The sequence below is a fragment of the Gastrolobium bilobum genome, unplaced genomic scaffold (genome assembly GCF_033153095.1).
Source record: "Gastrolobium bilobum isolate Gb01-03AN ecotype WA unplaced genomic scaffold, APGP_CSIRO_Gbil_v1 utg40846, whole genome shotgun sequence".
In the NCBI taxonomy this organism is placed as follows: domain Eukaryota; kingdom Viridiplantae; phylum Streptophyta; class Magnoliopsida; order Fabales; family Fabaceae; genus Gastrolobium; species Gastrolobium bilobum.
Genome location: NW_026896487.1, coordinates 100,785 through 172,873, shown reverse-complemented (window position 1 = coordinate 172,873; position 72,089 = coordinate 100,785). Strand labels below are relative to the sequence as shown.

At 36.6% G+C, this 72,089-nt stretch overlaps 1 protein-coding gene across 2 annotated transcripts; it reads right to left on the bottom strand.

Moving 5' to 3' along the window:
- Nucleotides 1-31,484: 31,484 nt before the first annotated feature.
- On the bottom strand, nt 31,485-37,391 carry LOC133299952 (uncharacterized). Of its 2 annotated transcripts, XM_061499440.1 has the most exons (21): nt 37,014-37,391; nt 36,577-36,656; nt 36,271-36,357; nt 36,091-36,141; nt 35,879-35,996; nt 35,727-35,783; nt 35,561-35,625; nt 35,382-35,465; nt 35,157-35,207; nt 34,996-35,058; nt 34,864-34,910; nt 34,656-34,725; nt 34,508-34,570; nt 34,229-34,318; nt 34,094-34,132; nt 33,761-33,988; nt 33,562-33,647; nt 33,027-33,075; nt 32,869-32,949; nt 32,688-32,781; nt 31,486-32,017 (listed from the first exon to the last, which is right to left on the bottom strand). In XM_061499440.1, exons 1-21 carry the CDS (start codon nt 37,129-37,131, stop codon nt 31,827-31,829), a joined length of 1,812 nt encoding a protein of 603 aa, XP_061355424.1. In that variant the 5' UTR covers nt 37,132-37,391; the 3' UTR covers nt 31,486-31,826. The 2 variants fall into 2 exon arrangements, with proteins under 2 accessions (XP_061355425.1, XP_061355424.1); XM_061499441.1 differs by lacking the exons at nt 34,656-34,725; nt 34,864-34,910 and having other exon boundaries at nt 31,485-32,017.
- Nucleotides 37,392-72,089: the final 34,698 nt, after the last annotated feature.

Genomic DNA, 72,089 nt, shown 5'->3' with positions numbered 1-72,089 from the left:
TTATCAAGAGGGAGTTCAGGAAAACAACAATCTGCCTCCCTTACTTAATTTCCAAACTCTGTTTGAAGGATGGGAGTTCCACGTCCTAAAGGAGAAGAGCCAACAATTGGGTCAGCTATCAACCAGTGGATTTGGAAAACTCTGAGGACCTATTATGAGCTTCCAAAGAACTTCCCTATGTCTTATTCTAATTGCAATTTTAGATATGGGTCCTCCAGCGTAACAGAGGAACAGAAAACCAAATCCCCCACCACCAAGACCACCAAACAAACCAAGATAACACTTCCCTCTACCACCACCACCAAAAAGCCACCCAAATCATCTTATATTCCGCCCAAATCATCTCACCACCACTACTGCCACTTAGGGTAAGAAAAAGAAGAAGTCCCTTCCAAATCTGCCCATAAAGCTCCTTTCAGAAAGGGGAAATATTTAAGTGAGAGGCTGAAGAGAACCTTCAATAGCACATCATTAAAAGGCTCAGAGGGAACTACCTCTAAGAAACCGATTACTATCTTTGAGCAGGAGGAAGACAGTAATGATGATGTACATAACGCTAAAAAGATCAAGGAACGTAGCATCAAAATCCTATCCATTAACTAGGGAGACGACCCCAGGTAGCACTAAGATTTCAGGATTTTTTAACGTTCCTTCTTTCTAGGCATCACCACCTAGATCATCACCATCACCATCAACACCACCGCAACAATTAGTAGCACAACAGCCCTTCTCCGAATAGTAAGAATAAGGTGGGAAGCAAAATGAGAAACAAGCAGTAGCTGAGGAGCAGCAAGTTGCAGAAAATCAAGTGGCTGACGAGGAACGTCAAGATGATCAAGACGCTCAGCCACAGAAAATTATGGACAAGGGTAAAGGGGTCCACCCAAAAGGAAGAAAATAACCATCCCCAGGGAAATAAACTCAAGAGGACCCCTCTCCTTCTCTTTTGCTCGTCCTGACACTTCTAGGAAGTAGCTCGAAAGTGACTCCCTGAATCTGAATTGCAGAACATCAAAGATAAAGTGAAGAAGAGACCACTGATAAAGGAAGAGATTGAGGAACTAAAAGAGAGGAAAAAGAAACGCATATAGAGGTGGCAACAACAATGATGAGAGGGAACTTCATAAAACTTTTCTTTCACTTTCTTTTTTGTAGATTGTTAGATTGTATAGTTTTTCTTTTCTTTTGTTTATGTACAAATTTTTTCTCTAATAGTATAACATATTTTGAAAGTTTAACTCTATGAACTTTTGTTGTCTTTGCAAAAATAACTCACCTATAATAATTCTGATGTTTGATTTTGAGTGGTGAGAACACAATACAAAAAATGCCATTGGATAATCACTTTTTACTTTTGAATAGAATTCTGAAAATGATGAAAGAAATAGCTGAAATTTAATCTTTAAATCTATGAAGGTTGTTGATCTGTGCGAAACCAACATGTGAGGAACGAAAAAGCCAAACACACACTCTCATGAGAGCGTTCCGAAGGTGAATCCATAGTGTAATATCTAAACTTGCCTTGATTCTATCAGTACTGCAGAGACTTGTAAACTCCAAAAGGACAAGTATAACAATCTTAATTCTTAAACTATGTGAAATTGACAGTTACGTGAGACAGTATGTAAATTCTGTGACTGTTAAGGAAATTTTGTCAGTTGAATCATGAAACTATCATGATAATGGATGTGAGGATACAATTCATGCCTAACAAGTCAATTAGGACCTAAAAAGAACATAAGTTGTGTTTAGAGACAAAAATACAGAAATTGTGTTAACGAGGTCTGACAGTCTAGTTAAATTCTCTAATAAATTCTAAGGGTTATATATGTGTCTAATTAAATTAAATGATGTGTAGAGTAATTTACATAATTAGGTCAAAGATTGATTAATTAAAAAGTCAACTAAGTTAAAAACAGGCTTTTAACTTTACACCTAGGCTTAATCTTTGGTCAAAGATGAATGTCTTGCTTTGTTTGATATTTGTGACATGTAATTATGTTATTGTATGATTGGTTGGTCAAAAGTTCAAGTGTATGATGTGTAAAGTGAAAACCAATGAAAATTAAGTTACTTTAAGCTTTGAAAAAGTAAAAATTTGTGTGTTATCTTACCTTTACAAGGCCAAGTCGGTTTGCATCTCTTTTGGCCTCATTTCCACGCCTAAAAATCTGATGGGGAGTGTGGGAGACTTGTCTTGAAAGCTTGGTTAAAGTTGGATAAAAATATCTAAATTAAAAAGTGAAAAATTAATGAAAACTTAACCAAAAAGACTTTGAATTTCAAACCACTTGTCATCTTTTCTTTCTTTATCTCAAAACCTACGACACCTTCATCTTTTCTTCTCCTTCCATGCCCGTGAGCTTCAAGGGTGAGGGAGCTAGAGAAAACTTTGATTTCTAGCCATTATTTCAAGAAAATTGCAACATAGATTCCTTGTGAACTTGTGAACAAAACTCCTAAAACCATACACCTTCTAGCTTTGTTTTGAGTGAGATAATCCCTCCTAAAGGTTGAATATGGCTGCTGCCCAGAGTTTTACTTAGTTTTTATGCTGGAAAAGCCTATGGTTACCTAAAGGAAGCTATACAAGGTAATTGCTAACAACTTTGTAATATGGAAGCATGTAATATGATGAAAGGACAATAGGCCTATTTTAGGATTATGATTATGTGTATGTTTAGAAAATGCATGCAAATGGATCTTGATGATTGAGATGTGTTAAGTATTAACAAGTAAGCGATGTGATATGATTTAAGCTATTTAATATAAACTGTGAAGGGTTGTAAGAGTCCCAAGGCATTGCTGGTCCTTGTGTGTGCCACCCTATGATTATTAGGTACAATTTGAGGTCTTAGAACATTGTACAAATTTGGAGATTATTGGAAAAACAAAGGAAACTCTGGTGAATTTTCTAAAAATTGGCAGAATTTAGGCGAACTTTGGGAGAGCATATCTCTGTTTTGAAGGTTGTTTTGAAGGTTGGGATGTCCTACATCTTGTGCTATAATTTGGTAAAAATCTGGGTTGGGAGTCTACCTTTAGAAGGCAGAGAACACAGACTGCCCATTTCCTTACTGCACATGTGGCAATTCTGGACCGTTTTTGGAAAATTTATTCCCACTTCGTTTCTTGGTCAAATTAGGTGTATGATATATCAAATTGAAGGTTAATGTGTCTAGTTTGTTGTATACAAATTAGAGAGCAATTAGATGAGTGAATTTTCTGCATTAATTATTTTAGTGAGGGATGTTTGAAGCTGTTTTGGGGTTGGCTGGCAGCTTTGCTTGTCCAACTTCAAACGACGATATCCGGAGCAAACGAGCTCTAAATAACTCGTGTGATAGCTTCCTAGAAAGGAAATTGAGTCTATAATAACATACTAACAGATGAGGAGCGCGGGTCATGCGGTTGTTCGCAGAAAATAAAGAGCGAACCATGTTCAGTTAGGTAGAAAACTTAAAAGTGAGATTTTGGCTAAGTGGGTTTATGGGAACCCCTTAGTGACTTAAGAGATGTAAAATAAGTTATAAAATTAGTTTAAATAATTATTCCGCGAAGATTTTTCAGTTATGGTCACATCTTTTAATTATTACTCTTTTTATTGTTTTAAACGTTCGCGTAATAAACGGAAAAAGTTTAGTCGCATTTTTATAAATGAATTGTTGTGATTGTAACTGCGCTTAATATCATAATTAATGTTAACAATACCGGTGTACAACGAGCTGTTACACTATTGTGATTATAACTGCGCTTAATATCATAATCAATGTTAACAACACTGGTACATAACAGACTGTTACAATTTTAATTTCTGCTTGTAATTTGTATAGTTCTTTGCAGTAGCTAAGTGACAACATTCATCCCTCCTTTCTTCGCCACCATTTGAGACTCCTTACGAGCAATATCCATTTTCTTCATTTTTATTCTTACTGTTGTAATTCACTTGTGTTTTATTAATTTAAGTATGTTATTTCTCTTCTTTTCCAATCGTTCTCTTCAAACTGAATCTCGGGTCTATGGGATTTTAGCTTGAGATAACTATGTTTGTATTTTTAGTCATGGGCTAAGTTATTTTGGCATGGAAAAGCTAATTGTGTTTGAAACTCTTGCACTAAACCTTTTGTATTTCTATGATATAAGCGTTCTCAATATTTGGGTATAAATGGAAATTGAACGCAACTGAGAAAGAAACTTCCTCAGCGAAGGGATTTCAGACAACTTAATCATAGGAGGAAGGTAAGATTGTGTAAATACTCTTACAGGTTTCCTTAGGAATAAGGAACCACTTCGTTTTCTAAAGGTTCTGTACTTAGTAACTATTGGAGTCAAGTAAGCCATAGGAATATAGAACCTTGTGAGCCATTTAGTCCATGAGCTGAGGAATCAGAGTTGGCAGTGAAAAGACCTGAACAAATCCAGAAGGGTTAAGTCTTGAGTCAAGAACACAACTAGTTGAGAATGGAGCAGTGGATTCGTTCCTTCTATTAAAACTGTTATATGTTTGTCATATCACCCTGTTGTCTTTGAACTACTGTTAAACTTTAAATTTTGCATTTATTATTTCAGCATCACAACACAAAACTTCCAATGATTTGTCGTTCCTTCTGAAATCAGGAGTGATTTAAATATATAACAATGCGAGGAGTTGTTTAGAATTAATCTGCTCCTTTTGTCTTTTGGGAACGTCCCTAAGATATTAGGGAACGAAAGACCATACAGTTCAAAACTGTTCTTTTATTCTTTCCAAATTCTGTAAGTTTAGTTCAAAACAATATTTAGCGTTACTATCCCTGTTGGAACGATAATTTGAGCACTAATAATCTCATTTATTACTTGATGCATGCACTTACATGACTGGGTCAATATCTTGAGAATGAATGAGTTTTCTCTTGATAGACTAAGTAAGGGAACATCCTACAAAGCATCCTAGCACCTAGGAGTGACTAAGGAGGCAATCTGGATCAAGAAGTTTGTTACTGAACTTGGAGTTGATCTAATACCTTTGTATTGTGACAACACCGGAGCTATAGCTCAGGGCAAGGAACCAAGGTCTCATAAGAGGTCGAAGCATATGCTCCGCAAGTATCACCTCATCCGAGAGATTATTGAAAGACTGGAGATAAAGATGGACTATGTTTCCACTGATAATAATTTGGCAGATTCTTTGATGAATGGTCTCTCTTTGAGAAAGCATGATAGTTATTATAAGTCTTTAGGTTTGACACATCGACTTGACTAGCTCTAGGCCAAGTGGCAGATTATTAGTATGTAGGTGTCCTAGAGACAATCTATTTTATCAGATGAACACCTTGTACTGTTTAGTATTTCATGATTTATATATTTGAGCATACTTTATCTTTATCATATTTATGTCTTGCCTTATTTTATGGTCATTATGTGTTTAGAGATAAAGACCCTAGGAATAGAACAAATGTTAACTCGATGATCTACGATAGAGATCATGATCATGACGACTCGAAGACACTACATGTCTATTGCCTGAAACTTGTTCCTAGTCTTGAATCACCAAGATAGGGCGTTAGTGATATCAATAAGACTAGTACGACATCATCTACTTGTATAGAGATACAAGGTAGGGACCTCATGGAATGTAGGCATGGTGATGCCTTAGCTGATTCGTGAGTGAAGATGTTAGAGAACAGATAGCACCGAATTGACCCGCTGAGAGACTCCACAAGGATTCATTGTAGAGAGTATCATTAGATTTGTAATATCTCTCATCGTTTAGTAGTGCGGATCATCTTAGACTTGAGGATTTCATTGAACACTATGTCTTTAGGTTATACTTTGAATGTACAATTCTATCCGCTTGAAAATGGGGAGAACATCATACTTTTGGGTATAACAAGAATACATGAGTATAGATGGATGTGCCAAGAGGATTGTTCCTTACAAGGGATAAGTGATTCACGAGACTGGTAGGACTTGGATAACTTCTAGTTGACTCGGGAATCTATGCATAGTAAGAAAACATGAGGAGTCATGATTCGTCTTAGAGTCAATAGAAGAAGATTTCTAGTTCTATGAAAATCTACATTTAGTCAACTAAGATAGATGATACTCTATCCTTGCTCTCAACTAAATGTGAACGATGATAAGAGTGATGATGTCGGCACGGTATCTAGATTATAAAGGTAGATCATTTGATCAACTCAATTAGTTCTGATGCCATAGAGCATTGTGAATGTCTTATATGGTCATTAGTTAAATTGAGCCCGATAAAAGAGCATTGCTAGTTTAATTCCTCCTCCTTATTTCCAAAAAAAGAGAGTTTAATTAGATCAAGTTTATTTAGCAAGTTTGGGCCAATAATTGTTATTGGACTTTTTCAAGACTATAGGTGTAATTGGATTGGAGTGGGACTCCAAGCCCAATTATGTCATGCACCTTATTTGAGCTTTTAGTGAGAAATTAATTTCTCCACTAATAGGCCCAAATGTGTTGGAAGGCTTTGTGGGGTCTTGGGTCATGAGTCCTAGTAAGTCAAATAGTTGACTTGGCCAAAATGAGTTTTGGTGCAATTCAAAATTTGAATTTTGAAATTTAAATTTTGAATTCAAATTCAAATTTAAATTACGAGTTATGATAAGATTGAATTTAGATTTGAATTTAAATTTAAGTTTGAAATTTAAATTCAAATTTTAAATTCAAGAGGTTAGGTGGTTAAGGATAATTTGGAATTATCCAAAGCTAAATCCAATAGAGATTGGATAAGGCTTCTTCTAACAACCCTTTATTTGAATTATGAATTCAAATAAGGTTGTTGAAGCAATAACCAAGGGATAACAAGATTATGCTAGGCGAATTCAAACAGGAGGCTTTTAGATCCCATTTTGAATTTCGAACATAATAGATTAGATCCATTGAACTTGAATTTTGAATTCAAGTCTTTTATGAATTGGAACAAACTCAAGATGGTTCTAGAACCAATCTTGAAATTTGAATTTCTTTGGAAACAAATGAGGAGGCTTGAACAAGCATTAGGTCTGGATGAGATTTTGGAACGCAGTTGCATATAGTGGGAATATCTATCGTCATTCCCTACATTATTCCACCAGAAGATCCCGCCAATGCTCCAGCTCCAATAGCCGAAGATGCTACCGACGAGGCATAATAGGGCCATTGTTGTGGCCCCAGGTCTATCCATTAACCTTTATATAACTCCTGATCATTTGACTGGTGAGAACCTAAATCAGCTAAAAGGGAAGTGATTACCATATGTTGATGTTATGCTCGTTGTGTTGTACGAACCATCTGCTATTGGAATTACAAGAGGATTCCTTGGAGCTAGTTTCAAAACACCAACCCTATCCCCTTCTATCTCTTCACTGTTATATTCTTACATATTTTGCTTTAGGATTTTAATATTGTTTGTAGTTGTAGGAACTTCTCCGTCTTTTCTTTTTAGTTAAGAAATTCTAAAATTTGTTGTTTTTGATGTTGGAACGAAATACCCTGCTTTGGTGTTATTCTTTGCATAATTCTTTTACTTCTGTTGTTTGTTTATTTAGAAAAACAAAAACAAAAACAAAAACATTTCTTTGTTAAAAAGAAATTTTAACTCATCAACAGAAATTTTGAAAAGTGAAAAGTAAAAGTAAAATTTTGATCTTTAGAACTGTTGAGGTTTTGATCTGAGTGAGCTTTCAAAGTAAGGAACGAAGAGCCAAACACTTAATCTCTTTAAGAGAAAATTCCAGAGAATTTTTATCTCTCATTCCCAAACTTGCATTAACACTGTTAGTATTGCAGAATCACTTGGAAGCTTCAAGAGGACAAGGAACAGCCAACCTTTACATCATTCCATAGTCACCCTTATCCAGGTCATAACATTCATCCCATTCCATCATCATGAATTCCATCCACTAGAGTAAGGAACGACAAAGAGCAAAACAATTAGGAATGACAACAAAGAAAAGTCCAAAGACTTTTGAGGAACACCCAAAGCAAAAAGAAGAAAGCAACTGCTAACAAAGAAAGAAAAGAAATATATTCCCCAAAAAGGAAAGAAGAAAGCAGTAAAAAACAAAGGCATTCTCAGAAAAGTAGTAAAAAGTGTTCCTGCGAAAAAGAAGAAGAGATTTATAGGAAAACATTAAAAGCAGAGGAAATTCAATTTCAAGGCCCCATTACAAGCTTTGAAAGTCCATTTGATTGAAGAAAACAAGTGATTTATAGGAAAGCAGACGCAATCTAATTTCAAGGAACCACAATTCTTCCGAAACGATGAGTGAAACAGTAACCATGAGTGATTGGCAAGATATGGATCAACAACCCTGCATGGCTTTGATTAAAATCTTTCTTAACTTTATGATCTGTGACATGAATTTGTTTTTATGTGAATTTTGTTTCTTGATTTCTGATTAATGATTGTTCAACTATTTCTAGATAAATTAATGATTTTTGCGTTGAGTTGTTCGAGGATGAACAACAGTTAATTTTTGGGGTATTTGATGGAAAGAATTTTGTTCCCATCGGCTTAATTTTCTGAGCGGAACCAAGGTCGTTCCTCCCCTTTTATTATAAATATTAGTATAATTGCAATAAAGTTAAGTCTGCATTGACGAACGACTACAAACGTGGAAAAGTATGAAAATAAAGAGACAAAAGAGTGGTGAGTTGTCCTTAATTTTGCTTTTTGATTGCACTCACACCTATTGTTTACTTTTCTGCAGAGTACGATTACAAGGGGCACACCAAAAAGGATAATCGTGCATAACAAAAGCAAGAAAGGACAACCCGATATATAAGGTTGGAAAAATGGGCAAACTCAGCTCGACCCGACCCAACTCGTTTGCAACCCGAAAAAAATGAGCCGAGTTAGGATTGGCTCGAGGAAAAAAACGAGCCAGAAAATCCAACCCGACCTTAGCTGGGTTAGGGTTGACTCACAGGTTGGCTCTTAAAAGGAAAATACCACAAAAACGGGTTGGCAAACCTTAGCACCATTGAAGAAAATATCATAAAAATTCATCGCAAGAATTAGAAAATCAAAACCGCGAAAGCAAAATCCTCAAATTGAACACATGAATGAGCATAGTCTATAACAAACGCAAGAACACAAGTTGAGTATTTTGCTTCAAAACAAAATACTTCAACGAAATTTTCATGCCTAAACACGAGAACAATGCTGAATTGAGAACACAAACACCAAAAGCAATATTGAACTCATAAATTGGTAAGAGAAAAATCCACTTTCCTATAAAACAAAAAAGAATCGGAACATTAACCGAAAGAGGACGCGATACAACAATTAACATCGAAAATCATAGATCTAAGAACTGCAAAAGCAGAAGAAGATGGCGGTGATGATCATCGAATTCCTGTTGGTGGTGATGATCCAAGAACTGTAGAAGCAGGAGAAGATAGTTGTGATGATCCAACATTGACCTCAACGTTCATGTTGGTGGCACCAGACACCAATTTCCCTCTCTAAATAGTCGCATTGAATAGGATTGGGATTAGGAATAGAAGGTTTAGAATTTAGCAGCATGGAGATTTGATATTATTATTTGATATTTTTTTAATTAAAAAAAGGATAACCCATGGGCTGAACCATGTGACCCGCAGGTTGTCTCGATTTTTTTCGAGCTGGCTCGGGTTGTCAACTCATTTTTGCCAAATCAACCCGGCTCATTTTTTGCGGGATACGAGCCAACCTGACGGGTTAGCTCATTTTTAACATCCCTACCGACATACAATAGCGCATACAAAGATGCAGATGCGCCCGAGTGTCAGAGAATCGTACTTGGAAAAGCAAAAGCAAAAGAAACAACTCAGCTCTAATCTTATCCCCTTAAATTTAAAGTCCATCTTCGATCCAATAATGTAGGAAATGACTTACAATAATCACAAAATTGCCACTATCTTTCCCAGCCTATAAATAGAAGATCAGACGAAGGTACATAAAGCTTTGGCATGTTGGTGTAATCTAGAAACAACACTCTTCTCTTCTTTATTCTTCCTTTGAGACTTCTCACGAGAAAACTACCATCTTCTCCATTTTCTATTTTATCACTGTATTTAGTTACTGTGTTGTTAAGTTTTGAGTCTGTAATATGCTTTTCTACCATTTCTTCTTTATCAGCTTGAATCTCGAGTCTATGGGATCTCAAGTTGTTAAGATTATGTTTGTATTTTCAGCCATGTCTTTGAACATGAGCTAACTTTCTTTTGGAATGGAAAAGCTGTAAACCTGTGAAATCTCTATAGCTGAATCTCTTGTATTTATTTCAATGGGGTTTCTGTTATTTAAGTGAATTAAAATCTTATATCAACAGGATTTGAACATGACTAAGAAAGGAACTTTCATAAGGAAGGGATTTCAGACAGCTGAACAATAAGAGGAAGATGAAGAATGTGGAAATACTTTGTAACAGCCTGTTACGTACCGGTATTGTTAACATTAATATGATACTAAGCGCAGTTACAATCACAACAATTCATTTATAAAAATACAAGTAAACTTTTTTCGATTATTAGTGTGACGACTAGCCTCTGTCGAACGATGACTAGCCCCACTCCCCTCATGCTGAGGAGTAACAGATGGCGTACGGGTAGCAGTATGCCTAGCCGTATGTGGAGGAGAATCATCCCTCCTATGCCGAGCCCTGTCCTCCCTCATCTCATTCATGAAGGCATGCATCATATCCTAATTATTTTTCATCAGGGTCTCGGTCATATTTCTATTGGCAGCAGTCTCTTCATGCAGAGCATTCAGAACTGCAGTAATAGGATCTGGTGCTACTAAACGACCTGCACCTCTAGCTCCACGGTGACCCCGTGCCCTGCTCATGATATCTGTACATGTAACACAAAGGAATGAGCTGATCAGACCCACACTGAGGAATCACATATACATTAATCATAAACAGTTAACAGATAGCTATGCAACACAAGATACAGTAATGCATTATCAGAGTTCCCTTACAAAACTGCTCTGATACCATAAAATGTAACAGCCTGTTACGTACCAGTATTGTTGACATTAATATGATATTAAGCGCAGTTACAATCACAACAATTCATTTATAAAAATACGAGTAAACTTTTTTCGATTATTACGCGTGTATTTAAAACGATAAAAGGCGTAATAATTAAAAGCTGTGACTGTAACTGTAAACTCTTGCGGAATATTTATTTAACTACTTTTTACAACTCACTTTCCTTATTATAAGTTACTAAGGGGTTCCCATAAACCCACTTAGCCTATTACTCAATTTTACGCTTTTACCTCTTTGAGCAAGGTTCACTAATTAATTTTATGCGAACACAGCGCTCACCACCAGACCTTCTACTCAGTATATATTTTTTTCTTACTTAATTCCCTTTCTAATAAACTATCACACGCTTTAATCGGAGCTCATTTGCTCCGGTTATCACCGTTTGAAGTTGGACAAGCAAAACAGCCAACCAACCCCAAAACCGCTCAAAACCACTCACACTTCTCGAATTACCGCACCCAATCCACTCATCCAATTGCTCTAAAATTTGTATCCTACAAACTAGACATATCAAACTTCATTTTGATGTATCACACGCTCCATTTGACTGAGAGACGAAGCGGGAATCAATTTCTCAAAAACTGGCCAGAACAGCCCCTGCATCAGAGGTCCCTGGACAGTCCGCACTAAATAAATTCCAAGCAGCCCATAACTGGCTCATATCTTAAAAACATATAGGGGACATCTCAAGCTTCAAAATGGCGTATAGTACGTCCCTATCGAACATTTGTGGAGGGAGATATGCTCTCCCGAAGTTCGCCTAAAATCTGCCAATTCTACAGAAAATTCGCCAGAGTTTCCTTTGTATTTCCAATAATCCCAAATTTGTACAAGATCATTTAAGCCTCAAATGTACCTAATAATCACATAATAATACAGTAATAACCCAATGGGTGGCACACACAAGGACCAACAACGCCTTGGGACACTTACAACCCAATCCAGTTTATAGTTATTAGACATATAGCTCATCTTAATCATTCTTAATTAGTTGCAATCACTAACACCATTTTCATGCACATTATCATCATACATATAATCATAACCTACAATAGGCCTAAGGCCCTTCCATCATAAATAGACATGCATCAAGATACGATTACAATATTGCTTTACAACTTACAACTCCAAATGAAACTTAATTACAATCTTCCACTATTGCAACATAAATACAAATGGTAAAATAAACTAAATGGCAAGATCACTAGACTTAGGCAAAATGACATGGACAAGATGCTAATGAAGCTCCTACTAAATACAAATGAGATGTTCATGCCCTAAGTCTAGCCTAGGCCGCATGGCCAACATAATGCAAAATGCTAAAACTCAACTGAATCACTCTGCGGGCCTCTTCCCCGCTGCTCCAGCTCCGCTGCTACCTCCTGAAATAAATGCCCCGAGACGGGGTGAGATATACGATTATATCTCAGTAACCCAGAGGTTCTGGAGAAAACTCCGCCCAATGGTTCACTTAGATGCATATAAGCAGAACAAAACAACCACTCTGAAAAACGGGATATAGCAAGGGATTTAGAGAAACTGGGGATATCGGGATACAAAATACGACCTCACCCCAATGATTCACTTCGATGCACATTATATCATCATATAATCATACCACAATTCATCAAACAATGCCTCAACACAAAATTCCAAAATCCCAAAATCATGACCTCAAATCCACTAAGTTAAAAATCATCACTTTTCACTTAAAATTTTCATTGCATTTCTAGCATTAGTACATCATTCTAAGGCATTATCATCTAATAAACATTTTCCATTTGAGCTCTCTAATACAACACATCATAAAATCCCTCTTTAGGGTTCATAAACACAATTCAAAAATCAACCATTGCAATGTTGAAATAACTCACCCAAATGCAAGGTAAATGACTCCTCCTAGGTATACTCCACCATTGGAGCATTTGAAAACACCATGCAGCCTAAAATGGGAAGGATCTCAAAATCCACTCACTTTCAAGGTTAAACAAGGCCACCAATGGCTTTAGAAGACAATTTCCAACAAATTTCAAGTTAAACTTTGTTTGATTTGGTTAGGATTTGAGTGATTAAAGGAGAGAAGAAAAACTTGCATGGAGAAGGGGGGAAGGGGGCTGATGCTCGGGGTTGGGAGAGAGAGGGGAGTGGGAAGATGATGAATAGTAATAGGATGAGGTGGACTTAAGTGATTTTAAGTGGGGGTGGGTCCCACGCCACCTCACGCGATTCAAAACGCGTCTGAACACTCTCTAAACGTCCGTAAATTCAAAACCTATTTAGAAATTTTAATTTTTAACATTAACTATTCTCCTTTAACTATACTTGATCAGATGAATCTAGAGTTTTCCGGTCGTTCGGAGAAAACACTGTTTTAAGCTTTTGCGCGCGCCGTTGGCACGCTTCCCCAAACGGTCTTAATTCCATCAAATATTATCAGAAATCATATTTCCTAGCTCTATATACCATTTTTAACTTATATTTGAAACCTAGAGCTCAAAACTCCACTGGCACGTTTTACGGTGCAATCGTATCGCGGTAGTTTTACCCGCGAAAAACACTATTCACTGATTTTTCTGAAACTTGCCTGTCCACTCAATTTTTCATTCTGATTCCATTTTCAGGGTTATTTCTATCATTTGAGACCTTCTACTCACTTTTATCTTCCTAGGGTTGTGTGTTGGCTAATTACCGTTTTGCCCTTTCTTTGTATTTTGGCTTAATCTTTAGGATTTTCACTAATCCTTCACTTGATTGCTCACTTAATATTTTAATTACTTGATTTAAAATTGTGAGGTGTTATAATCACCCCACCTTTTAGAATTTTGTCCGCAAAATTAATTCATACCTGTCAGCTAACTCATGATATAGCCGGAGGATCTCGTCCTCGCGCTCCCAAGTAGCCTCCTCAGGTGTACGTCCTTCCCACTGAACTTTCAGCATTGGAGTCACTTTGCTCCTAAGCTTCTTCTCACTGCGGTCAAGGACTTCAACAGGGCCTATAGGAACTTTCAAATTCTCTCTAATTTCAATATCGTCCGGTATTACTACATGTGATTCATCCGAAATATAACGCCGCAGCTGTGATACATGAAAAACATCGTGCAGATTTGACAACTGTGGGGGCAAGGCAAGTTGATAGGCCACTGGTCCTACTCTTTTCATTACCTGGAGGACTCAGCTTCCTCACTCCCAATGCACGTCCAACACCGGTAACTGGAGATAACCGCACAAAAACATGATTGCCTTCTTCAAATTCCAGCGGTCTGTGCCTATTATCATAGTAACTTTTCTGCCGATTCTGTGCCTGTTTAAGTTTTTCTCTAATCATTTCAATCTGCGTTGTAGTTTCTTGCACAAAATCCGGTCCAAACCTCTCTTTATCACCTACCTCTGACCAACAAGTAGGAGTACGACATCTACGCCCATACAACGCCTTATAAGGTGCCATACCCAGACTGGAGTTAAAATTGTTATTATAAGAAAATTCCACCAGTGATAAATATCTATCCCAAGCAGTACCCTGCTCAAGTGTGCAAGCTCTCAGCATGTCCTCAAGTGTCTGTATGGTCCTCTCAGTCTGACCATCAGTCTACGGGTGATATGCAGTACTCAACCGAAGCTGAGTGCCAAAAGCCTGCTGCAAGGCTCCCCAAAATCGAGAAGTAAATTTCGGGACCTGTCACTAACAATGCTAACCGGTATTTCGTGGAGTCTTACAATTTCCTTCACATATAACTTTGCTAATTTCTCCGTAGAGAAGTCCACTCGCACTGGTAGAAAATGTGCAGACTTCGTAAGCCTGTCCACTATTACCCCAATTGAATCATGACCAGCCTGAGTCCGAGGCAAACCAACAACAAAGTCCATTGAGATGCTTTCCCACTTCCACTTCGGTATATCCAACGGCTGAAGTAACCCTGCAGGTTTCTGATGTTCTATTTTAACTTTCTGGCAAATTAAGCACCTTGACACATACTCCGCTACATCTTTCTTCATCCCAGGCCACCAGAACTTAGTTTTCAGATTTTGATACATTTTTGTGGCACCTGGGTGTACCGCATACTGACCCTTATGGGCCTCAAACATTACCTTCTCTGATAATTCTTTAGGCACTACAATCCTGTCCTGGTACACTAGTAAACCCTGCTCATCCACTGATATTCCACTTTGCCCTTTCAAATATTTGACACTGTCATTCCGTACCTGTGTTTCTTTAATTTTCTCATACAATTTATTTTCCACCCGCAATCTCCTGAATTCTTCCACACTTCCAATAAATACATCTGTCAATTTCAAATCACGGAATTGTTCAATCACTTCATTATCCCACAACATCAACTGGGACACACTAACAGACTTTCTACTCAATGCATCTGCTACCACATTAGCTTTACCCGGATGGTATTTTAGCTCAAAGTCATAATCTTTCAGAAATTCAACCCATCTACGCTGTCTCATTTTCAGCTCCTTCTGATCGACCAAATACTTCAAACTCTTGTGATCACTGAACAAAGCAAACTTCATCCCGTACAGAAAATGCCTCCAGATTTTTAAGGCAAACACAATTGCAGCAAGTTCCAAATCGTGCGTCGGATAATTCTCTTCGTGAGGCTTCAACTGTCTAGAAGCGTAAGCAACCACTCTCCTTTCTTGCATCAATACACACCCCAACCCTTTCTTGGAAGCATCACAGTATAATTCAAACTCACCTTCCGGATCAGGGAGGGTCAACACAGGAGCAGTAGTCAATTTCTCTTTAAGGTCCAGAAAACACCTCTCACATTCTTGGATCCACACAAAAGGAGTGTCCTTTCGTGTCAATCGGGTCAATGGCAGTACCATTGTAGAAAACCCCTCAATAAAACTTCGATAATATCCGGCAAGCCCCAGAAAGCTCCAAATCTCAGTAATAGTTTTCGGTCGTTCCCAATCCATAACAGCATCAATCTTATTTGGATCTACCGCAACATCCCTATCAGAAATAACATGACCCAGAGATTGCACCTCAGATAACCAGAATTCACACTTAGACGACTTTGCATATAACTTTTTATCCTGTAATACCTGCAACACAGTCCTCAAATGCTCACTATGCTCTTCTCTGCTCTTAGAATAGATCAAAATATCGTCGATGAACACAATCACAAACTGATCCAAATACGGTTTAAAGATGCGATTCATGTAATCCATGAACACCGCCGGGGCATTTGTAAGCCCAAATGGAATCACCTGATACTCGTAGTGTCCATATCTAGAACGAAAGGCCGTTTTAGGCACATCCTCAGGCTTAATCCGAATCTGATGGTATCCAGACCGGAGGTCAATATTAGAAAATACACAGGCACCCCTCAACTTATCTAGCAAGTCATCAATGCGCGGCAATGGGTACCTGTTCTTAACTGTAACTTTATTCAATTGTCGGTAGTCAGTACACAACCTCATGCTTCCATCCTTCTTTTTCACAAATATAATAGGTGCTCCCCACGGGGACACACTAGGCCTGATAAAATCCTTTGCAGAAAGCTCCTCCATATGCTTCTTCAATTCTGCCAACTCAAGTGGCGACTTCCGGTATGGAGCCAATGAAATAGGCCTTACCCCAGGCAACAATTCAATAGAAAATTCAATCTCTCTCTCAGGTGGAAATTCCGGCATCTCATCAGGGAATACATCTACAAACTCATTAACCACCGGAATCGTAGAAATTTCAATCTCCTTGCCACCCACTAGACCACCCAAGAAAATATAACCCTGATCCCCAGCCTTTAAGGCTTTAACAGCTTGACACATAGACAAAAGGGAGACAGAGTAACCGAGGGCTTCTCATGAGATAATATCAACCTCTTGCCACAGCAATCAATCATCGCACAGTTTTGAGATAACCAATCCATGCCCAATATCAAATTAACAGAGGCCAGGGGCAAGATAATTAAATCAATAGTGTAACCCCTGCCTTCGTAGACGAACCCGACCTCTTTGCAAATGAAGGAGGAATCACTAACCTCTCTTGTAGCCGTACTAATACGCATAGGGGGAATCATCCGTGAAACTTTTAATCCCAACCGCTTAGCCACATATTCCGCCACTAACGAGTGCGTAGCTCCAGAATCAAATAAAACAGATAAATCAATATTAGAAATGAAAATTGTACCTTTTACCAAATTCAGCGCCTTCGCCGTCTGCTGTGCATTAGTAGTATAAACACGCCCAACTATAGGTGCAGATGGCAAGGCCTGCAGATTCGCAGTCTGCCCAGTATTATTAGGACAATTGTAGGAATAATGCCCAACCTTACCACACTTGAAGCAAGCATTTGGGGCCACATTACAAGGCCCATGCTGAAACCTCATGCACTTATCACAACGAGGACCAGAATTTCTCTCATTGAACCCGCTTCTCTGGCCGCCACCCTTTTTAAACTGACCTGGGGGTTGTCTTACTTACAACCCCCTACCTCTATTATTGTTTTGATGGTAGACACCTCTGTTATTATTACCGGGAGGAGCAGATGTCCTCGAAGAACCAGATTTTGGATATCTATTATAAACACTTTCAACCCGTTTACACTGAGTCACAAGATCTGCAAAGTTCCTCACAGCAGTATTAGACATCCGCTTTGCAATTTTTTCATTCAAACCCCTCTGAAATTTAGCAGACAGAAACTCAGGGGTCGGCAGCACACCCCCATAATTGGCAAATTTCACCAGTTCATTAAACTTTGCCACATAGGCATCAATAGTCATGGTACCTTGTACCAACTTTTCAAACTCACCCTGTTTAGCTTCCCAGACATTCTGGGAAAGTATTCCTCATGAAACAGTCTCTCAAATAAAGCCCATGTAATCTCTTCCCCTTGAATAATGAAAGGCTGAGATGCAGCGTACCACCACTCGTGGGCATCTCCCTCGAGCATATAAACAGAATACAACAACCTCTAGGGATCCTGACACTCCATAACCTGGAAGCTTTTATCCATATCTCTCAACCAAGTAGTCACTACCTTCGGGTCTCTTGACCCCTGAAATGATGGCGGCTTGTGCTTTCTAAAAGAAATGAGTCTCTGCTCATTAGTACCTGCAAACACTTGCCCAGCAATCCCAGCAGATTGAGCAACCACAGAAGGATCTGGAACATAGGTGAGATTAGTAGTGTGACGACTAGCCTCTGTCGAATGATGACTAGCCCCTCTCCCCTCATGCTGAGGAGTAACATATGGTGTACGGGTAGCAGTATCCGTAGCCGTATGTGGAGGAGAATCATCCCTCCTATGCCGATCCCTGTCCTCCCTCAACTCATTCATGAAGGCATGAATCATATCCTGATTATTTTTCATCAGGGTCTCAGTCATATTTCTATTGGCAGTAGTCTCTTCCTGCAGAGCATTCAGAACTGCAGTAATAGGATCTGGTGCTACTAAACGACCTACACCTCTAGCTCCACGGCGACCCCGTGCCCTGCTCATGATATCTGTACATGTAACACAAAGGAATGAGCTAATCAGACCCATACTGAGGAATCACATATACATTAATCATAAACAGTTCACAGATAGCTATGCAACACAAGATACAATAATGCATTATCAGAGTTCCCTTACAAAACTGCTCTGATACCATAAAATGTAACAGCCCGTTCCGTACCGGTATTGTTAACATTAATATGATATTAAGCGCAGTTACAATCACAACAATTCATTTATAAAAATACGAGTAAACTTTTTCCGATTATTACGCGTGTATTTAAGACGATAAAAGGCGTAATAATTAAAAGCTGTGACCGTAACTATAAAATCTTGCAGAATATTTATTTAAATACTTTTTACAACTCACTTTCCTTATTATAAGTTACTAAGGGGTTCCCATAAACTCACTTAGCCTATTACTCAATTTTACGCTTTTACCTCTTTGAGCAAGGTTCACTAATTAATTTTATGCGAACACAGGGCTCGCCAACAAGCCTTCTCCTCAGTATATATATTTTTCTTACTTAATTCCCTTTCTAATAAACTATCACACGCTTTAATCGGAGCTCATTTGCTCCAGTTATCACTGTTTGAAGTTGGACAAGCAAAACAGCCAACCAACCCCAAAACCGCTCAAAACCACTCACACTTCTCGAATTACCGCACCCAATCCACTAATCCAATTGCTCTCAAATTTTTATCCTACAAACTAGACATCTCAAAATTCATTTTGATGTAACACACGCTCCATTTGACTGAGAGAAGAAGCGGGAATCAATTTCCCAAAAACTGGCCAGAACAGCCCCTGCATCAGAGGTCCCTGGACAGTCCGAACTAAATAAATTCCAGAGGGATTCTTGCAGACCATAACTGGATCATATCTTAACACCATATAGGGGACATCTCAAGCTTCAAAATGGCATATGGCACGTCTCTATCGTACATTTGTGGAGGGAGATATGCTCTCCCGAAGTTCGCCTAAAATCTGCCAATTCTACAGAAAATTCGCCAGAGTTTCCTTTGTATTTCCAATAATCCCAAATTTGTCCAAGATCATTTAAGCCTCAAATGTACCTAATAATCACATAATAATAGAGTAATAACCCAATGGGTGGCACACACAAGGACCAACAACGCCTTGGGGCACTTACAACCCAATCCAGTTTATAGTTATTAGACATATAGCTCATCTTAATCATTCTTAATTAGTTGCAATCACTAACACCATTTGCATGCACATTATCATCATACATATAATCATAACCTACAATAGGCCTAAGGCCCTTCCATCAAAAATAGACATGCATCAAGATACGATTACAATATTGCTTTACAACTTACAACTCCAAATGAAACTTAATTACAATCTTCCACTATTGCAACATAAATACAAATGGTAAAATAAACTAAATGGCAAGACCACTAGACTTAGGCAAAATGACATAGACAAGATGCTAATGAAGCTCCTACTAAATACAAATGAGATGTTCATGCCCTAAGTCTAGCCTAGGCCGCATGTCCAACATAATGCAAAATGCTAAAACTCCACTGAATCACTCTGCGGGCCTCTTGCCCGCTGCTCCAGCTCCGCTGCTACCTCCTGAAATAAATGCCCCGAGACGGGTGAGATATACGAATATATCTCAGTAACCCAGAGGTTCTGGATAAAACTCTGCCCATTGGTTCACTTCGATGCATATAAGCAGAATAAACAACCACTCTGAAAAACAGGATATAGCAAGGGATTTAGAGAAACTGGGGATATCGGGATACAACATACGACGATGCGGGATGCTAGCTACCAATACCACGCACTCGCTGGGCATATATAAGCCTATGGGTCCATCCAAGGTGTGTTCAAATAACCACCACCAAGGTACCCTTTCCATCCATAACACCCGAGACATTCCTAGTGTGCTCCTATCCGGATCACACACTATGACCCTCGGTCAACTGGAACTCCCTCTCGGAGACCTATCCAGTGGAAGCCTGCACTGCCCGAAGGCTACACTATCTACTGGTCAGTGATCTGGTACATGTAGTACCCTCATAAATGCTAATGCATGCTCATGCTGTTCTACACTACTCATACACACTTTCTACTGTTGCCATCAACTGGCAAGGTGGAACAGAAAAGGGGAACAAGCCCCAGTACCAAGAGGTTACCTTAATTCGTTTTACCACTAGCTCCGCAGCAGCTTATCCCACAACTTGGTACACAACAAAATGCCTACACAGAGGACATTCCCAATCACTTATAGTTCAACCAATACATGCTAATTTACAATTATACATGCATTGAACCAATTACTTACCTCAATCCACTTGATCCCGAACCAAGGGAAACTCACTGATTCAAGATTCAGGATTCAGGTCGACGTACGGTAACCTATACAATCACGTACAACCATCAGTACGCGTCAAATAACATCAAAACATAAAAATCACAAAATCCTCCCCTCCCTCCTTGAAGGTTCGGCCAAACTAGTGTTAATTTGATATTTATTTTTCTAAATTTTTTTTCTCACTTTGTTACGCCTCATTAGGTTCTCAAGAGGCCAATTCAAGTGCCGGTTCGTCATTTTCGCGTCGAATTACATCAGAACGCGAAAACCGCCAAAATCCTCCCTTCCTCCTTGAAGGTTCGGCCCTACATGTGTTAATTGGAGATTTATTTTTCTAAAATTTCTTTCTCATTTTAGTACCCATCCTTGGGTTGCCATAAGGCCATTTCAACTGTCGTTTCGCCATTTTACGTCTTTTAAGCATCGTTTCGCTAAATAGTTCGCTCTAGGTTCATTTAGGTCTCTAAACACAATTCATTTTTTTTCCATTGATTCAAACACTTTCCAACCACCACACAACCCATCTAATTACCTTTTTAACACATAATTCATCACTCAAACAATTTCCAACAACATCAATTCCCTAATTTTCCTTTAAAGGCCAAGTTGCAACCTAGGGCAATTCTAGGATTTCCATTCACTTTTAATCACTCCACACCTCACACAACCAGATTATATCATCATATAATCATACCACAATTCATCAAACAATGCCTCAACACAAAATTCCAAAATTCCAAAATCATGACCTCAAATCCACTAAGTTAAAAATCATCACTTTTCACTTAAAATTTTCATTGCATTTCTAGCATTAATACATCATTCTAAGGCATTATCATCTAATAGACATTTTCCATTTGAGCTCTCTAACACAACACATCATAAAATCCCTCTTTAGGGTTCATAAACACAATTCAAAAATCAACCATTGAAATGTTGAAATAACTCACCCAAATGCAAGGTAAATGACTCCTCCTAGGTATACTCCACCATTGGAGCATTTGAAAACACCATGGTCACTCTTTTTCCCAAGAAAACCGCAGCCTAAAATGGGAAGGATCTCAAAATCCACTCACTTTCAAGGTTAAACAAGGCCACCAATGGCTTTAGAAGACAATTTCCAACAAATTTCAAGTTAAACTTTGTTTGATTTGGTTAGGATTTGAGTGATTAAAGGAGAGAAGAAAAACTTGCATGGAGAAGGGGGGAATGAGGCTGATGCTCGGGTTTGGGAGAGAGAGGGGAGTGGGAAGATGATAAATAGTAATAGGATGAGGTGGACTTAAGTGATTTTAAGTGGGGGTGGGTCCCACGCCACCTCACGCGATTCAAAACGCGTCTGAACTCTCTCTAAACGTCCGTAAATTCAAAACCTATTTAGAAATTTTAATTTTTAACATTAACTATTCTCCTTTAACTATACTTGATCAGATGAATCCGGAGTTTTTCGGTCGTTCGGAGAAAACACTGTTTTAAGCTATTGTGCGTGCCGTTGGCACGCTTCCCCAAACTGTCTTAATTCCATAAAACATTATCAGAAATCATATTTCCTAGCTCTATAGACCATTTTTAACTCATATTTGAAACCTAGAGCTCAAAACTCCACTGACACGTTTTACGGTGTAATCGTATCGCGATAGTTTTACCCGCGAAAAACACTATTCACTGATTTTTCTGAAACTTGCCTGTCCACTCAATTTTTCGTTCTGATTCCATTTCCAGGGTTATTTCTATCATTTGAGACCTTCTACTCACTTTTATCTTCCTAGGGTTGTGTGTTGGCTAATTACTGTTTTGCCTTTTCTTTGTATTTTGGCTTAATCTTTAGGATTTTCACTAATCCTTCACTTGATTGCTCACTTAATATTTTAATTACTTGATTTAAAATTGTGAGGTGTTATATACTTTCACTAGTTGCCTTAGGAATAAGGGACCCCCTCGTTCACTGAGGGTCTGCTTATAGTAAATATTGGGAATGAAGTTGCCACAGAAATATGGGGCTTCGTATACCATTTAGGCCATGAGCTGAGGAATCAATGTTGGCACCAAAGAGAAAATAAAAAATCCTTTGGATGAGGTCTTGAGCCTAGGCTATAGTTGGTTTAATAGTGGATCAGTGTATCCATTCCCTTTTTGTAAATTGTCGTTCCGCTTATCATTTCATTATGTTAATCTTGTTATTACGTCTTGCCACTTCTCATTTTATTTTCTACACATTTTATTTCAAAATCACTCCACACCACAACCAATATATTTTCCTATGACTTGTCGTTCTTCGTTGAATTAGGAAGGATTGAAATTATAACGACGCGAGGAATTATTTTAAGTTGATCTGAACCTTTTGTCATAGAGGGATGTTAGTGTGATATTGGGGAACGGCTGGCCAGAACAGTTCAATACAATTAACCCATTCTTTTATTCTTTAACACAACTTGAAATTCATTTTAGCATACTTTCTCTGTGGGAACGATAATCTGGGACTTAAACACTCCTCTTTAATACTTGATGCGTGAACTTGCGTAATTAGTCTTCATTCTTAGGAATGAATGCATTTTCTTTGACTTAACGATGAAAAGACCATAAAGTCATAATCTTAGGAACACATGTGTTTTCCTTGATAGACTACATGAAGACCAATACTCTCCTTGAATGCTTTAGTGCACTAGGATGGGTAGCTACTGCCTCAACATTTAATTAGCGCGTAAAACATGCTCTTAGCGTGCTTTTGCGCACTATTGAAAGCTAGGGAAAACACATTCCCACATTTGGATTGATCAAGGCACCTAATTCACCAGCAATACAATCCCATGATAATCAACATATTTAACACATCATTTCTTTGGATTATCAATTCTCATTTCATCACATACATAATTCATACACGTTTCTTGAGTAGCAAGTCAATAATTCTTGCATCACAAGTTAACTTCTCTACATACTTTCTCATGCATTCTCAACACTTGCATACTTTCTCATCATACATGACTGAATGTTATAAGCTATTACTTCATATCAAGCAATGCCATCAACATACAAATTCTTACATAGGAAATAATATACCATTTCATTCTGTCATGTAGGTACCTTATCTATGTCTCTAATACATTACATTCTTGGAACTTAGAACTTTACATAAATATGACCAATGTTCTTTACATAAGTGTACATCATGAGTAATGAAATAAACATGATCATATCACAAGTTCCATTAATACATCATAATATATTCTTCTCAAAAATTGATTACAATTACATCTACAACAAAAGTAATCAACAACAACATGCTATGCAATAAAATCTATGTTGGCCTCTTGCCATGAGATGCTCCCTCTCCATTTGTGGAGGTACCTGAAATGTGGATCCCCAAACATAGGGTGAGATAAAATCTCAGTAAACTAAGGGTCCTTGGAGGATCACTCCACCCTATAGTTCACTTTCTGTGCATCAACATTATTAAAACAAAGCATGCATACATGTTGAAATCTATAATGGAACTTCCAAGAGAGGTCAACAAGGGCTGGGTCTCTTAGGTGTCTGTACCCCAAGGATGTCCTGAAAGCTTTCTAAGGAAAGTTCCTTCTATTCTATTTTGTATTATTCTATCTTATCTATTTTGTTTCTGGTATGGCCAACCATAGCATTTCCAAGGGCTGTCCCAAAGGATGAAATCTCCAAGGAAGGTATACTTCTAAGGGTTGTCCTAAATCATGAAATCCCCAAAGAAGTTTCTATCTATTGTAAAATCTAATTATGTTCTCATACGTCTTATCATGCATCATGCAAGGTCTAACACCATAATACACAATCATCAAACCATTACTCCCAAAGGGAGCATAGTAGAACACACAAGGAGATTGACCACAAGATCCAGAAGTTTATCTGTTGTATACTCCTTTTTATTGATCTTTTATGTTGTAATTATAACACCTCGTATTTCGTAAATGTATTATTATGTATGAAAATGTGGTTTAAAGGGTAATATTAGTGAAAATCCTGAAATTAGGGTCAAATTGCATAAGAAGGGTAAAATGGTAATTTACCAAACACGTAACCCTAGGAAATGAAATTTGAATAGGAGGTCTCAAATGGGAAAAATAACACTGAAAATGGATTCAGAACGAAAAATTGAGTGAATAGGCAAGTTTCGGAAAATTTGATGAATAATGATTTTATCGATTTAAAATACTGCAATATAATTGTACCGATAAGCGCGAAAATATGATCAGTATTTCTAGGAAGTAAAAATATGACGTAAACGAAAAAAATACGTAGGTTATGAATTTGTGGGTTAAAATGAATGATTTAAGAAAGTTAAATGACGTGTGAGATCCACTTAAGTGACTTAAGTGGGTAGAGAGTCACATTTCACCCAAAAAGCTGATTTCTCTCTCCTTCTTCTCCTTCTTCACCCATGGACCTTCACCATTGTTGAGGGTTTTGGTTTGAAAAGTTCATTCAACCAAATCACCATCAAATCCTCTCCAAAAGCCAAAGTGTTGCACATCAAAGTTTAAGTAAATGGCATTCTAAACCCAACCATACCACTCTCCACTCTTGAAACTCAATATTTTGGGAGAAAAACATCACCCTCTTCCACGAAAATTTGGACAAAAATAAGTGTTCTTGGAGTTGTTGCTCAAGCCATTGCTTGAGTATTGTTTGGTGGAGCCCTTGGCCTTGATCCCTGGTGAGTAGCTCTACTTATGAATGTTTATTTTGGAAGATTTGAAATTGATGACCTAGAGCATGTGTATATAGATTGATATAGTTAGAGAGCTCAAATTAAAAATGTGTATTAGACAAAAGTGGTTTAGAATGATGTTTTAATGTGATAGAAACCATAAAAAATATTGGTGAAATTGATGGATAACTTAGGAAAATTTGAAGTGGAAAGTCCAAGACTTTGTGAAATTGATAGGTTGGGTGATTGGGTAATTGAGTTGTGAATTAATTGTAAGAGTTAATTATAGGATTGTAGGATGTGTGGAAGTGTGAAATTGGATTCAATACCCCTAGGTTGGTGGGCATGAGCAATTCGACCTATTGAGGTCATGTATGGTTTGATGATGTAAAAATGGTATAATTGATGTAGTATGATTGTGAATGGTGTTTAAATAAATGGTGGGTTGGTGTGATGTAGTGAAATTGGAAGGAAGAATATTGAATGTATGTGTGTGTGGGAATTCGACCTATAGGGAAGTTTAAGGAAAAATAAATGTAAAATAGCCCTTTGGCCTAAGTGAATAGGTTTGAGTATTAGTATTTTGAAAGTGAATTGATTGCCTTGAAATTGCATTGATGATCATTGTTGTTTGATTGTTATAGGTTCCCTCTCACGGACTCGATAGAGGAGGATTAAGCTTGGAGCTTACATTGTGGGGCATTGCTTACGGAGTTGAGGTAAACTCTTGGTACTGGGGTTTATCCCCTTGTGTGTTCCGCCACACCTAGTGGAAGGTAGTGGTTGGATTGTGTGCTCTATGACATTGTGTGAAATGGTATTTTCATGCATTATTGCTTTGATTGTGTGACATGCTTGGAGCATGTTGTGTGACATATCTGTGATCTCTAGCCAGTAGATGTGTGTGATTTGGACTTCCGCTTGAGATATCCCTTTGGAGGATTTCAGTCGAGTTTTGCCGTGGGGCCGTCTCTGGGAGCGGTACTAGGATAATCCAAACATGGGACTTCCACTGGATAGGTCTCTCGAGGAGTTCCAGTCGGGTTTTGCCATGGGGTCGTCTCATCCATGGGAGAGGCACCAGGAAGCATCCCAGGAGTTATATGATGGGGTCTTTGAACGGAATCCTTGTGTGGATGTTCTTGGATGTGAGCCCAGGATGTTGTGATTTTCTATGTTATGCATTTTATATGATGATCATTGTATGCACATTGAGTGAGCCATGAGGTGGAGTGATCCTCTAGTACCCTTGGTTTACTGAGATATATTTCAATATCTCACCCCGCGTTTGGGGACATCATTTCAGGTTATAGTGAGCATGGAGGATCTTCGGGAAAGAGGCCCGCTTAGTGGAGGAGTTGATCATGGTGTGCATATGGAGAGCATAGCATTTTGGAGGATTATATTTGATGCACATAGCATAGTGTTTCTCATTTTGGACTTAGGTTATGAACATATTGCATGTTGATATTGCCATCCTTTTGTGGTGTTCATGACTATATTCTATGTCTTTAGTAATTGATGTACAATTATATGCCTTGACTTATATTGGTATTTTGGTGAGCATGGGACTTGTCCATGGCCACACATTGTGTTTTGAGGCATTTGGAGACTTAGTGTTGTAAATAAGCCATATGATGTGTAAATGGAAAGACAAATGGTGAATATTGTAAATGATACATTTGTATTAGATTATGCATGATGGAAGGTCCTAGAGCCTACTTTAGTACTTGTACAAGTCGTAAATTTAGTTGTAAATGATATATTACTTTTGCAAAGATAATCGATTACCTAGTTCAGTAATCGATTACCTATGGCTAGGTAATCGATTACCTATGGCAAGGTAATTGATTACCCAAAAACAGGGGAGCTTATTGGAGCTACTGACTTCTACAGTAACCTTTGGTAATCGATTACCACTGTGCAAATTTTGAAAATAAGTGATTTACAACCCTGAGTTAATGGTATTGCTTGGAGGGGTTGTAATGAATAAGTTTTATGCTTCCGCGAGTTTTGCATTTACAATTACGGTGTTGTTTTTAATTGATTACGAAAATGGTTAATGTTTAAAGATAAGGATGTAATAAAAGAAAAAGTTTACCCGTAATTTAATTAACTCAATTACTGTGATTGTAATTGCGCTTAATACCATATGCAATGATAACATTACCGGTACGTAACAGGCTGTTACAGTAATAATCTTAATCACAACCAACTACACACAAGAAACCTATGGCAAATGTGCTCAGAATTCATTAATCGCACAAAATATAAAGTTCATGGCTAGAAAATCTACATTCATACCTAAACACTAACTTACCTCTTTAATGGTATTTCAAGAAACTAGGTCTTGAAAGGAGGAAGATTCCAATGGATTTTCTCCTATCAAAACATCATTTGGCTCATCTCTGTATCATTAAAACATGAAAATAATCCATCAAAATCCATCCAACAACATGGATTTTTGCAACACTATTTATCCAAAATCCCAAATTTCATATATCTTCATAAGAACATGAAACAGGTTGTATTACTCACCATGAAACTTACTAGAATGATGAGAGACAACCTTTGCCAACTTCTATGGTTTGAAACTCCCTCAAAACCACAACAAAAAATCTCTCGAGACTTTAAACTTAAATTTCTTTCTCATCAATGCTTCTCAATGGAAAATGTATGGTGGGTTTTACTCCTCTCACAATTCTAAGTAATTTTGCTTCAAGAACCAAAGCTTTTCATTCACTCAATAAAAATCTAGTTTTTAAGGTCTTAAAAATGGGGTTGGCGGTTTGGAGGAAAAGCAACGAAAAGGATGAAGTGAAAATGACTAAGTTTGCTTAATTAAATCACTTAATCATATTTGACCCCAAAAGTCAACAAAACAACAACCTACTTAATAACTAACTTATCCTTTCTTTATAATATCTTCTACTAGCCATGACTTAACATCTTTTTAATGTGTGATTCATTCATAAACATCATAAATTAGGTTATCACTAATTTACCTCAAAGTTTCAGGTTATTTTGTCTGATTGCAATTTTACCGTAAAACTTATTGTAATTACACTTTTATCTGAAATTTGACTTTATTCTCATAATCTATTTTCTTATTTGATTTATCTCTGTTAATTATGGATAATTCCCATTTTCTCATTATACATGTTTGAGTTATTATATTCACCCCACCTTCTAGGAATTTTGACCACAAAATTAGAGAATTACCTGTCCATAAACTCAGGATACTGCCATAAGAGCTCTTCCTCTCGCTCCCAAGTTTACTTTTCAGACGTTCTGCCTTCTCACTGAACTTTAACCATAGTAATGGTCTTCTTTCTTAACTTTTTCACATCTCTATCCGGAATCCGCAAAGGCTTCACATGAGTCTTTAAATCTTGCTGTATCTATACGTCATCTGACTGCACTATATGTGATGGATCTTGAATATACTTTTTGAGCTGAGAGACATGAAAAGCATCATGTAAATTGAATAGATGAGGAGGCAAGGCAAGCTGGTATGCCACTGGTCTCACCTTACACATGATCTGATTGAGTCCAATAAATCTGGGACTCAGCTTCCTCTCTCGCAGAGCGCGCCCTACATCTGTCATAATTTTTTACTAATCTTGGTCATTATCTCAATCTATACACCTATAGGATCACTCTACTTCACCAATTCGAATTACAACAACAAAACTCCTTCAAACAGATGTAGAATAACCTTTCTACGATCCAAATAAAAAAAGAAATCGAAAGAAAAGAAGAAGAATATAAGATAATTGATCTTTCTCTCAAAATATGCAAAATGAGCTTAAATCCTTGAATAATTTGAATTCTTAGTGTTTTTTTTAATCCTTGTTAATTCGTGCCTAGGTACCCTACGAATAGGTTTATATAGAAGTCTAATGAAGAATATAGTTTTTTATGATCGTTGTACTCAAAATTGAGTCATTAATTCATTCTTAATAGATCTACTCAAGTAAATCATGAACTCCAGTAAATTTTTCGTCAACATTTACTCTAGTAAATCACTAATTGTTACTCGAGTAAATAATTTACTCAAGTAAATATCCTATATTACTCAGATAAATTGTAGAACAGAACCACTAATCAATGCAATGCTCAATCCAGTTCAACTCTAAGTGATTCCTATAATGTTCTAACACATGTATGAATATATCTAGACTCCGTATAATAACTTTTCATGTGTGTGTGACTTTGTATACATGATTGGACTATGTATGTTCATATAATAATGTTTTTGTGAACTAAGTATGTATATTTTGACAAGAGAGCTCAATAGACTTCTTTCTGTAAGTTTCTATACTTACAAACATATTGCTAACTATATGAGCTTCTATCTAGCCTTGTGTTCCTTTGTCTTCATATTTTGAGCTTCTAAGTCTTCTTTTTAAGCTTGAAAATTTTAACTTTTGAGTTGACTTTGTGATATGGATTCTCTTCAAGCATTTTGAATGTTGCTCTTGTCTTTCCTTTATCATTTAGGGCTTGTTGCACTATGTTCCATAATGTACTTGCATATTGAGCTTCCTTGTGCTTTGCTATCAGCAAAACTTAAGTTCTTTCACTTTGTAATCTTTACAATTCAATAGAAATGGTGGTCTTGGTTGAGAATTTAATGGAGTAGCTTGTTGTCCCTCACCTTGGGTGTATTGGTAGCCAATACTATGTTTCCACCCGTGGTTATAGTTGCTATGAAAATTATTCTGACTTTTATTGTAGTTAACTATATAGAGAATAAAGTTAAGGTTGGATGGGCAACTACCAAAGAGGTGAGGAGGACCATTGCAAAACACACAAGAATCAGTGGGATTCTATAAAGCGGGTTAGGATTAGGGGTAGGATTAAGGTTGTTTCAACTTGGTTTCAATAAATTAACTTTGATTTTTGACCAAGGTTGTTAAGGCTTCAACCTTGACTGCGAAGGCTGTAATGTTATCTACCTCATGCATTCTAGCCATTCTCCTTTGTGCAGACCTATCAGTAGACCATTTGGGAGTAATTATGGGCCATTTGCTCCAAGAGCTATGAGCCTCATTAAAGGACTTGGTTATAAAAATACCATTAGTAACAACATCTGTTATTGTTCTATTTTGAGGGCTTAGACTACTATAAAAAGTCTGCAGCAAGACCCAAGGAGCTAAGCCATGGTTTGGACGCTTCTTCAAAAGATTTTTAAACCACTCCCGCACTTTTCTATCAATGCTTCGTCATCTCTCTGCATGAAAAAGGTGATTTCCTTTCTGGTTTGGACAGTCTTGTTTGAGGGGAGAATTTTCATGATAATTTTTTTAGCCAACTCATGTCAATGGCTTATGGAGTTTTGAGGCATGGAATTTAGCCATTCTTTAGACTTATCAATGAGCATGTCATTGCCCCATGTTTTGCAACATGGTGATGGGTTCTAACTTAAAAGGGCCCACTTTTGGTTATATGATGCTTACATCAAGTTCATTCAAAACAGGGATTATTAGGCCCATCGTAGGCATGTCCCTGTCATCTACAGGTTGATTGGCTACCCTCTGAAGTCTAAATTATGATTCTTAGACATAATATTTGATAACAATCTCAAATCTATGGATGACCCATACTACCATACAATTAAGGATGACCCATACTACCAACAATGAGAGATTGTATCTAATGATACACGTTGTGGGTGGTGGTATCATTGGAGAGAAATAACTAAGTTTTATGTTTGGGGAAATAATTAATACTATACTAAATACATCCTCGGTGCCACCATGGTATAAAAAAAAGAATTTTATTAATCTCATGTTAAAGGAGATAAGTTATCTCATGTCATAGAAATAAACTTGTGGGCTCCACCACTTGAAAAATAAAAAGAAAAGAAAAGAAAAAGTGACAATGTTATCGAAAGGTGTGTAAGAGAAAAATTTATCACATGTAGCATAAGAATAGTTTTTTCCATAAAAAAATGCCTCCTAGAACATTGTGAAAAGAAAATTCACGTTACATTAAATAAAAATAAAATTGTAGAAATCCAGGAGAATTTCTGTATAGACAGCATCAGATCTTTTCAAAACCAAGAGTTTACCATTGCAGTGAAACATAAGACAAAGAAAGCTTGAGAGTTTTCCACTCAAAAACCATTATAAAATTAAATGAGCTGCCCCATTAAAAAGACCGGGATCAAGCTCTTCTTTGTATCCTCTGAAAACTCTATACCTACCAAGGTTCAGTTCACTGTACAGACAAGTTCTCTTAGACAACTGAAAGCTCTCAAGATATACCAATTAACCTAAAAATCCCAAAATGAAGACCAGTAACATTTAGAGATGCAACCCATTGCAACTGCCATATACATATTCTGGCCTATAAGCTGGCTTTGTTGCTGTTCCATTTTGGTATGTTTTGACTGCTGAGATATCACTGCCTACTCCTTTTGAGATGCTATTATTATCACAATTTGAAGAGAGTTGTAAGACAGCATCCAGTTGTCCACATGCTGCTCCAATAAACCCTGCATTTGACATGATCATCAAACAATCAAGTTACATTCCAGAATCTAAAATTGTGTTTATCCTTGCATTTGACAAAGTGATTTTACTATGAACCCTTGCATACTCATTATGCTGTAGACTTATGGTCTCACAATTAAAAGTGTATCATCCGCTACTAAACACAATCAGTAACAAGAACAAATTAAGGACTGCTCAAGCAGAAAACTAAGATTGCTTCTGCAACGCATGCCTGATACTTTGGTATGAAAATGTCATTGTCAACAGCCCCAAGTTTAGATTTTTTATAATATTTCCTTCTAAGTACATATATTTTAATTCAAAATTAACTAGCACATACCAGAATTGGCATTAGTGATGGTTACTTTATCCGGTATTTTTTTTTTCTTCTTCTTTTGTATCTCTGTTTTTGTGACTAGAATGAATCTCTGGTATGCATCAAAGTTGTGCTGTTGGTATTTCATATAGTATGAAGCAAGTATATCAAATAAATAGGATACTGCAAGGTAAACAGGCATGAGAATACATGAAAAGCAATTCTAAGAAACAGATTCAGTGTACCATGCGCTACATAATTACATCTCATTAACTTAAAAATTCATCTGGAATATTAAGATGATAAATTATAGTCAACTTTGGATATAAAATGCAGACATGTATCAAAAGAAGTACCTAAGAACAACGGAGAAGGTTTCCATGGTCTTGATTTAAATTCAGGATGGAATTGAACACCAATAAAATAAGGATGATTGGGTAGCTCAAGAATCTGTTACATGAACAAACAAATAAACAATTCAGAAGTACAAAGCATACACTTATAATAATTCAAAAAGCTCCATGACAATGTCTATACCTCCATTCTTTGACCAGTTTCATCCTTCCCAGTAAAAGAAAGACCAGCATTTTCAAGACGAGCTACCAATTCAGGATTCACCTGCATATATATGACAACATCATTTTCTGTTCCATTCAAATTTAAAAGATAATTTTATGCATGACAATGCAACATACCTCATATCTGTGCCGATGTCTCTCATCAATATAGCTTTTGCCGCCATATCTAAGAGGCAGGATCAAAGGGTTAGAAACCTAATAAACCTCATACATTAAAAAGTATATTTTAATCTATGTTAACATCAACATCAACACCACACCACCTACCTTTATCACAATTTAGTCAGGATATGTGATCAATCAACCCAAATGAATAACAAGTAAAGATTGAGGGAAAAAATGGGGAAAATAAATAAATAAATAATGAAATTAATAAAACAAAACAAAAAGTTGAAAACTGAAACTTAAAAGATAAAAATACAAAAAAAATAAAAAATAAAGTGATAAAAAGATAGATAAGAGAAAAAAAAAAAAAACTAGATAAATAAAAGGGAAAAATATTATAGAGAGGAAATGAATTATACAACTAGATGCTTTCATGCCAAATAATTTATAGTGCAGTCATGCGCTGAAACACAAATCAGTACTCTCATATTACTGCATAAGCACAAAATGTGTCCTCAAAAAAATTGAATGGAATGATAATACTTACAATTTTGCAGATTTGCATTCCTTGACCTGGAAATATGTCCTCCTAGATCCAAGACGCATGGTGCCCCCCATATGTGTCTTTGATCCCTATACGCCAAAGTTCAAAGAAATCAGAAACAGAAAAATAAAAAAAGACACTTTCTGTCTAAATTATTTTTCTAAGCATTACATTAGAATGAGATAAACACAAGTATAGACACCTCAGGCATAAATATGACATAAGGACTTTTGGTATTTGGATCAAATTCAGTGCTATTAGCATCTTGTACACCAAGAACAGAACGTGCAAACTCTATGACAGCAATTTGCATTCCAAGACAAATGCCAAGGAATGGAATTCTGTTTTCACGTGCATATTTAGCTGCAATTATTTTTCCTTGCACTCCTCTATCCCCAAATCCTCCAGGAACAAGAACACCATCAGCACCCTGAAGGTACATACAAGTTAGATAATAAACTTAGAAAGTTCATGGAACTAAAGAGAGAAGTTGATAACTATAACAACTGGTTTATTTCAAGAGTGTAAATGAAACCTTCAACAACTTCCATGCAGCCTTATAAGCATCAGGATTCTGCAACATTGAACAAGAACATATAGATGAAGTTGCTAATATGAAAAATAATTAAAAGATCTTGCCTGTAATGTAATGAATCAAAATCGATATTACCTCTTTCGCAGTTGCGTCTTCAAGATTGCTTGCTGGAATCCAGTCCACAAAAAGTTTCTTTTGGCAATCAACAGAAGCATGCACTAAGGCCTGAAGTAAATATTAAAGGTGACAAAATCATTCTAATGTCCTTAAGCTATATAATGTTCAGACATAGTGGAGATAAATTCTTACATGAGATGAAATTGAAGGTCAACAAAAAAACATAGGTACATGTACTTTATGAAGGAGACAGAAATTATAATACTAATGCAGCCATCAAGTTAAAGCTTACTCCACCTTTATAACAGAGAGGTAGGAATCTGAAAGGCATGTATATTTCCCCACTACGGCAATACGAACCTGCCATTTGTAAGAAACAAAATTATAACTATTGCCAATAATAATTGATAATATAATTAAGTTTAGCTTTGGAATAGCATCTCACTGGTTCATGAAGTAAATCACTAGCTTCAGCTCTACAAGTCCATTCCTCCAAATTAGGCTCTTGAGCTACACTGTATATACAATAAACCACCATTTACAAACCATCATTTCCACCTTCCAGAAAAATCGAAAAGGATTGAAAATTCTCTTTATCCGTTAAGTCAAGTCCATGAAATAGAACAAATATTGAGTGAGTTTGGAAGACTAACCCATCAAGGTTCAGCACTTTAAATAATGCTTCATGAGCCTTCTGCTCCTATAGACCAGAAGAAGATAATTTGTAAGAAATGGTACCTACAAATAAGATTATTTGAGTTAAGAAGTTTTAGAGGAAAACTTACTCTTAAAAGCAAAGGAATGTGCCAGATGTTGGGAACATCATAAAGAGTAAGAATGTTTTCTGCCTGGAAATATGAAGCTTTAGTAGGAAAACTCTTGCAAAACATCGACAATCATTTAAAGTAATACACACCAAAATATAGTTATCCTTAAAATCTCATACCGGAAGTAGGCAAAATTGAGAGAGTTTTGCTTTTGCATTCTCATCCAGTACCTGATAAACAAATGAGTGTTAGAACTCTAAATTAAAAGTTTACAGTTAAGAACTGTATTATGCAAATATATGTATTTGTGCTCATTTTGTGCATCTATTGGTACGTGCTTGTGTGTTGTGTGTAAGATCCATGCACAATTGTTCAAATTGTAGGAGAGAGAGGGGGAGAGCTACCATTGTGCTCCGGCATGCTAAGATATGTGGAGTTAGCCCTTGGCCTCGTAGCCCTCGAACACTATGCTGGGTTGGTTTTGTTTTCTAAACATTACAAAGTTAATTTTTCATGTTAGATGAAAGTAAATCATTTTCTACATGGATCTCACGGCGGGCATTCAGAGTTTATTAGACAGTACCTGTTCACCAACAACATTTAAAACAGGAACAAGGCTAACATGAACAAGGCAAAAGTTGCTAGCACCTGCAAATGAGCATAATGTAACAACAAAAAATAATGAACATCGATTTATACATCACATATTCACCAAAGACAAAGCTTATCATTAAATCGAGTATTCTCACCTACTCTGTATGAGAATTGTCCTAATGCCTGAATAAATGGCATGGACTCAATATCTCCTGCATCATCCAGAGATATTCTTATAAATTTACATAAACCATGGAAACAATCTAACCATGAAGTTTGAAGAATGTTTTAAATTTAAACAGTGTACCTATGGTTCCACCCAATTCTATGACACATACATCAGCTGGACCTGTTTTTCCATCAACTGGTATGTGGGCCACCCTTTCTATCCACTCTTGAATAGCATCAGTGATATGAGGGACAACCTAAAGATGAAAATAGCATAATAATATTAAGACCAAAAATGAAAAACTTTTTTTATCATAACAAAAAAAGTAGTACAATTTGACTAAGCAAGACCTGAACAGTTTTTCCCAAATAGTCTCCTCTTCTCTCCTTATCAATGACAGACTGCAATGAAAAACAGGAAATGAAAAGTTAAAGTTGGGGATCAAGGAGTTTGTTGTAAATTTGTAATGATCTTCAGAGACTTTCATAGAGAAGGACCATCATATGGGAAATGGAGTCTAAAGAACTTGCCTGGTAAATTTTCCCAGTAGTTATGTTATTATCTCGGGTTAACTTGATATCCATAAAGCGCTCATAGTTTCCAAGATCCAGGTCCACCTTTGAACAAAAAGAGAGTCAAGATTCATAATTTTGTAAGACACTGCTTTTGATCAATTTTATTTTCTTCTCTGAGAAAATTTGCATAAAGTTGAAAGTTGGCACCATACTTTTCTCTCTTTTCCCTTGAAATAACATGCTTTATTTTTTGCCCTTTTTGGGCATGCCATTTAAAATCAAAATGTATGATGAATTAGTGAATCAGGGCAAGTTGTGTACCTCACCACCATCATCCAACACAAACACTTCTCCATGCTCAAAAGGGGACATTGTTCCAGCATCTGTGTTCAAATAAGGATCTAGATAACAAAAAAAAAAAAAAAAAAACCAGTGAGACAAAAAAATCAGAATGTAACCCTTCAAAGAGGATAAGGTAAGAAAGAGGACTAATAACCTCATCAACCATTTCAAAGATTCTTGCTTAAGATGATTTGAGGAGAGTTTTAACTTTGAACAAAAAGGGGATGGGGTGTTTTGGTTAAAAATAAACAATAAAAGAAAAAGAAACCAAAGAACTAGAGAACAAGACACAAATCTTGACAAGAAAACTATACAAAGCTTTTTGGATGAAAAGTTACTAATATGCATGCTTTTTCCAAAAGATAAAATAAAATAGAAGTGAAAAGACAAAGAAAATGAAGAGAAAAAAAACACACCAATTTTGATAGCAGTAACTCGAAGTCCACAAGCTTTGAGAAGCAAACCAATACTACTAGCTGTAACACCTTTGCCAAGGCCACTAACAACTCCACCAGTCACCAACACGTACTTCATTTTGTGAATTGTGGGGTTTCAATGGCTTCCAATTTTTCACTCTCTGCAATGAGAAACAGAACACCCTTTTCACAGAACACAACACTAAAATGGTTTTTTTTTTTTTTTTTTTATATATATATTCACTCTCTGCAACAGAAGGAGCTAGCTAGCTAAGAGAGTAAGAAAAACAACACTGAATCTCTCTTAAGTGCTGAGTTTGAATGAGTGACAAAAGAAAGAAAAGATGCAGAGTATGAAGAAACAGCAGGGAAAGTAGAAGATTGGAGAATGGTAACCAATGGTAACATTCACTGCTTTATATACAGCATTCTCCTTCTGATTCCAAGGATGAGACATAAAGAGAGGAGAGAGAGTATGAGAGAGAAAGTAACGGAAAACTTTGAACATTAAGAAAAAACAAAAAAAAAATGAAATTTGCATTTACTGTAAAACATAAAGAAATAGAATAAAATAAAATTATGTTAAACTTTCATTTATTGTAAAGCATAAAAAATAAATATAACAAAAAATAACATTTGTATTTAATGTAAATGGTAAAAAAATAAATATAAAAGAAGCATATTTTTTAAAAAATATGCTGAAAAGGAGCTCTAGTTATTTATTTATTTTTTGGTAAAAAGTATACAATAAAGATTTATTTATTATTTAATTAATTTTTTTTTGGTAAATAATATTTAATTAATTTAACTATTATAATAAAAATAAAAAATTCAATTTATCTTTCTATATTAAATTTAAGTATTTTTACCTGATGATTATTTGATTTTACATTCGTTTATCCCTCTAAATATGTGTTCTTGTTTTAATTTTAAACATCTTTTATCTTTTAATATTTATGCTTTCTCTAGAATTTACGCAAGGCATGAATATTCACTAATTCTTTTAATAATGTATGACATATAATTAAACAAAGCAAATAATTAAGCTTATATCACTCGTTTTTTTTCACTGTAACAATAATAATAAACTTATGATATCAAATTTATTTCTCTGTTTCTGGTTTCGAGCCTCGTTCTTCTTTCTCGGGTTGCAATGTCACTAGTCAGTCACTACCCCTTTTCTTACGTAATCAATTGTAATACGTGGATCTAAGTCATTCTTGCTTCTAACAAGAAAGCCCCCTTTTCAATTTTAATAAAAAAAAATGATATACAATACAAATTTATAGTTTATTAGTTCGTATTAAATTTTATTGTTATTATATGCTACAGAAAAAAAAAATTATTGTTATATATAATTTTTAATAATAAAAATAAAACCCGTTGAGTCACATCGTCGTGTCAGCACCGAGTCGGCAATTAGGAAGAAGAAAGAGAAACTTTTAAATCCTGCGATAAACTGGCCAACCCGGTTGGCGTGGGGGCGGCAGCAAAGCAGCAAGGTTGGTAGGGCCAAAGTTCAATTTTGTATAAATTTAGGGACTCATCGTTATGTTCATGTTCCATTTTATCAAATTTCTATGATAAAAATTATGAAGAGAATTTTACTATTTGGCTTCACTGAACTTTACATAAATCTTTCTTTAAATTCTTTTAAAAAAGAAAGACAGAGAGGTTTAAAAGGGTACTCATTACTTATAAGTTCTTATTTTTAAGAGTAAATATTTTTTTGGTCCCTAACAAAAAATATGATTCCCATTTTAGTCCCTTACAAAATTAAATTAGTCAGTTAATCTCTAACAAATTCAAGGTGGACCTGTTTAGTTAAAATCGTGGTCTCTCACAAATTCAAAAAAGACCCATATTAATCCCTCAAAATGACTAAAATGGGTCCACTTTAAATTTGTTAAGGACTAACTGACTAATTTATTTTTGTAAGAGACTAAAGTGGGGACCATATTTTTTATTAGGGACCCAAAAGGGTATTTACTCTATTTTTAAATTACACCACAAATTTAGATTGTAATTTTTGTCTTGGTGACACTAAAAGACCCCTGATGAGATAAATATGTTGGAGAATACAAAAATATAAATTTAAATATTTTTTAAGTCATTTGTGTAATACCCCCCACCATATTTTTAAGATGGTACATGAATGAATACTAGGCATACATAAAATCATTCAATCGTACAAGATATCACATGACAAGTTTGATCTTGGAGCATAAGATTCAAATCCCACTGGAACAACACCAATGCGATAACATACCACAACATAGGACATACCAAATGTTGAACTTCATTTCTACACTTGATGACTTGGAACCTTCAGTTTATCACTTGAGGCTCTTCATTTTGAACTTTGATAAGATTTTAGGGGATGTTTGGTTGAGGAGAAATTTTTAGAATAATAGGAAAATGTGATTGATAGGAAAATGGGAGGGAAAGTAAGTTTGGTAGGAAAATGTAAAAAAAGTTGTTTGGTTGTAAAAAATTTAACCGAGGAAATCAGGTAACATTTATAAAATCTATGTTTGGTTGTAGGTAAAATATAGATGGGGAAAAAATATGATATTACAAAAATATCCCTGTATTAAAAGTTGAAATGAATCCAACAACGAAAAAAGAGTTCAAATAACCCTGTCAGCCCCAATGACCATATGTAAAACAGAGTTGGAACTGGCAACGACCATATTTTATATCCTCCTTATCAGATTTGCTAACAAGTTTCCTCTTTGAAATGGACTTGCAAGCATATTGCAACCCAGTTGAATTCTCAATGCATAGATGTGTTACCCCAAATTGCCCTCTACCCAATTCTTTCCCAAGTGTATAGAACAATTTCACATCCTCAAATGGCTTCCCAAGGATTATCTCTTGCTTAACCACAAGTGTTGGATTTGGGGCAGGAACAGAAGGCTTCCATGGTACCTGAGGCACTATTTGAGTAGATGCAGCATATTTTTCGGGTAATTGGTAAGGTTGATAAGCTTGTCCTCTTGATTGGTTGACCAAGGGGGGTTCATGAGTCTTCTGGTTATGAACACCAGCAGAACCAACATGTCTGTAACCATTGTGTTCTGGCTCTGAATCTTGTGGGTATGCTCGTCAAATGATAAGTGCACAGTGAAACCACATAAGTTGATATCTTGCAATACCACCTCTGATTTGGGAATCAATGGCTGGCTATCTCCATGAGAAAAACATGCAAATGGGTTAGATGGTATAATCACTTAGGTAGATAAATATGTCAAACCACTCAACCAAACAAGGACATCATGCAAACCCACTTCTCCATTTCCCCATCTATCTCTCCAAAATCCTCCAACCAAACACCCCCTTAAGCCTTTCATGGCCGCTAGAATGTATAGGAGATGTTGACTTAGCCACACTTGTTTTGGAGTCACTTTTAGAGGGAAAAGGAAGGAATGAGAGGATTTTATTTATATTTCTCTTATTTGTGAGTTTAAAAAATGGTGGAAAGAAATTGAAGATTTTTGTAAAATCCTCCAAAACTCTTCTCACTCTTAAAATTAAAGTTCCCCCAATATAAGAGTTTGAGGAGAAAAAAAATTAGAAATTACATATCTACCTTTAGCATTAAAATGCGAAAACTATATAAGTGTGAATCATTTTTTAAATGTCACACTACTAGAAAAGTCTCAAATATCGATGGAATTTTGTGACGAACAATATTCCATAAAAAATAGTGACGAAATTTTTGAAAAAAATCATATTTCGTCGAAAATAGAGAAGAAAACTTTTTTTTGTCGAAACTAAAGACGAAATTAAAAATGGAACGAGACTTGGTCATAATCATTAACAGAAAATTTTTACAGAAAAAAATTATGTTAAAATTCTTAACGAGATCTAAATTCTGTTGAAAGTTTCAATGGAAAATATTTCCATTAATATATTTCAGCGGAATTTGTTTTTCAATCAAAAATTTTTGACATAATTTTTTTACAAAAATTATGTCATCAATCTGCATCAAACCTCATCCCGTTTCATTAATCAACAACAAAATTTTTGACAGTATTCATTAAATAAATATTATGTTAATGCTTTACTTTTTGATGGAAAAGCAAAATTTTCAACGGATAGAAACTTCTATCGCCTTTCAACAAAACGTATTTCGATGAAATTTTCGTCGTTTGCAACGAAATATTTTTGTCAAAAATATGACCTTTTTTAGTAGTGTGAAAAGAACATAAATAATTTTTTAGAAATTTTAAATTTAATTTTATTTGTAAAATATAATAATTTTATTAAATTTATTAAAAAATGTAAAATTAAAAATATCTCAATAAAATTTCATTTTTCTCTCTTGTCATATTTTTAACTCCCATAAAAAGGGGAAGCGGATACCCTTCATTTTCCTTCCCCTCCCTCCCCCTTGGATCTTCTTCCTTCCTTTCCCCTCCAAACATCCAAATAAAACCTAAGAGAAAAGGAACAAATACAAAAAGAACTAAGATAACTATTATTAAAATATCTTTTACATTTGCACACTTGCTTATTTATACACAACAAGTTTCCCTCCCTGACAATTGTAACTCACTAACCATACTAACCACTTACGTGAGCAATACTCTAACGTCTTCTCCTACGTGGCACTAACAAAATTCTATTCTCCACGCCAAAACCCTATATGATATTCATGTCAGTGGATTCTGTTCTTGTCAAGTCAAGGTTGGACACAAGTACAAATACACTAAACCTAAACATGACACGAACAAAATTCTTGTCGAAACCTTTAACTCAAATACGACCTACTCATTTTGCAGGCTGATATGACACAACATGAATAACCTGCTAACCTCAAATCTATGTGTTCTCAACATTTACACAACTCGCTTATTATATTGATTGACACGACATGACACGAATAATTTGTGTAATAAATAATACTTTCATTAATTAAAAATAATACCATTTAATGACACATGATGTGAAATGAATAATCTGCTAGTAAAAAACATAATCAACCACAAAAATATTGTTCAATGTCGTGTTTTGTGGGTTGACATGCAACATGACACAAAATTTTTCTGGTCAATTGTTTTTCATTTTTTTAAAGAGATTTTATTAGTCGTCATATAATTTTCGACGTTATGCTATGAATGATATTTTAAGGTCTAATGAGAAGGGTAGGTTGATTGCAAGTCTTATAAGGCCATTTTTTATATTCTTAAGAAGATTGGCCAAGAGGCATAGTGAACCTATATAAAAAAGAATGTATTAAAAAGTAATATATACGTGCGTGTACATGATAAATGAATAAATGAAAACATAGAAAATTGAAAAATTGTAATTAATTTTTTAGAGAGAAGGAAGAAAAAGAATAAGCAAGTTAAGAGCATAAGTTTTACCCTTCGCAATGCTAATAGCCTTCCTCCACTTTGTCTTAAGACAAACAGTACATCAATCTCTCTCTCTCTCTGTGTGTGTGTGTGTGTGTGTGTGTGTGTGTGTGTGTGTGTGTGTGTGTGTGTGTGTGTGTGTGTGTGTGTGTGTGTGTGTGTGTGTGTGTGTGTGTGTGTGTGTGTGTGTGTGTGTGTGTGTGTGTGTGTGTGTGTGTGTGTGATAAATGAATAAATAAAAACATAAAATATTAAAAAATTGTAATTTTTTTTGTAGAGAGAAGGAAGAAAAAGAATAAGCAAGCTAGGAGCATAAGTTTTATCCTTCACAATCCTAATAATCTTCCTCCACTTTGTCTAAAGACAAATTATACGTCAATCTATGTGTTGTGTGCGCGCATGTGTTTGTGTGAGTGTGAGATAAATGAATAAATGAAAACATAGAAAATTTAAAAATTGTAATTAGTTTTTAGAGAGAAGAAAGAAAAAGAATAAGCAAGTTAAGAGCATAAGTTTTACCCTTCACAATGTTAATAGCCTTCCTCCACTTTGTCTTAAGGCAAACTGTACATCAATCTATGTGTGTGTGTGTGTGTGTGTGTGCATGTGCATGTGTGTGTGTGATAAATTAATAAATGAAAACATAGAAAATCGAAAAATTGCAATTATTTTTTAGAGAGAATGAAGAAAGAGAATAAGCAAGTTAAAAGCATTAGTTTTACCCTTCACAATGCTCATAGCCTCCCTCCACCTTGTCTTAAGACAAATTGTACATCAATCTATTTCTCACTCCATTAAGTCTTGGTTTACTACTTTCCTTCAGGTAAGTTTTCGCCTACTTCTTCCTTTCTTTAATTTATACTGTCGATAACAAATTTTCTTTCTTATCGGAGCATATAATGGTCTTTAAAGAATATGACAATCATTTCAATATATGTTCTCTCATCTTTTTCTCATCCATCATTGTATAACAACAAATTCACCTTAAAATCCTTATTCTCGCTTCTCTCTTTTTATGATCATGTTGCTATTGGCCAACATTTAGTATTGTATAGCATTGCGGGCTTTACTTTTGTTCTATAAAAAAATTACCTTAAAAGGAATTTTACGATCATACAAAAATTCCAATTCATTGTTTCATTTTATCCAACCTATTCTAATTATATGGCTTATATTCTTCATAATCTCTTTCCTTTATGCAAGAATTGTCCCAAATATCTAAATGAATTTTTCTAAAGTATCTCATGTCCTAACTTATTAACAAATTATTGTTCTCTTCCTTTTATTGTAGTAAACTCACACTCCCTGTACTTGGTCTTACTCCTACTTAATGAAAATTATTTAGACTCCAATATACTTCTCTACGATTCCAATGTAAGGTTAGCAGTAATCCTCTCATAAATAAATGTCATATTATTTACAAATAATATGAACCATGTCATTACTTTATGCTTCGAAGATATGTTTGTGGACCTACTCATGTCATCTACAAAGAGAAATCAATGGCCATACAAGAAAGACTAATGTACTATGTGTTATCATGTTATTGCTTTTATGATAGTTGTTTAGGAAGGACCATCAAATGAATGAATGACATATGGATCCAAATGGACTATGCATTGGGGTATTATATTTATTTGATGTTTAAGGTTAATAATTTTTTTGTATACAATGGTGAAACTGAGATTTGAACCTATGATCACATACAAACTACTCAAACCCCTCACCATTAGACCAATCCTAGTGCCTAAAGGTTCATAATTTCAAAACTTGAGAACAAAATTTTTAAAGAAAAAAGAATGTATCAGTTCAAAAGAAAGAAAAATGAGATAAATATTAATAACAAAACTAAGATAAAGTTATTTTATTTTATTGATAATTTTCATTTTTTTATATCAAAATTTTATTTTCATATGTATCTGAATTCCTACTTTTATCTCAACAATAATGCTTGAAGAGCATTCAAATTTTCTGTTTGAAATTCCACCTTTGCATAAACAGTAGATTTAAAGTAGAAATAAAAGGTCTACTATACGTGTGTGGGGCACTACTATTTGTGATGGACAATTTCCATATCAAAATAGCGATATTTCGTTGCAAATAATGTTTACGACAGGCAAACGATCGTTGTCGTATGTCTTGTCGCAAACAAAATTTGCAACGACATTTGTGCAATCAAATTTTCGTCTCACATTACGACGGTAATTTTCTAACGCTAACTCCTCCAATTTTGTCGCAAATGGCAAGCTTGGAAAAAGAGAATTAACGTTGTATTCCATCACAAACTGCAATGGGACACCATTCACAAAAATTGTGACGAAATTTAGTGGTTAATCGGTCACATATTTTGCGATCGTAATTTTTGACAATTTTCTTCGCAACATTGCGACAACATTACAAACTTTGTTGTCATAAACAATGTATGAAACAAGCGGCTAGTCATCGGAGGAGTTAGAAGGCTCTGTATCCGAAATTTTCTTCTTGTTCTTTTTTTTCTCCTCCTTCTCTTCATTAGCTGATCTCATCATGTGTAAAACTTTCCCTACCTTTTTGGGCGGAAGAGCACTTAGCTAGTACACGAATTTGCTGACTGACAACATATCTTCGTGGGACAACTTGGCAAATAAGTTCTAAACCTAGTTCTCCACTAGCCAACCAGTACTCTGGTCCGTGCACTCACTCGAAAATATACTTTAGCAACCCAGAGTGTAGAAAATTAGAATTCAAACATGTTTCCGTTTTTATTTCCTATTAATTAGGATTGATTATGATTGATTATGATTAATTAGGATTAATTGTGATTGATTAGAATTGATTGTGATTAGGATTGTGATAGGATTGATTAGTCATCGCTTAGTCATTCTTAGCGATTCTTTCTTGTATAAATACTCACTCATGTAATTTATTCAATATCAATATACAAAAACTTCTTTTCAATATGGTATCAGAGCGGGTTCGTTCCTACCCTAATTCAAATCTGAAATAACCATCCAAACACTTCCATCACCGTCAAACACCTCCTAAACACCGCCTTGAATCTGTCCAACACAGAAACCTAGTTTACTGACCTCCGATCAAAAAAGTGAGGTGACCATTCGACTCAGAAGGATTCGACGAGTCGACCGCCGCTGGACCCATCGCCGTCAGCCGCTGCACGCGCCACCACGCGCCGCCTTCCAGACGTTTTTTTTCCGTCGCGACTTGCACAGACCTTCTCGCCGGCTTCTCCCCTTCCTGTTCCAGAGGTCAGATCAAAAGTTTACAAAACTTGATTTTTCATCAACGGTCAACCCTTCTCTTTTTATTCATGGCTTCCTCAAAACACTCTTTTTATTACCACGAGCAACCTCCTAAGGCCACTAGTCATGTGGTCCAGCAAGGTACAACTTTCCATGTTGATAGTCAAAATCATTGGATCCTTGATTCTGGAGCCTCTGATCATATGACAGGTAATCTTGGCTTGTTTTGTTCATACACTCCATATTCTGAACCTTCTCGGGTCAAAATCGCCGATGGCAGTTTTTCCCAGATTGCGGGACACGGAACCATTAAACTTTCTGAGCTGATTACTTTGACATCAGTTCTTTATGTTCCTTCTCTGACTTGTAATCTCATTTCCATTAGCAAGCTCACCTCTGAGTTGCATTGCTTTGCTAAATTCTTTCCACATGGTTGTGTTTTTCAGGAACAGGACTCGGAGAGGATGATTGGCAGTGCTAGAGAGGATGGTGGACTTTACTACTTTGAGGAGGATGTGACTCATGAAGCTGTTTTCATAGAAAAAAACTCTATGTTTCCTTTTGATTCATGTAATGATGTTATGCTGTGGCATCGTAGGCTAGGCCATCCAAATTTTATTTATCTTCAGAAGTTGTTGCCAAACTTATTTATTAATAAAAGTCCAAGTTTGTTTTCTTGTGATATTTGTCAACTTGCCAAGCATACTCGTGCTCATTATCCTTCTAAAGTTCACCATGACTCTTCCCCATTTTCCTTAATTCATAGCGACATATGGGGTCCAACCCGTGTTAAAAAATATTTCAGGTACTCGATGGTTCATTACCTTCATTGATGACCATTCTCGAGTTTGTTGGGTGTATCTTCTAAAGGATAAGTCCGATGCTGCATCCGTGTTTAAAAAATTTCATGCCATGGTTCAAACCCAATTCCAAGTTGCTATACAAATTCTTCGTACAGATAATGGCAAAGAGTATTTTAACTCTATTCTTGGAGAATATCTTTCCCAACATGGCATCCTTCACCAAAGCTCGTGTCCTGACACACCCCAACAAAACGGAGTTGCGGAAAGAAAAAACCGACATCTCCTTGAAGTTGCTCGGGCTCTTATGTTTACCACGAGTGTTCCTAAATATCTTTGGGGAGAGGCAGTTCTCACTGCCTCGTATCTGATAAATCGAATGCCATCTCGCATTCTGAAATTTCAGTCTCCTCTTTCTAGTCTTGTTCGTATCTTCCCTTCCTTCCGAGGTGTCTCCTCCTTACCTCTCAAGTTATTTGGTTGTGTTGTATTTGTCCATATTCCCTCCCATCAACGGTCTAAGCTTGATCCTAAGTCTCTCCAGTGTGTCTTTATTGGTTATTCTCCTACTCAACGTGGCTATAAGTGTTATTCACCCTCTCTTCGTAAGGTCTTTGTCTCTATGGATGTCACTTTTTCTGAGAATGACCCTTTCTTCCCCTCGACTTCTCTTCAGGGGGAGTCTATAGGAGTAGATGAAGATCAGTCATGGGAACCTATTAATGCCACAGTATTACCTCTACTTTTGGAAACAGGGGGAGCTACAGAATCCTCACCATCAGGAGCCTCCTCAACATGGGGACAAGTTTATAGCAGGCGAAAGCCTCCTCAAAGTGTGAATAACCCAGAGCCTCTACACTGCCAGGATTCTGAACCATGTTCTAGTTCCAGCACCCCAATACTTGAGTGTCATGGTGAAAATGATCTACACTTGCCCATTGCTCTCAGAAAAGGTACTCGATCTTGTACTACTCATCCTATTTCTAATCATATTTCATATGGAAAGTTGTCCCCAGGGTTTCGTGCTTTCAATACTATGTTGGATAGTACAAAGATACCGAGAAATATACATGAGGCTCTCAATGATAAAAAATGGAGGGATGCTGTCTTTGAAGAAATGAATGCTTTAGAAAGAAATGGAACTTGGGAGATAGTGACCCTACCCAAAGGAAAAAAGGCAGTAGGATGCAAATGGGTGTTTACAATAAAATTCAATGCAGATAATAGCATCAACAGATACAAGGCAAGATTGGTTGCAAAGGGTTTCACTCAGACTCATGGGATAGATTATCATGAGACTTTTGCTCCGGTTGCTAAAGTCAATACCATCTGAGTTCTCTTATCTCTTGCTGCCAATCTAGATTGGCCTCTGCAACAGTTAGATGTGAAGAATGCATTCCTAAATGGTGACTTACATGAAGAAGTCTATATGGATCCTCCACCTGGTTTTGAAAGGGGAAATGAATCAGTGTGTAAACTAAAAAAGTCTCTATATGGATTGAAACAGTCTCCCAGAGAATGGTTCGACAAATTCACACAAGCAGTCAAAAGAAGAGGCTTCATTCAAGCACAGACTGATCATACTCTCTTCCACAAACACTCTAAGGATGGTAAAATTGCTATTCTTATTGTATATGTAGATGATATAATTCTTACAGGTGATGATATTGAGGAATTGAACACCTTGAAGAAATTTCTAGCAGCTCAATTTGAACTCAAAGACCTTGGCACTCTCAAATATTTCCTTGGTATGGAAGTTGCTAGGAGCAAAACAAGCATCACTCTAACACAAAAGAAATATGTTCTAGATCTTTTGTTGGAAACAGGAATGTTAGGGTGTAAACCTGCTGAGACACCTGTGGAACCTAATACCAAGTTAGGTATTGAAGATGGGAATGAGGTGGATAAAGAACAATATCAGCGATTGGTTGGTAAACTAATCTACTTATCTCATACGCGTCCTGACATTGCCTTTGCGGTGAGTATGATTAGTCAATTCATGCACTCACCCAAGGAGAAGCATCTTAGTGCAGTCTATAGGGTGCTTAGATACCTCAAGAATACTCCAGGAAGAGCATTATTCTTTAAAAAGGGGTATAAAAGGACAATTGAAATCTACACTGATGCAGATTGGGCAGGCTCATCAGTAGACAGAAGATCTACCTCAGGCTATTGCACCTATGTGTGGGGAAATCTTGTTACTTGGAGAAGCAAAAAGCAAACAGTGGTTGCAAGAAGTAGTGCTGAAGCAGAATTTCGAGCTTTAGCTCATGGAGTTTGTGAAGGAATCTGGTTAAGAAGACTTCTTCAAGAGTTGAAGATTTCATATTCTCTACCAATAAAACTATATTGTGACAACAAGGCAGCTGTTAGCATTGCTCAAAATCCTGTGCATCATGATCGAACAAAGCACGTGGAAGTTGATCGTCACTTCATCAAAGAAAAATTAGATGATGGAAGTGTGCATTTGATATATGTTCCAACCAAAGAGCAAACGGCAGATGTCCTTACCAAGGGCCTACACCGTCCAGCATTCGAAGACTTGATTGGCAAGTTGGGAATGATCAATATTTACCTCCCAACTTGAGGGGGAGTGTAGAAAATTAGAATTCAAACATGTTTCCGTTTTTATTTCCTATTAATTAGGATTGATTATGATTGATTAGGATTGATTATGATTAATTAGGATTAATTGTGATTGATTAGAATTGATTGTGATTAGGATTGTGATAGGATTGATTAGTCATCGCTTAGTCATTCTTAGCGATTCTTTCTTGTATAAATACTCACTCATGTAATTTATTCAATATCAATATACAAAAACTTCTTTTCAATACAGAGAATCTCCCAGGTCATACCTTGACCGTTTTGACAAAGAAACGCTATTAGTTAAAGGCCTCGACCCTAAATTCCAGGTCTATATCCTCCTTTCTGGACTACGACAAGGACCTTTCTCTTACGTGCTAGCATGACTAAGGAAATATACCATCCATCCCCCCTCGAACATCCTACCCCTGCGTCTTCCTAGAAGTAATGCAGATGAAGCATCAACAAGTTAGAAGATCGCCCGCCCCGAAGATCGAAGCACCAAAAGAACCTCTTAAGTGCTACAAGTTTCACAGATGTAGTGGCCATTCAACGAAAGAATGGAGGGTCCTCAAAGAAGAAATTGAAGACTTGATTAAAGGTGGCACTTCCAGGATATATAGAGAAAATAACCAGAAGAACAACTGGTGCAATGAACAAGCGAAAAAATGGCACTACATATCTTACAGAAGCCCATCGCTAGACAATAAGAGAACAAAAAGAACCGAGCATAGACACTCTAGAAGTGACAAGAAAAAGAAAGAGACAACCTCCAGGTCACACAAAGAATACAAGACTACAAGCAGAGGCAATCAGGAAAGCGAAGGGTCAGCCATAATAAAGCATAGGTTGATTAACATGATCTCTGAAGGACTAGGTAAGGGAAGGGAAACCACTAACGCCAGAAAGTAACACCTCAAGCAATGTTTGGCAGTCGCAGGAAGACCTATCGCCAAAACTAAAAATCCTAAATAACCCAAGAAGCCAAAAATTGTGTGAGATGAGGACGAAATTGAAGGAGTGATTATTTGGCATGGCAACCCACTTGACATTCAACCAGTAATCGCCAACTTCGGCGTCAACAAGGTCTTCATAGATCACAAAAGTTTAGCAGACGTCTTGTTCTTGCCCTGCCTCGAAGCTCTAGGCTATGGCCTAAAAGACTTGAAGGAAATTCAATGAGACATATTAGCCTTTAATGAGATAATCTCCAAGTGCTCAGAATGGTTGAGCTTCAACTGTCCCTAGGAACCCTCCCACCTCGAAGTCCACCAACGGGCAGTTCTTGGGGCTAGATATCCCTTCTGCCTATAATGCCATTTTAGGATGAAAGGTATTGGCCTACTACAACGCCAGTATCCACCCCCTCCCCACATGGCCATGAAGTTTGTGGCAAAAAACAACAAAATTGCCATGATTCGGGGAGATCAAAAGGTAGTAAGAAGTAGCTACAACATAAGCCTTCGCCAGAAATGCAAGAAGAAAAGCTAAAATCTGCTGCATGGTCGAGTTTGACGCCAAACATGATCCTTGAGTAGAACACTTCGGGCCGACCCTTGATGGAGCACTGAAACATTTGATTCTTGGTGAGATAGAAAAGCAGACCAACAACGATTGGTGCTGCTATAGCCCTTGATATAAAAAAAAAACTCATCAAACTCCTTCATGGCAACAAAGATCCGTTAACTTGGAAACCATAAGACATGTCGGGCATTGACCCTGATTTTTGTTGCCACAATTTGTCTATTGACCCTAAAGCCAAAATGGTAGCCCATAAGAAGAGGAAGGATGGACTCGATCATCAGAAAGTGATAGATGCAGAAGTTAAAAGGCTATTAGATGTTCCTGCGATACTAGTAGCAACTTTGGAAAGGGGTGTGCACACTAGGAAGATATATTTTGATTATGGCCAAATTTGATGATTTGTGACTTGCAGATTTTCCCGGGTCACAGGGTAGACTGACAGAATTTCCTAGATCTACCATAGTTCTCTTCCCACTAAATGGACTAAATAATCTTAAACATGAAATTGATACTTGATCTGAATTATGATTAAATGACATATTTGAATTATTGCTTGAGTTATGAATAAATGACATATTTGGAATATTGATTGAGTTGATTACATTGATTATTTTTAAATAGGTGTCTTGATTGATATTGGGTTATATTATCCTCATTTTGTTTTGGATTGGGGTTACCAGCTTTGCTGATTGTTTGTGTTTGTGTTTGTTTTGATGCAATGATCCTTCAGGGGAGCAGAGTTTTAGTGTTGCAGGTTGCAAAGGTTGGGGCTAGAAGTGAGCAGTGAGGATAACGACTCAGCATTTCTAGCTAGTCCTAAATATTATGTATAAAATCGTAGTCTTTGATTTTATTTGAATGTAATAAAGTTAGTTTTGCACTTGTCCCTGTACAGGTGCAACGGTAACATTTCCTCAAATTAGTTTTAGATCAGCTTCCATAATAGTTATAAGATCTTAATAAATAATTAAATGTTATTTTTTTTTTTGAAAATTTCTCTATTATAGGAATATTTTATTGTTGTTAAAATTGTTAGAAATGTGAGGGTGTTACACTTCCATGACAACAAAGATCCATTAACTTGGAAACCATAGGACATGTCAAGCATCGACCCTGATTTTTGTTGCCATAAATTGTTTATTGACCCTAAAGCCAAACTAATAGCCCAGAAGAAGAGGAATGATGGACTCGATCATCAGAAAGTGATAGATGCAAAAGTAAAAAGGCTATTACATGCATGTTTCATCAGAGATATTGACTACACCACTTGGTTGGCCAACCCTGTCCTGGTCACAAAGATCAGTAGAGCTTGGAGAATGTGCATTAATTATATCGACCTGAACAAAGCATGCCCTAAAGACGCCTACCATTTCCAAAGTATCAACCAGCTGGTTGATAATGCGCCAGGTTTCAAAATGTTGTCTTTCATGGACGTGTAATCCGGATACAATCAAATCCCAATGTACAAGGAAGATGAGGACAAAACAACTTTCATAACACAGAAGACCAACTATTGCTACACCATGATGCCATTCAGTCTTAAGAAAGCTAAGGCCACATATCAAAGAATGATGAATAAGGTGTTTAAAGACCATATCGGGCAGATTATCACAGTCTACATTAATGATATGATCATAAAGTCATGCTCCGACGAGAACCACTTAAAGCATCTCGAGGAAGTCTTCAACCAATTGAGGAAACATAACATGAGGTTGAACCCCAGTAAGCGCGCCTTCGGAGTGCCGAAGGAAAAATCCTTGGCTTCATCCTAATATAGAGAGATATTGACGTTAACCCTGATAGATGCAAGGAAGTTTTAAAGATGAGAAGCCCCTAGATGATAAAAGAGGTGTAACAAATGACCAGACGGATAGCTACTTTAACTCATTTTCTAGCGAATTCCATACACAGGACCCTCCCTCACTTTGGCCTACTCAAAAAGGGCAAAAGTTTTCAATAGACCAGCAAATGAGAAAATCCTTCCAAGAATTCAGAAAGGTGCTCTCATCCCTTCCTATTTTGACCTAACCAAACGATGGATAGACCTTGTATTTGTACCTACGATCAGTAAAGAAGCTATCAATGCAGCCCTGATTAGAGAGTCCAAAATCGACGGGCAGAGACCAATCTACTTCACCGGCAGGGGTTTGCAAGGGGCTAAGCTGCATTACCAACAGTTTGAAAAGGTTGCACTCGCCCTAGTTTTTTGCAGCAATAATATTGAGGCTATATTTTCAATACCACTCGATCGTCATCAGGACCAACCAATCGATCAGATATGTCCTTCATACACCTTATCTCGCTAGACGGATGATGTCTTAGGCAATTGAATTATCAGAATATCTGATCAATTACGAGCCTAGAACGACAATCAAGGCTAAATCCTTGATATATTTCATCACAGAAATGACTCACACTCCAATGACCACCAAAGACAACACTAGAGTAGCACAAACCTTCTGGAAGCGTTTCGTTGACGGATCCTCAAACTCCAAAGGTTTTGGTGCTAGCGTTATCATTTGAAAATTCGGACAGCGTGGCGGTAGAGCATTCTCTTACTTTTGACTTCACCACCACCAACAACCAAGAAGAATATGAAGCCATCATTGCAGGCTTTACTCAAGCCAAAGAATTGGGAGCTGAGCATTTCAAATTTTTAGCGATTCTCAATTAGTGACATTTCATATAAGTGGGGAGTACTAGGCAAGATGGCCCCCCAATGGCCAAATACCTGGAGAGGGTGAACGAGTTGTTGAAAAGCTTCAAAACAGTCGAGATGGAGCCTAGTAGACGCAAGGAGAATGAAGGAGCCAATATACTGGCTAAGCTAGCAAGCACCAAGAGCTAAGGGAATAACCGCTCAGTCGTTCGAAACAACCTCATTAGCCCATGCATTATCATGGCTATTTCAAATGTCGTAGAAATTACTGAAGAAACTTGGATGACCCCAATTGTCAAGTACCTCTCAGAAGGAGCATTTCCCCTAACCAAAAGGAAGTGAGGAAAATAATGAGGAGAAATGTCAATTTTGCCTTGATTAAAGGCCACATAAACAGAAGAGGCTGCTCATAACTGCTCTTAAGGTGTTTAAGTCCAAAGGATGTGCATTACGTACTTGAGGAAGTTCATGAATGTCTAAATAGCCACCACTTGACCGTTATACTATGGAAAAATACGCCAATGACCGTGTGAAGAAGTGCAATAAGTGTCAAAGACACAATGACATTCACCGAGCACCCCCCGAAGAAATGACGATCATCATCTCACCATGGCCTTACTACAAATGGGAAATGGATTTGCTGGGACCAATCCCAAAGGCGAACAGTCAAGTTCAATGGTTGGTGGTCGCAGTTGAGTATTTCCCCAAATAGGTCAAAGCCAAACCAATTGCCATTATAAGTCCCAATGGGTAAGGAATTTTTTCATGAGAAACGTGGCATACCATTTTGGTATCCCTATTGTTGTAATCACTGGCAACGGAACCCAGTTCACAGATGCAAAATTTAGAGAGTTAATGATGAATCTCCAAATCAAGCATTGCTTCGTCACGTTTGAGCACCCTCAGTATAACGGCCAAGCAAAAGTTGGCCAACAAGATGCTTCCCTAAGGGATCAAAAAGAGAATTAAAGAGCTCAGAGGGGCATGAGCAGTAAACCTAGATAACATCTTATGGGGGTACAGAATGACCACTTAGACTAGCACAAGGGAGACTACCTTCAGGTTAGACCGATGATATGATCCCGGTAGAGATCGGAGAACCTTCTTAGAGAAAAGAGCATGTGGCTGAAGAGACTAACGACCAACGTCTAAGAGAAGAACTTAAATTGTTGAGTGAGTGCAGAGAAAAACCAAGCAAGTAGACCTTGCCTTTAAGCAAAGGTATGCCGCCCGGTACAACAAGAGGATAGTCTCTAGGAATTTTCAAGAAAGAAAACTAGTGCTCAGGAGAGTTGACATTGGCAACAAGAACGCCCGAGAAGGAAGCTCGCACCAAATTGGAAAGGCCCTACAGAATTGCCAACAAGTTAGGAGGAGGCGCCTACACTTTGGAGACACTTGACCAAAAAGAAATTCCCAGAGCATGGAACACTCACAAACTTAGAAAGTACTACATCTAAAAAAAAGAATGATCACATCATTTACCGATCGGTAACTAATGTATTCGCTATATTTTATTGCTTGTTTCAATGAATCCTCTTAGCTTTCCCAATACTTATGTTTACGATTCATTTTTTACTTTTTGTTCAAATTTACTTTTCTCCTAATTGATATCATTGTGCGATTAATTATAAATCATTTCAATCGACTTATAAATATGCCACTTAAGTCTAAACGGTTAAAAACTTAACAAGGAAGATCAAGCAGGTTCTCACCCTCGGTAACAATGAAGACCGAGCAGGTTCTCACCCTCAGTAATAATGAAACCCGGGCAGGTTCTCACCCTCGAAAAACTAAAATACTGAGAAGGTTCTCACCCCCAAGTAACACCTTATTCTAGGCGAAAACACTTCCTCAAAGACTGGGAAGGTTCTTAATCCCAATAACACTTTATTTCCGAGAGGAAAGACTCTGCCGAAGACTGGGAAGGTTCTCACCCTAGGTAACACCTTATTCCGAGCGGAATCACTCCCCTGAAGACTAGGAAGGTTTTTACCCCTAGTAACACTTGATTTTGGATAAAAGAGCACCCACGAAGTTCATTAAGTCGTACTTGGCAATTTCCCGTCTAGACACCAAATGCCAAGAAGGTCCCCACCCTCAGTAACAACAAAGACTATGCGATGAAGACCAAACAGCTCAAACAATCAACATAAACAAACACAACACAAGATCAAACGAAAGAAAGAAAAAGAGATTCAAAGCAAGTATAAATTCAATGCAAATTAAGCAAGTAGAAGAGAAACATTATTCAAATATAGACTAAAAGGGTTGGCATATCGATCCATCAAATTAAAGAAAACAAGAAAGCAAGTAAATACAAGATTGAATAGCATCCCAACTCTTCAAGCTTGACCTTAATCAACCCCATTAGCAGCGACTTCATCTTCTTTCTGCCGCTTATCACTTCTGCTCCATCATCAGGCACGATGACAACCTCATATGTTCCCTGGCCGCTCGGCGGGCTGGTAAAGTTGATAATCACATTGTACGAGTCTTCCCCATGCTCCTCCACCAAACAATTATCTCTCACGATGTATTTGGGGTCAATGTAACTGAGCTGCAAAGTCATCAAACGGTTGTAAATTTCAATTTGCCTAACCATATTGTCAAAAAAACTCAACGAGGACATCACTCAATGCTTTCTTATACTCGCCAATTTGCCATTCCATCACGCTAACCTTCTTTTCCATCATTTTCATATCTGACAAAGCAGTTTATATAGCTTCCTCGGCCCCCTACAATTTGGTCAAAAAATCTTGTTTGGCCTTAGTTAACTCCCTATTTTCCTTGGTCCACTTGTCGATCCTTGTCACACGTTTCTCCAAAGAGGACTTATTATCTTCAAGGGCCTTCTTCTCAGCTTGGAGGGTGCTAACGTTGTTCCCGAGTTGACCAATGTATATAGTAAGCTCTTGAACCTTATTTTGAAGAGCGTCAATCTGCTCATCTTTCCTAGAAGATTGATGATTGCTCGCCAAAGCTATGGCATTAATTTCCTGAAGGCGAACAATCATCATGTCGGCACTCCAATGGCCTCGTTAACATCTTGCCCAGAAACTCAGACTAAGGAAAGATCGGCAAGGACCTCCACGCTAAGCGACCCGAGCGATGAAATAGAAGAAATACCTTCCTTGGTTATCCCCAGAGCTTTAACCAAGGCAATGGGTGCAGAAGATGTAGCCCGACCGATAGGCTTGGGATCACCAATGATCCCCCATAATGAAGTCCAAAACTTGTACTTCCCTGAATGTTGCAACTTTGGTTTTCTTTTGGAAAAGCGATATGGCCTCTTTGTTTTTCCTCTTCCCCCAGTTTGACTTTGTTGAACCAAAGTTTTCCAAGCCTACATTGTTGAAGTTTTGATGATTACAAAGCACCAACATGCTCAATATGGATGTACAACTTAAAAGACAGTGTGACAAGTCTCAAATGACTCTAGAAGACCAAGGCAACATGCAAAAGTGAAAAAATGACTCAATTGTGCAAAGTCAACTTCAAAGTCAAAGTATTCAAGTGAAGAAAAGGCCAAAAAGACTCAAAGGATGAAGACACTTGAAGATAATTGAAGAATTGTATTCTATTTATGTGTCATATACTTTTAGAGTCTTTGAATGTATGAAGTTGAGTTTATTGCCAATATCTCTCTAGATTGCATTTAGTAACATAAACTCATGCATACAAGTCTCACGCACATGGACAAATGTTAGATTGATGCTAGGAACATGCATTCATATATGAGAAGTGATAAAAGATCATTTAGAACCAAGTTAGAACAAATTCGGATGATTTTATGGTTGCTGTCATGAAATATCCGGATATATGAACTGTGTATCCGGATATGGTATCTGAATATCTCTGCCCAGAATATCCGGATACGAGTTCAAATATATCTGGATATATCTCGGGGTCACGTAATAATTTTTTAAGTTCGAATCAAATCTTTTTGTATCTTTTTAGATATCACTTGGGTTATTATATATTCATGTTTTAGGGTTCAAAAACATAGAGGGCATATTATTACATGCATTAGAGGCAGAATTACCCAAGTACATGTATAAAGCTTAATATTGATATTTTAGAGAGAGAAAGCTCTGTTAATTCTTCTTCTGTTTCTTTGTAATTCTGAAATTGGGAAGGTAGTTATGCTATGTTTGGTTTAATTGGAGTGATCCTAAGGTATACGTTAAGAGTGGTAAAATTCCGATTGAGGTTTGGTTTAAGAGGATTGATCCTAGGATTTAGGGTAAAGGTGATCAGGTAGATCACAGCTCTTATTAAATTCCTCTTGTAAAATGGTTTCTTCAAGCACCGGTTGAAAACTTGATGATAATGGAATGATCGGCCTCAGTTTGGATGTAGCTCTCAGTAGTAGAGAGTGAACCAGGAATATTCTGGTGTTATCTCCTCTTCCCTTATCTCTTAATTTTTCGCTGCATATTTCTCTTCTTTTATTCTTTATTGATAATATGAATTTGTTTTAAGGGATTGGGAATTTTTGTTATTAGTTAAATCTCTTTTGCATGCTTCTTTAAAAAGGGATTTTTAATTTTTTTTTTTGTTTAATTCGAAAAAGTTTAAAACATAATTCACCCCCCTCTTGTGTTGTTATTCAACCATTCTTTCTTTACAGACTTGACCCCCCTGAAGCCTTGTCCTTTGTAATCTGGCGAGCCTGATCCTTGGCGTCCTGAAGGACAAGTCCCTTTTTTCCCTATTCTCCATTTCCTCAGCCGAAGGAGCTTTTTTCTCCTTATTGTCTTTGCAGATAGTGGGAACTTTTCCCTTGTCATCTTATTTCCATTTCTTTTCTTTTTTCCCTTAACCTCTTTTAAGAAAGCTTAGGCGAGCCTCAAATACTATTTTGACATGCTTTCGACTATAAAGAAAAATCAAAGTAAGAAACAAATATTCTAAGCAAACAACAAAATAAAGAAACAAAGTCACCTCCGTAGTCAATTATTTTCTTTGTCGGCCATTTTCCCATTTTATCCTTAATCTTATGAAGACAGTCGGCCACAGCCTTTTTAGACTCAGATAAAGACTCATACCCAAACGAATAATGATAGGGAAAAATTTCATACTGACTCTTGGTCCAGTAAAGTTCAAACTAGTTTTCACCGGTCTTAGGATCCGCAAAAAGGGCTTGGAATTCTTCTTAAGCTCAGGGTTCACCCAGAAAAAGAGCTCCTTGAAATGTTTATACAAATCACTGTGAGTAATAAAGGCAGCCCCATCCTAGGAGACGCCCGAAGTGATACCGAAGTCAATTTCCAACCGTAAGGAGAGACAGAAAAGTAGTAAAAGAAAAGACGAACACTATAGTCCTACTGGTAGCGTTTACACACTCTTTGGAATGCCCAGATAAAGCCCTGAGTTTGGGATGAAGCTAGGAAGATGCCACTTTCAAATGGTGCAAGACCCTTATCTCAAATCTGAAAAAGGGAACCGAACTTTAAGATCGGTACAGTATCTCTTGTACATAAAGAAATGGTGCTTTGATGCACCCTTCGGTCCCGCTCGATCAAAAACTCTAATCCTCATTTACATTTCCCTTAGTAAGCTCAAGATTCCCCTTTGCATTGCACCCCATTCCTAAATTCAACGGATCTAAACAAGACGACATTATCATCTAAACATCTGTATCAACCCAACTCTTCGTCGACAAATGCTTCAGCTATAAATCACTCGTTATAGCCACTAAGTTACAGAAGAGTTTTTAATAGACGAACTTTGGAGGAGGAATAGAAAGAAGGTCAGACTCATCCTCAAAACCCCTAAGACTCAAACCTGCCTCTGCGACCAACTCTGGCTAATCGCGGATTACTTCTACTCCCCCACGAGGCTTTATTTTGACTGACCAAATTCAGTACTTCTCAACCCACCTAGTAAATTTCTAAATGACCCAGATGAAATAAGCAGCAAAAGATACCAATAAGACACACCTAAAGAATCATATGAATTTATAGAAGTAGAAGAACTCGAGTTATAATAAGGAAAAAAAATTGGTAACCAAGCCAACGACACTTTATATAGCTCTAAATCATTAGTAACTGCATCCTAAACACCATAGCGAATTAGTCAGGCGTTTTCATGATGATACCTTCCTGCTCGGTTAACTATGGATTCGTCATACTTGCGATGATGGTAGGATTTTGGAGTCAGAGGAATATAACGACCGGATCAACAGAAATAATGGAAAGGTTAGTCGGCCAGCGTATTCTTTGCACGGGACGGATCCAGGGATCTTGGTTGATATTACTAAAAGGACGAATAAGGCGCCCTCTGCCAAATTTTGAGCGTCTAACAGAAGAACAGGACGATTATACCCGTCTCTAAAACGGCCACCACCACGCCCATATCTTCCAACAGCCTGATCGCCATGGCCAAACCTACAAACGGTTTAACTACCAACACGCCAAGAACAACCGCCAGTGCGGCCAGACCCACCATTGACACCACGAGAGGAGACGCCACGTCGAGAACTTTGCGATGGTAGAATCTCTTGAATCTCCTCAGAGAAACATAATAAGGTTGGAATCCTACTATACGGTCTAAAGTCCACCCCAGGCACAAAAACACCGCTAGTGCTAGCATCAGCCTCAACACCTTGACAACAACTAGTAGTTCAGACATCGCAGACCCAACACGCACGCCATCAAAATCCAACTCCTTTACTTTCATACTCACCTCATTGGGATCCAATTCTTCTATTTTCACCACTAAAAATAACAAAATGAAGACTTACAGGCAACAAAGAACCCTACCCAGAACTCGACCAAACAACAAAAAGGAAAAACCAAAAACTAAAGAAAACAACACCAGAACTAAAGAATAAGAGTATACCTATTTACAAACATGGAAGATGAACGCAGAAAGATCTGGAAGCCAACCTTCTTGAAGTAGTAACCGAAGGATAAGAACAGAGTAGAAAGTTTGAGAATGGAAAATAAATTAGAAAAAATAGAGAATAAAAAGATAACAAAGAAGAAAAAGGGAAGACGAAGTTTCAAAGAGACGCCAGAAGCTCAAAGGTTCTAAATATTTGACATGGAGGGAAGAAACCCCTTAAATAAAGGATAGGAAAAGCCACAGCCAAACCCCTAGCCATTAGATTAAAGTAACCATTTTAATCAAACGGTAGAAGTGAAGGGCAACACCATAACTTCACCATGGACATGACAGAACCTATAATGCCACGTCGCTTAAGTGCGCGAAGTCTCTTCGTATTTATTTCTTGCACGAAAAGTGAAATAACTGTCGCAATTGTTATGATGTATTTCAAGAAAACGAAGAATGATCCCTATTCAAAGGCTCACACATGGCCATGACTAGCCACTAAGAATAAAGTTGTTGCACAACACAACACAGTAAAACCATAACTTTTGAGGTTGCAAAATAAGATAAAATATAGCAATCGCTTAACGGTCAAATCTTCTAGCACTAAAAGAGAAATACTCTAATCAGTCGCCCCGACAATGGAGATCAAAGCATAAACTCTCTACTAACGGTCGATTATGATCTGATCAACATATACTTAAAGAGGGCATGACGTACACAATTGCTAGTTTTCTATTTCCTAGGTGTAGAAAAAACACAAACTTCATCCATGGCTGACCATCGTAGCAGAAGAAATGCTATCCTGCTTGTTCTGACCGGCATAAAACCCTTCATTAAGAGACAAGCCCAACAACAGGAAGCTTTAGCCAGCGCAGCAAATCTCCTAAGATCGGTGGTGATGTAATATTGGGCGACACATTCATCTCGGCACTAAAACTTCGCTTGCTACCGAGCTGGGAGACTTCTATTTTGGCTGACTCAATTGGCTAGCCCAATAACACAGGCCCAATGCCAAGGGGCTCGTCCTTTCCCTGATATACAAACTATATTATACCCGTTGTGGCACCAGTGCTGCCACATCAGCCCTATCGTCACAATGCTACCTACCAAGATTTTCCAACATAAGACACCAAAATGTCTTGTGTCAAGGTGTTTCCCCTTCTTCTTTCCCTGCATAACAGACATTATGCTACCGATAGTGGGTGTAAGGTGCCTTGCGCAACAAGGCACGACTATGATGGAAATCCCCATAATAATTGACTACACCTCCTATCCCACCTAAATAGGGCCTAACCCTAACTACAAATACCCCTCCTTCTTCACCATGAATACACAAAATATTACTACTTTACTGATCAGTTACATTGTCAACTTGGAGAACCATTGTAGCCATTTAACACCCCTCATTGTTATAAAATGCACTTGGGACCTCCTTGCATAGCCTGGTCCTTACCATTGTTGTGACCCCCTACAGCAATTCTCATACTCATGAGGGTAACATATATGGTTCCCTTAAATAGTAAATAGTTTAGTTTGTATTAATCTCTTCTGTTAATTAGTTTGATCTGTCAAGTGAGTTTGAAATAATTTTTACCACCCTTTCTAAAATCTAGAAACTAAAGGCTACCTTTTTCGAATGATATGCAAAGTCGAAGCGAATAAGTTGCTAATGAAAGATTATCCATGCAATTTTAATTCATTTATATATATTGTTGGGTTTATGTTTTTTTCCTTAAGCATAATTAGGCTAAGAGTATGATAAGAGCCCAAGAAGCCTAGATCCCAAAGAGTTTAGGGCTAAGGTTTCTTGGTACTCATATAAATACTACCACTTAAGCCATCAGCCTCTAAGGTCATTCAACAGAAGCCATAAGCTCTGATAAAAAGTGCCCACATACTTCTCATTTCCCCTCGAGAGATAGCTTAGAAGGTTTACTAGAACCTAAAGCGATATGTTCGTGCTGTGACGCAGAAGAGATCGGTTCGTGAGTTCGTGTTGTGGCCCAATCATGGAGCATCATCTACGATATGCGCTAAAAGAGGTAATAAAAAAATGATGATGACCTATTGTGATGCACTTATAGTCTGCCCATTGTACATGGTCCAACCATTGATTCAAGAAACTCGTAGTCAACTAGAGTTGTGGCCCAATAAGTATGGCTCAATTGTTGAAAGAGGCAGTGATTTGAAATATGACAAACTACAATCGAATCCAAGTTCCAATAAAGCAGCATATGTGATTGTGATTTGTTTGGGAAGAAAAAGAAGACAACATATTTGGCGTGATTTGAGATTAAAGATTTGGGGTGTATTTTGAATTATTTATTTATTTTTAGATGTTAATTACTGTTATTTTATTTTAGGAAGTTTTATTATTTTTAGAATTTTAGATTTAGAATTTTGAATCAATCTATGATTAGTCTATAAAAGGGTGCTTATGACACTTATTCTAGGAGTTGAATATTATTATTTTGTTAATTTAAATTGAGAACATGAGGGTTATTCTTTTGATAAAATCCTAATTTTCTGTTTAGCCACTTTTCTATGAGCTTTCGGCATCATTTGGTATCAGAGCACTAGGTTGCCTTCAACCAATGGCTGAACAGAATCGTGGGGGTCGACGGCGGTGGAGTCACGAGAGTAGGGAACGTGGATTCATTCGTGAAGAATATAGACAACTGCGTCAGATTGACCCGCGAGATATAGAAAATGAAGAGCTTGGAAGGCGATTCCAGGATTTGAAGCAACAACTTCAGCAATTGGACAAGAAAATCCTAGTTTTGGAGTGACTATGTGTGTGGGCACAGAGAAAGAAAAATTAAGATTTGGAACGATGACTCGTGCAGGTATGCTTGAAAATCCAAATTTTGAAGCAAACTCTTGTGGAGGTGCAGAGCATGGAAATCCAATATTTGGAGCGGCGACTTGCGCGGACAAAGTTGGGCATTCAATTCGAAGAAGGAATGAAATTAGAAAACGCATCTGATGCCGAAAAGGAGGACTTCAATCTCTTGGAGATTCTAAACCAGGGACAGAATTGGGAAATACGACCTAGAAATCAGTCCACTTTTCAAGATATTAAAATGCAAATCAGGATTCCGGACTTTGAAGTCTATGATCATAATCCAATTTATAATGATTATCCGATCTATGATGATAATCCAATTTATGATGATTATCTGATTGTTGATAAATATCTCATTTATGATGATTATCCATCTTATGATGAAGATTCAGTTTATGATGATAATCTAGTCTATAATAAATCTGATGGTGAATCAGATTATGAAGATCTAATATAGGAAGAGTTATCATTTGAATTTTTGTCTAAAGAAATTGAGATCAGTGGAGATAAACAAGATTCGAAGATGCATCTTTTCCTAGTAGGGGAGAATGATGCACTTATAGTTGGCCCATTGTACATGGCCCAACTATTGATTCAAGAAACTCGTAGTCAAATAGAGTTGTGGCCCAATAAGTATGGCCCAATTGTTGAAAGAGATAGTGATTTGAAATATGACAAACTACAATCGAATCCAAGTCCCAATAAAACAGCATATGTGATAGTGATTTGTTTGGGAAGAAAAAGAAGACTGCGTGATTTGAGATTAAAGATTTGGGATGTATTTTGAATTTTTTATTTGTAATTTTTTATTTATTTTTAGATGATAATTACTGTTATTTTATATTAGGAAGTTTTATTATTTTTTGAATTTTAGATTTAGAATTTTGAATCAATTTGTAATTAGTCTATAAAAAGGTGATTATGACCCTTATTCTAGGAGTTGAATATTATTATTTTGTTAATTGAAATTGAGAATCGGAGAGTTACTCTTTTGATAAAATCCCAACTTTTTGTTTAGCCACTTTTCTATGAGCTTTCGGCATCACATTGCATCCCAAACTGCAATGGGCTAAAATGCTTTCGCAGATCCAATTGCGCCTACAATTGGTATCAGAGTTGGATTGTGTGGTTGAATATGGATCTAATTTTTGATTTATGATTATTCATGTAATTAGTTTTTCTTCATGAAATATGGCTCTTAGGATTCTATTCTTTTGTATGCATTTTGCATGTGTAACCTTATAATTCTTTTAAGAGTAAAGCCCCTTATAATTCTTGAGAGTGATAACATATTGTGGTTTAAATATTGAACTTTAGACCTATGGAGCTGGCTTTGAGCTTAGGAGACACACCAAAAACACTTCCCTTTTCTTGAACCTAATTTCATTGCAGGGAAAACCATAGAGGATAAAAGAAATGATTGCGAGAGAGACAGTTCATTGGATCCATTTGTTCAACTCGGAAGAAACTAAGACTCTCTAAAGAACAATCAGCTATTCTTGAAGAGAGCTTCAAAGAACACACCACTCTTAATCCTATTAGTCCAAAATCACATGTTTTTTTTATCTTTTTTTCATTTCATCGTGAATGTTATTATTTATTTACTTTTAAGATTATAAGCAGAAGTAGAAACTTACACTTGCGAAACAGTTGAATCTTTGTCCTCGTCAAGTGGAAGTTTGGTTTCAAAACAGAAGGGCAAGGTAAGAATAGAATTATTTTTTTATTCAAATATTTTCTCCATTTTATTTATATAATATGTTTTAATTTTTAATTTTTATTATTTTGAAAAAGCATAAGGAAAATTTGTGACCAATGTTTATTAATTATTGTGTTTAATTATGGAATACAATTATTATAGGGCAAAGTTGAAGCAAACAGAAGTGGATTGTGAGTATTTGAAGAGATTTTGTGAGACTTTGAAACAAGAGAATAAGAGGTTATAGAAGGAGCTAAAAGAACTAGGATCCTTGAAAACTTCACAGCCATTCTAATGCAGCTTCCAGCTACAACTCTCACCATGTGTCCCTCTTGTGAAAGGGTGGCTACAAATTCCTGCATCGGAGGTGCCGCCGCCGCCAATGCTGCCACTAACAATGGTTCTCAAACCCTATTGAGGTGTCTCTTAGCAAGCCCAGAATCTTGCCCTTCCCTAATGGCCCTGGTTCTTGTACCTCTCTTGTGCCCTAATTCTAGTACCTTCCCTAATGGAGATGCCCAGACGCCAGAACCTGAACGGAAAGTCTTGAGGGTGATGTCGAAAGGTTGCATTGCAAAGAAAAAGAAGAAGAAAGTCAGAATGGGTATCGTGTTTTTTTTTGTTGAGGACCCAACCACGACGTCATTTTATGTCCTATGTGGCATGTGACCCACTTAGTTAACGTGACACCTCAACGACGTTACTAACACCATAGATGGTTCACTAATGGAAGGACTAACATGGACCAGTTTGTCTTTCTTAGGGACCTCGAGATTAATTTTTTTAAGGGACTAAAGTGGGGATCATATTTTTTGTTAGGGACCCAAAAGGGGCTTTACTCTTCTTTTAATTAAAAAATGATGCTTTATTTGGTTTTTGTCTTTAATCCATGGTAGAAATTTCTTTGTATTTTCTTGAATTGTAACAATGAGGCTACTCCTATAAGATTAGGTTTCCACCTTGTTTTTTTGTTTCAATTTTTGTATTTTTTGTTATATTACAAAATTGTAATAAAAAGAAGATCCAATAGAAGTCAAAAACAAGTACGTTCGTCACTTTTTGGATGTGTTCGTGACTTTTTGGTGGCTGATCTGAGAAACCAACCACATGGCTTGAAAGAGGATAGAAGCACGAGAAGAACAGTGACCGAAACTGCCAAAAAAGGGTACCGGACGGCCTCTTGAAGCTGCTGCGTGTGGGCCTCCCTCACCATTACAAATTCGGCATGTGAAGGCATGTGGAGACCTAGTTTCAGGTGGTTCCAGGGCATTTTGTTCATCTCTTAACGAAGGTCCTTCCCTTAGAGTTTCGTGGCAAAATGAGTTCGGGTGACAACACGGTGGACATGATAGCTACGGTTAATAAAAGTTAACTTTGTTATAAAAAAAAAAAAGTTAACTTAGGGTTTTTTTTTTGCCAAAGTTTGGTATTTAGGGTCTTCAGGCCCATAGTTACCATAAGGGGGCTTGAAATATAACCTATGGACCAAAAGGAAGAAGCAGATGAGCTGAAAAGTTTCCTTCTGTTTATTTTATATTTTTATTTTTATTTTTCTAGGGAACCATGGATTAAAGTCTAATTATAATTGCTTTATTTTTTATGAATGGATGAATTATATGATTGATAACATGTCATATAGAATATGTGGTGCCATATTGTTGCATAACTCGTTAATTACATGAGCATGATGTCTATTATGTTTGAACGACTAGATTAATCGTCATTATGATAATTAATTCGTATCTCGAAATTTGAATGTAATGGTTGTTACATTTGATAGGCTAGATTAATGGTATTATGACATTAATTCTATTTTTCAAAATATGTTCATATCGAATTTAACGATAAATGTCATTATGGATATTATTTTAATTTCAAATTATACTCATAAATGACAATTATTATGATTCTTAAAATATAAATTTATAATTAAGTCAATTATTTCGGATAATTTAAATCTAGATAAATAATTGAGAAAAGTTTCCTAAAAGAACTGTTGATTTTGTGATTAAATTATGGGACTTCTAAAATGGTCATGTGTTAAACATACGCTGCATACCATAATCATGAATTGTCGTTGTGTGAAGCACACACTGAAAGTGAAATGGCCTTGAAGGCCGATGCATGTGAGAGGGAAAAACAAATTTTTTTTCTTAAGCGGAATCACACATGCAATCAAGATTCATGCTTTAAGACAGCATGATGTTAATGTTACCTTTGTTTGTGATTCGAACTCTAAGTTGATCAATGTCAGGTTTGAAGGGTTCAAACCCTCTAACGTTGATCCACACCACCCACGTCAAGATGCAAGAACTCTTTCTTAAAGAACCACCAATTGATCACCACAAAGAGGCTTGCTATGCGCTCAATAGGTGAAGGAGGAGGTAAGGTGAATGTGTTTAGAAGAGTGATATTTTCAGCAAGAAAACATCACAAAAGTGGTGCATAGAATGGAGTAGAATTGGCTAGGTGTTTTGTGAAAAACCCTAAGGAGAACCTACCCAAGTTGGCGCACAAGAGTGTGATTAGAGAGTCATAATGCAATCAGATTTTTCACTTAAAAACTGATTGAGGTGGCGCACAAAGAGGGAGAAAAAGGTAGAGTTGTTGCAATTCAAAATTCCCAACAACCTACCTTTGAATCTTCATGAGACTAGGTCTTAACCTAGTCAAAATTCTGATCTAATGGCCATCATATGGCCAGCCATATGTGCGCCCCCCTTCAGCCCCAGAAATGGTCCAGATACGTTGAGCAGTTGCGTTCAAATTTGAACCAACTCACTCACTGTTTCTCTCAACCAACCAAATCTGATTGGATCTTATTTAGTTGACTAGATGACACTCATAACCACCCAAAGTAGCGCCCCAATCAGCCCTTGGTGATCTCCAAAGATCTCCTCTTGATATAAGGGATTTGTTCCAACAAGATCTCATCTTATCCTTTTGTTATGAAACAACTTTTCATAGCCAATTCAAATTCAAATTCAAACATTTAAATTCAAACGTTCAAACATTTAAATTCAAACATTTAAATTCAAAATTCAAATTCTAAATTTAAATTCTAAATACAAAATTCAAATTTCAAAATTCAAATTCAAATGTTTTTTTTTAAAATTTAAATTTCAATTCAAAATTCGAATTTCAAAATTCAAATTCAAAATTCAAATTCAAAATTCAAAATTTAAATATTTGATAATTAATTTAACTAATTAAATTAATTAGTAATGTCTTGGACCATCCAAGCCTATTACATGATCCATGCGCCCTTTTCCTTTTTAGGTGGGCTTCCAAACTTCTTCTTGAGCTAACAACCATTATTAGGCCCAATACCTTTAATGCTAGATCATCATGACAATAAGGTGTTAGTGTGTGACCCATTAGGTCCAACATAGCCACTAACATAAATGGGCTCGGGCCCAACAAGCCCACAACCCATTTAATGACAACACAGAGCACTAGCAATGCTTTGTTGCCCCAGAACTAGTTATATTAATGACTTGATCATCCTATTATACATATTTGGTTACCGTATATATTTTCTTTCGTCTCGGTTAAATTCTCATTAAACCTAGGGTAAGGAAATGTATCAACCCTTGCGGTTTAGGGTAAGCTTTATTCGAAATAGGGAATCTTCAATTTACTGACTCTAAAGGTAGATCATCTCATGATCTCTTTTACTATGCATAGATTCCCGAGTCTCAGTAAATGTCATCCCGATTTTTCCGGTTTACAGATAACCTAATCTCTCACAGAGATTTGACGAATTCCTTCAGCTTATCACCCTAGCCCTGTGCTCTTTCAGGACAAGCCCAACAGTGTACCTATGAGTCTCCATGTTTCAGGAAGACGAGGTATACAATCAAAACATGCATTCTAGAACACAGTCTAGGTAATGACTTCTGGTCTAAGGAAAGACATACCCAAATATAAAGAGACTACTCTAATGATACTATCTGTGAGATTTCCTCATAAAGTCTCTTTGTGGTTGTCTTTACCTTGTATCCAAATACAAGTAGATAAGTCGTGCTAGTTTTACCCGAGATCACTGATCCTCATTCTCAGTGTCTCTAGACTAGGAACATAAAATTAGGAATAAACGTGTGGTATCCTTGAATCCTCATGATCGTGATCTCATCATAGATACTCAAGAGATACATGTTCTATTCCAAGGGGTTTATCCAGTTACTCATATAAAATATTAACAATAATATTGAGACAAAATATGAAACAGGATAAAGAGTGCTTTTATTTATTTGCAACAATATAAAAGGTCCACATATGTCCTAATCTAATCAAAAGATTGTCTCTAGGACATCCATATACTAACACACACTGCCTATCATGACCGAATTTTAGAACCTTAATGACTTCAAAATTTTGATAAGCTCAGCGATGCATGTTCATCAACGCGCTTGCTTACATAGTTTTTGAAATCAAACAAAAGTTACTCTCAATTGCAATGTTATAGGAAATTGGAAAATTACTTATGTTGAATGTATGAGATTTAAATTAAAAAATTAATTTAACCTCCTTGCGCATTGTATGACTATTAATAAAATAATTATGTAATGTCTCACTGGATAAGCATGATTGAATTTTATTATATTAGACCTAAATAATCAGGGGAAGATATTTAAATTAAGAAATTAATTTAACCTCCAGGCGCATTAGTGGGTCTATCAATATAATAATCATGTGAAACCCCCCGGATAAGCATGATGGGATTTTATTAGGGCTTAATAATTTAAAATTTTTAATGATGTATTGTACGGTTCATTACTTCTTAATACTAAGTTATTAAAGACAATTTTGAAATTAAACAATGAATTTTACATTCAACAAGGCTTATGAAAAATACTCAATAAAAATATTGAAAGTGTGAAGATTTTAAATTAAGTATTTAACTTTAAAACTTGTGGGCTCCATTTGTGGGTTCATTAATAAAATGGTCAAGTGAACAGATAAACATGACCAGATTTTATTTGATTGAACATTAATAATTTCAAATTTTAGTAAAGTATTGTATGGACCAACTCGGTAATGCTTGGATGCTAAGGATAATTTTGAAATTAAAGAATGGTTAATTACATTCAACTTTGGTAAAGTTATTAACCTTCCTATAATTTCAAATTAATTATAGGAAATTGGAAAATTACTTATGTTGAATGTATGAGATTTAAATTAAAAAATTAATTTAACCTCCTTGCGCATTGTATGACTATTAATAAAATGATTATGTAATGGCTCACTGGATAAGAATGATTGAATTTTATAATATTAGACCTAAATAATCAGGGGAAGATATTTAAATTAAGAAATTAATTTAACCTCCAGGCGCATTAGTGGGTCTATCAATAAAATAATCATGTGAAACCCTCCGGATAAGCATGATTGGATTTTATTAGGGCTTAATAATTTTGAAATTTTAATGAAGTATTGTACGGTTCATCACTTCTTAATACTAAGTTATTAAAGACAAATTTGAAATTAAACAATGAATTTTACATTCAACAAAACTTTGAAAAATACTCAATAAAAATATTGAAAATGTGAAGATTTTAAATTAAGTATTTAACTTTAAAACCCGTGGGCTCCATTTGTGGGTTCATTAATAAAATGGTCAAGTGAACAGGTAAAGGTGACCGGATTTTATTTGATTGAACATTAATAATTTCAAATTTTAGTAAAGTATTGTATGGACCAACTCGGCAATGCTTGGATGCTAAGGATAATTTTGAAATTAAAGAATGGTTAATTACATTCAACTTTGGTAAGTTATTAACCTTCCCAACGAGGCTCTAACAATTTTAATTTCTACAAGTGACTTGTCCAACGTAAGTCTTGTAAAGAAAACTAAAGATTGTTAACAATAAACAAAAATAGTTATGAGAATCTATGTGCACTTAATTTGTTTATTGCATTATTTGTTTGTAATTATGTGCCTTGTTGTTTTTCAGAAAGTGTCTTCCTTCAATCCTTTAGGAATGATTTTGAGTCGAAAACATCTATATGGTACCAACTATGAATAGTGGAAAGCAAACATTGATATTGTTCTAAAACATGAAAAGCTAAAATTTGTCCTGACAATAACAAAGCTATGGAAACCTAGGCAACAAAGACGTAATACCCAGATTGAGAAAGGGTAGATAAAGCAGTTTTTTGCTATGTTGTTGTCAGTCTTTCCAAACACTTGCAAGATCGAGTAAACATGGTCAAGAGTGAAGTATAGATGCTTCGGACTCTTGATGAAAAGTATGTTGTATCTAGCGGCCCTGCTAGACAGAATACAATTAATGCATGCTTTGTTAAGAGTTCTGTTAAATCCAAAAGGGGAAACCCAATTGTGGTAACAAGAAATAATGGTCTGGTTATCAGTTCTCAAATCAGATGCTATGAAGCATCCAAAAGGCATGTGCTTTGTAACACCTCGTGTTAACCCGGTTTTTTATCATGTCATCGTATTAAGCCACGCTTAATTTAAAAATGCGGAATATCTTTTTCTTTTCAATTATGACGCCATTATGCTTAGCCCAGTTGATTACTTAATCATTTTCATAAAACAATACCTGTAGGATATTGCAAAAGACACTATCTACACTGAATAACCTCGTATCGTAAAAATAGATGAGTTTCTACTCACGGATCTACAACACGTAGTCCGGAGAATATCCTGATAATTTAAACAACTCCAAGCTAACCTAAAGAAAGTCAAGTCATGTTATCAAAAAAAAAAAAAAAAGTCAAGTCAATGTGGCATGGACAATCCCCATGCTCACCAAATAAGGCATACAAGCCCAACATAGTTGCAACAACAAAGACATAATAAAACATAATCATAAGATGGCATATCAGCATCCAACATATAATTAGGTAAACAACAATATCAGCTAACTCAGCTCCGGCCTCCTGCCACCCGAGGTTTCAACCCCTGGGTTACCTAAACCTGAAATATGTGCCCCAAACGTGGGGTGAGATCTCTAAACAGAAATCTCAATAAGACAAGGGGTCCTCAAGGATCTTCCACCCCAAGCTCACTTACATGTGCAATATAAGTTCCAAAATCAGTGCAATGCAACAGATAATCATGTCATGTGTGTTCTAACAATTCTACTGATCAGAGAAGTGCAGGAATACGTCTATTACCCACACAATACCAGCCCATGTTGTACCTGCCCCCAGTACCACCCCATGGCTTCCTGGCTAGGCGAAACACCACATACATATCATAAGCATTTTGCACTTAACAGCTCTATAGCATTTCAATAAAACAGTACATGAAAACACATCATGCATATAAACCATACCCCCATAGGATATAGTGGAACAAACAATGGCTAAACCGAGGACACGAAAGCTTACCTTGCAAGCTAACAATCCAATGCCAAGAGTCCAATCAAAGCTCAAAACCCAACACAGCAGAATCACAATCTGATTTGGGACCAGCAATCATATCAATAACCATAGCTCATAAGCATAAACATTAAGACAACGCTTCTCTTTTACGTTTCATGTCTTAAGGCT

Coding starts and splice junctions, on each gene's coding strand:
- LOC133299952 (XM_061499440.1), bottom strand. CDS start 37,131: ATGAAGTACGTGTTGGTGACTGGTGGAGTTGTTAGTGGCCTTGGCAAA. Junction 36,657..37,013: donor AGTTACTGCTATCAAAATTG/GTGTGTTTTTTT, acceptor TTTGTTATCTAG/ATCCTTATTTGAACACAGAT. Junction 32,018..32,687: donor ACCTTCTCCGTTGTTCTTAG/GTACTTCTTTTG, acceptor TGTCAAATGCAG/GGTTTATTGGAGCAGCATGT.